Genomic DNA, 72,089 nt, shown 5'->3' on the forward strand with positions numbered 1-72,089 from the left:
CGGCCCATTAAGCCAAACCTGACTCACCCACCTATAAATACCCCACAACCTCATCATTTCACCCCCAAAAATCAATCCATATCCATGATAGGTTACTTAGTGAGAGGTTAAGGCTAATTTAGACCAATCCAAGGTAATTAGTGTTAAATCCAAGCCCGGGAGGTGCGTATGACTTCGTAGTTTTTGGTTCCGTCATAGGATCATGGACGTAAAGGGCGGAACCCTCAAATGCAAACTGATTTTTGAAGCTTCCAAGGTTAATTAAGGTAAATCCCTCTCTATTATTGTTAATTAAAGTAATCCATAGCGATACTCGCTAAATTATCATGTATTAAATTAAATTGATCGAGAAGTGGGTGTCTCTTCGTAGTGGGTCTTATGGATAGATTTATATGAATATTGGCTTGAATGGATGTTGTTGGTACTGGTGGATGTCATTATTGTTGTTGTTGGTGTTGTTGTGGTTGTTATGGCAAAGCCGGGATGTAGTAGAAACAGAGGAGGTGATGTCAAAATTTTCGCAAATTAAACTCTTCAGGACTCTAAGATTTAGCTAAGTTGAATCTGTGAATCTACGAAATGAACTAAGGAAATTATTATTGATATAGGTTTCGGGACGAGGGGACAAGCAGCAGAATAAGGGAGCGAGTCGGATTAGCGAGACAGCAGAGACAGGTATGTAAGGTTTAGCTATCCTCATTTCCTTGGCACAAGTCTTAGAGCTATTTAGCGTGCATGCTCTTCCATTCGAACCGTTCGATGTTTTACAAAGAAATGATACGTTTTAATAAGAAAGCTGGATTTTGAGAAAAAGCCATGTTTTACGAGATTTACCGATTTTATGGAAAAGTATATTTTATACGATTTTCTCTAAAAGAGTTATTTATTATGACTAAAAGTCCGTTAGTGCGCATTCCTTGACCCTTGTTAAATTCCACAAAATGTCACGTATAATCCTTATGCTTGTTTATAGATATCATAACTATTATTGATTGTTCTTTTAGCCTCGATATTCATTCCATAGCTAATTCGGAGGTCACGACTTTACGTCACTCCGAAAGGCCTATGTCTATTTCTTGAACTCTGCATGAATTTATATATATACTCTATTTGCACTATTTTACTTACCGAGCCGCGCTATAGTCGGCCGGGTACAACACATAGATGTGCAACCACTGATCAGTTGGGTATGTTTACCGAGTCCCGAAAAGGGCCGGGTACGTTATGATGATGATGACATGAAGTTTCCCGAGACGCGGGATGCCCCGGACGCGGGAGGATATGATGATGATGATGCTTATTTACCGAGTCCCGAATGGGCCGGGTACGATATCTCACCGAGTCCCACTAGGGCCGGGTACGTTATATATATATATATACATACTATATTGCATATGAAAAATGGTTTTATCATGCATTGCATATTAACTCCTTTCAGATTATGTCCTTCGTTTTTCTTATCTTATGGTTATGTCTTGTTTCATTACCGGATTTCATCCTGCCTTACATAATCAGTACTTATTTTCCGTACTGACTATTCCATTTGGAACCTGCATCTCGTGCTGCAGGTCAGGACAACTTCAAAAAAGGAGTACCGTGATAGGAGCATGTTACGTCCCGTATTTTCGTGCGTTAAGTTGCATCGTAGGTTAGTCACATAAGCTCAAAGGACAGTATTATGTTTGAAGTTATAAGTGTTTATGTTATGTTCAACAAGTGATAAGTAAGTGTCGTGAAGGTTGGAGGTTAAACGAATAGGAAAAAAATAAAATAAGTTTTGTCAAGTTTGGAGTGTTGAACAAGTTATACAGACTGTATGGAGTTTTGGTCATATCCAAGTATGCTAATAAAGAGATCGGTGTATAAAAGTTTGAGGTCTCGAAATAATTTCCGCGGATGAACAGTAACGCGGATGAACAGTATACTGTGAACAGTACATAGATGAACAGTACTCGATGTGAACAGTAAAAATCAGAAAATTTAAAAACATCGTGTGGGATGTTTATGGAATATTTCGGTGTTGATAATATTGTGGTTGATGTTGGTATTGTTGTTGTTGTTGTTGGTTGCTGGATTGTGATTTCGGGCTAGGCATATAAATAGGGGAGATGGTTCCCGAATTTCGGCAGATTCTAAAAAGATTTCATTTGAATGCTTGGGACAAGTGTATGATATTGAGCCTAATGATAATATGGATGGTTTATGTGTAGAGTTGCGAGCTTGGAAGAATAAACGTTGAACGATTAAGGCAACCGAAAGGTATGTTAAGTCTATTGCCTTTCTTGCAAAAGGCATGATTCTCTTCCCATGAACTCATACATGCATGTTTTCCATAACATCCTTGCTTCCAAAAGAAATGCTAGAAGTTCATGATTCCCAAAATCTTACGATGCTGAGGATAGATGTATTCAATAAGGATAATAATGATGAAAATGTTGCTTTTACTTATGCACTTATATATATATATATATATATGTCTATAGCCACGGGTGGAACCGAACCTACATGGTCAAGCACGACATATTACGATGTAGTATGGTGTAGTATAGTATAATATAGTGTGGTATAGTATAGTGCAGTATAGGATAGTACGGTATCATGTATATATATATATATATATATATATATATATATATATATATATATATATATATATATATATATATATATATATATATATAACGAAGTCTTAAGAAGTATATGAAGTATAGACTACTCGCTTTATCTTATGCTATCTTCATTCGTGTATTATGTTACTATTCATGCCTTACATACTCAGTACATTATTCGTACTGACGTCCTTTCTTGTGGACGCTGCGTTCATGCCGCAGGTGAAAATAGACGAGACGAGTATCTTTCACCGTAGGCTGCCTTCAGGTACCAGTTACGATTGGTGGGCTCTACTTCTTTCTGGAGCATGGCCAAGTCTGAGTCTATACATGTATATGAATTGTGTTAAGGGTACGTCGGGGGCCCTGTCCCGACTTGTATACTTCAGTCATGTTCATAGAGGCTTTGCAGACAGTTCTTGTGTATAGTTTGGTTAGGTTGTGTCGGTAGTTATGTTGGCAGCGTGGCCCATTGTACATAAATTTATGCATGATATTATCTTTGTATTTAGCCCTTAATTTTATTTTTACCATGTGAGACATGGAGGATGCGAGTTATAAGTTGGTTCGATCGGTTCTCGTAGGGTGCCGGGTGCCAGTAACGCCTTACTAAGGTTGGGGTGTGACAGAGCACCACCAGTGGGGTCCGCAAGCGCCATTCATCCGGGCTTTCTTATTTTGGTATAATATTATGTTACTGTGGATTTTGTAAATGCATTCTGGACTCGTCGGTGGACGTGTGGTCCCGACTTGTTATGATGTTTATGTTTATTACTCTTAGAGGCTCGTAGACCCTGTCAGTATGCCAATGTTAGTCGTGAGGGTTACGTTTTGCTAAATGGGCCTATTTGTCTTATGTTATCTTTTGGTGGCGGCCTCGTCGGCGTGCGTAATATGATATTGCATATATATATATATATATATATATATATGATCTCTGGTCCTGTCTGGGTGGTTCTATGATTGTTGTGATTGTGCTATTTAGTTCGGGTTAGCTCAGATGGCATTCCGGCCGTAAGGTCGGGTGCCCGTCACGCCTTCCAGCTGGGGTGTGATAGTAGACACCAGGGAAGATTTAAGCTTGATCCTTGAGTGCTATTAAGCATCTCTAATTATGTGCTAAGTTGGGGTATACAAGAGAGAAAGCATTAATATTTGTATGCACAACCCTCCATGAAAAATTAGCTATAATATACACAAAATATAAAACTAGTTGAGTGCATTGCAACATTAATAATGAACACCCTTTAAAGAACACTCAGGCCCAAGCAGAAACAGTAAAAAAACCTCAAACCCAAATAATGTCAACCATCAGAAGTAGAACAAACTGGGCTAACCAAATGAATTATACTTAGGTACTTAGGAAAGGCCCAAGAACTGGCCCTGAACTCCTAAAAAAACTAAACAAATATTAAGGCCAATAGACTCATAGTAGTGATATACACCATATATATTAGGTATACCAATCTTTATACACTTGTGAGATGTATAGAGTTTGAGTATATCTCACATATCTAGGTATATCCTTCCATTCATTGTATATATAAAAAAAAGAACAAACCACTCTACATAATAGATGATGAAACAAAAGATAGACCCTTACACATAGAAGTTTCAGCCAAGCCAAATAGACAGCATCAGAAAAATAACAGAAGGGTATTCATTGGTCAAGGGTCAAGAAGATATTGTGATCATGAATGTTTCTACTCTCTCATTTTTTACTTCAAATATCAAATGATAACCTCTTGCCAACTTAGTCTTTTAAACTCATGATCACACTTACCATGTACCAACTCTAAATCCAGTTTTTGTAATAAGTCTTTAAATCAGACACAGATAGAGAGAAACGCATGTGTATAGTTGCAAGATAAGGGCAGAAACAAGCAGGGGAAGATAGGTTTTGAAATCATTTTTTCTCTTCAAAACATAATCATCAAATGATAATGCTAAAGCCAATGCAAACTAAGACATGTCCTGCACAAAACTGCCTCATGAGGCAACTTTGTAATGGACTTAAAGGACCAACATCTCATCACTTCTTACCTAAGCACAAAATTCTTGACTGTCCTTATGGGTCACATATCATAAATGCTATTTTTAGAAAAATCTTGAGCATATATTCTAGCACTTAGGACTCATTTAAAGACTCCCTTTTTAAATCCTGCTTGGACGAAACGGAAGATATTGTCAATTAAAACCAGTTAAACCAATTTGATGGCACAAGCCTCATACCTCTCAAGGAGCATGTAAAGATCTTAATTAACACAGACAAATCAACTTGATGTGTAAAGGTACAATTCCAGTCTAAACAGGACCTCAAAAGATTCAAACACCATTTAATTTTGAGACTTACTAAGAATGATGTGCAGGTAGCTTCAGAGCAAAGCAGAGCAAGAAACAAACATTACTACCATACTAGACAAAGTACTCCTATTTTTTAGACAAAGTGCCAAGACTTAGACAAATTATTCTTTATAATGAACTAACTTAAGCAAAACCTAACTTGTCAGGTTAAGACAATCAGACTTAGTAGAAGTTATCATAAGATAGGAATAATAGTTTAAACATAGTCTAGTTCGATGAAAATCAGTCAACAGTTTCCTAGACTTAAATTTATTGCAGTATTACCCATCAAATATAAGATCATCAGACCAAATAGGCCAAAACAAACCAGGAAAAGTATAGCAAGAACAGTCAAATTGACACTTAACTTTACTGAGCATATTCAAGCCAACAGTGTTTAGTAACCATCCAACTATTTCCCCATGAGATAATAACACACATTGTTCAAGTCAATAACAGCTAACAGTCATCTAACCAACTCCCAACAAAGCAATAATACACCTCCTATTTAAGCAACACAACACAGATTTTAGACTTGAATAAATGTAGGCATGAAATGACTAGAAAAAGGGCCTGTTTGGTCATACAGATCAGACAACTTGACCTATAATATGGCTAGTTTAATTTTAACAGTGCATAAGAACTCTTTCTTTATCACATCAAGACTTAAACTATAGAACCCTATTTTTCATTATAGACAGGTTAGATTAACAAACAAATAAAGCCTATTTGATTAAGATTGAACAAGTTATTAAGGACAAAATCAATATGGGAGCATATTCTGGTTAAACTATATTAACTAAGTGTGTTAAGCACATTCTTTTATTGAAAGCAGCATTAGTGTTTATCTAATCAACATTCCTTAAGTTTAAACCACATCATCTCACCTACTGAACTCAAACTAAATGCATACATTAAGCTAATTAATTTCCCTAATTACACACATAGACTAAATTGTAGTAGATAGGACAGATTAACTAAAAATAATTAAGTAGACTAGCACAACAAAAGACTAAAGAAAACAGGAATGGAAAAAAATGCAAAGGGAAATTAACTCCTTCTTGTGCAACCTTTAGTCGAAATTTGAACTTGGAGACTCTTCCTTCCCAAATCAAACTCAACCACAAACTCAGGAAAATGATTTTAAAATTTTAACTCCTTAAACTTCAGTCTCAAAGCAAGTATTGTCAAAACTGAGTTTAAGCCTCTATTTTTTGTGGAAAATAAACTTTTGTTACACCTCAAAAATTTTCCGTTCATGCACGGTGGATAGACTGACGAAGGAAGCGACGTATACGACGTTTTCATAAGTAAGAAATAACATTTGACAATTCTAAATGAGATTTCAAAGACATTCGAAGTAAGAGAAGAAAGTTTGCCAAGAGGAGGCAAGACATACGAGATGTATCGGAAAGGATTACGATTGACGAGTTAATGATGATTTAGTGATGCTTTGGAGAAGAGTTATAAGGACCCTTAGATTGGTATTGAGGTGTTCAACAAGTGTCAAGAAGTTTCCATAAGGATTGGAGATCAAATGAGTCGACGAGAACGAAATCAAAACAGCTGGGCATTATACGGCCCAACATACTGGCCGTATAAATTATACTGGCCATATGTTAGGCCGTATATTTAGCCAAGATGGGAAACCTTCACTGGAACCATTATACGGTCACACATACGGACCGTATGTGTGTTCGTATAAATGTGTCGGGACAGATTTGGGTATTTAATGAAGGACCAAGTTTCATTTCATTTCATTTTACCTTCACACCCCTTCTCTCTAAAACATCTCTCTACACTTCCCCAACAAGAATTCAAGGGATATTTGTGATCAACTACATCAAACCAAGGGAATCAAGTGTAAGAAACTCATTGGAGTTCATCCGAGGCAAGAAACCCCATTGGATTGAAGCTAGGGTTTTTCTTCAAGTGAAAGATTATCATTTAAAACTTGTTCCTACACTATCTAAGGTAACGTTTATGGTATTTACATGTTGTTTAAGGTATTTTAAAGTTGGAACACTTGGATTGTAAAAGGATATAGAAAATGGGTCATGAAAGTGTGAATAGTGTCATTTTGAGTGATAACTTGAATTGAGTCATGATTATTGATGTGTTGTGATATGGTTATGTTATAAATGATATTAAGGACATGGGATAAGCATTATATGTGAGAAAACGTACTAGTATACTATGACCATGATTATGGATGAATTGAAGTGGAATTTTGAAATGAGGGGAATGTAGATGAATGAAGATTGTTGGTTATGATATTGTGAACGTTATTATGAATGTTTGGGAGTTGATATGCAATATGGGGAAGGTTGTATAAACAAAGTAAATGCTGCCCAATTTTCTCTAGCTTTAGTAAGTACGTTCATATAATCGATTAGCTAATACGAATGCGAATTCTCTTGAAGGTAGAAACGTGAGCACTGAAGGAGAACAATCAAGCGATGGATATTGTTAAACGAAAGAGGTATGTAAGGATAGTTCTTTCTTTCTAAGGCATGACTCATATGACATGAATCCTCCTATATTTCCATGATTTTTCTACATAACGGAATTGACGAGTCTACGAGTATAAAGAGCTTCATATGAGATAAAGAAAAGAGATACGTTATGAACATGACAATACCGATGATGAATCTAAGTCTAGAAGTCATAAAGCTCATGATATGATATTCCTACGAAGCTAATGATCCCTATATGATTCCTATAATATTATTTCCTTACCTCTCCATGACTTTCTTACCTTCCGGAAAACTAAGAGCCTATGTTCATGAATAACCATATGGGATAAGATAAGAGGTATGTTATGAATGCGATAATGATGATGATGATGAGTCTAAGTCTAAAGATTCTAAGGCCTATAATGTTATGGTTATACAAGGCTAATGATCCATATTATGGTCCATTGATGTTATTCATTCAATACACTCACCTTACATGCTAATTCCTTCAAGGTGAGGCAGAATGCTTATGAATGCTCCATAATGGAATCAGGGGTTCTCGACCTTATGTCACCCCGACATTGTTATAATCGTATATAAGCTCTAATACATGTCCTATGACCAATGTTTCGAAAAGTTACGAGCCTATGTTCATAAGGGGTTCCATATGAGATTAAGGTAGGAGATATGCCATAGATACGATGATGGTAATGATGAGCCTAAGTTAGAGATTATAAAGTCTATTATGCGATATTATTACGAAGTTCATGCTACGAATACGATGCGATTTTCATAGATTGTCTTTAAATCCAAATGTATGCTCTATGAAACATTATGATAAGTTTATGAGATATTTGTGATGATAATAATGACGATGTTGATAGTGATGATGACGATGATAATAGTGATGACGCTAAAGATATTTATGGGCTTTTATGTATATATGTGCCTATGTATGGCTATTATGAAACCTCGAGCTTATATGGCCGGGTAGAATGTATATGTATATATATATATATATATATATATATATATATATATATATAACACGCGCTCACCTCTGCAGTTGGGTACGGATAACCCCGAAGCCTTGGTAGGGCCAGGTATGTATAACCCTGAAGCCTTGGTAGGGCCAGGTATGAGTAACCTTGAAGCCTTGGTTGACCAGGTATGTATATAATATGGATATGTATATGATGTGGATATGTATATGATATAAATATGAATACGGACATGATACGAATATGAATAAGAATAGGCACATGAATACGATTATGGATACGAAATGTAAATGAGTACGGATACAAGTATGGGTACGAATCCGGATGTATGTACACAACCCCACATTAGAAATGGAAAGTCCCTATGACAAGCAAGTGAGCGCTTATGACGATGATTCGGATAATGTTTAATGTGTATGAACATATACGGTATTATGATACATGTATGACACGATGACGTATGCGTTACGATGATACATGTGCTATGATTATATATGATATAGGCATGAAAGGTATCCTCCCTTAAAGTTACGCAGGTTATGTCTACATCTTATGCCCTATGATTCCTCTAATGTGTTCATTTCATTCATGCCTTACATACTCAGTACAATATTCGTACTGACGTCCGTTTTCTTTGGACGCTGTGTTCATGCCCATAGGTAAGTAGGGAGGAGACCCAGATTTGTAGAAGCTGATAAGCAGAGTTTTGAAAGCACTCCATTATTCGGGAAGTGCCATTGATTTACCATTTTATGTACATGTATGTTTTGGGCACGACGGGGTCCTGTCCCGTCCATATGTCTAGTACTCTAGTAGAGGCTCGTAGATACGTATGTGTGGGTAGTATGGTCTCATGATTTTGATAAGCGTATATATGTATATATGTATGTGTATATTATTTTGATAACCGAAGGGCTTATGTATATAAAGGTAATTATGTTTCCAAAGAAGAAATGATTTTCTTATGATATGAGTATGATAAGTAAGGGAATGAGTGGTGCTCGGTGGTTAGCCCCGGGTACCCATCACAGCCCCTAGTCGGGTCGTGATAACTTTCTTCCTCCTCCTTTCTTTTGAAGAATCGAGGCCCCCTTATATAGGAAAACCCAAAACCAACAAACCCTAGTTGGACCGATGTGGGATAACTCCCAAAATTGGGATTTCCTCCACACATCTCGACATTGAAGGGTTAGTTTTGATTTAAAAAAACATCTACGACAAGATTTCAACCCCAAAAGTTAATCCCCAAGGTTCTTCAAGAACCAATCACAAATCAGAATTTTCAAATGCATACAAACAGATGTGATTAAAGATATTAGAATTGACCGTTTGAAATCGCAGCAAAATCACAAAGAAAAACCAAAAATAAAGCACAATATACCTTATTTGGTTAGACTATGATGCAAATGGCCGAATGCATTTAATGCATTTCCCCTTAAGGTGATACAACCCTGGAGAAGCAAAAGCTTCTCTGAAATCATGCCAAAAATGGCATTGTGACGCAAGAGAGAGAAGGCCGCCTCTAGGCGACGCTTAGGGTTTCAAACCCTTTTAATGAGAAAATGCCAACAACCCCTTTGGGGGTCGTTTAGCTGAAGACTTGCCCTCTTATTTGGGGTGTGGTGGGCTGGTTCTGGCCCTTCATTGGGCTGGACTCGGCTGAAAAGGAATTAAATGGGGGGAAGCCCAATTTCAAATACACATATATATGATATATATGCATATGTACGTATATCATATATATCAAGTATATAAATAGACTCATTTTAAAAAAATGCCCGTTATAAATTATATAAGAGATAAATAAAATCTGTTTAATGCTAATTCGTCAGATTTTAAAAAGATACAATAATAATTGTAAAAGGCAATAATAATAAAAGGTAGCTAGATTTAAAAGTGATAAGTAAAAATAAAAGGCGACTAAGCCCCCTCTTTTTTTTTAACGTTAATTAAATTTGGCCAGTCATCATAATTGACTAGTAATTAATTACTTTAATTATAGCTGCTAAATGACAATTTCAAAATTTACTACACTTAAAACTTACTTAATTATGATAAAAGGCCAAATTTGATTAGATGAGAAATGAGGGATAAAAATGGTCAATTTATTTAATTAATCCCTTTTCCTCAAATTTTAAACAGAGTAAAATATTTTGTAAATTACTATTTTGATAATTTAGATAATTAAGTGAAATATTCATGGAAAATTGTCACTTTCTTCTTGATTTTAAAAATAAATAAATTGTAAAAGTACTCCAATTAACTCAAAATATTATGGAAATCATTTTATCATATATACTTGACCAAATATAGCCTTAATAATTTATTTATTTTATAAAATTATTTTGACTTTCTAAAGACATATTTCCCTCTGTTTAAAATCTCAAGGACTCTGGATAATAAAATAAATTATGGGAGGTCAAAAATTAGGTGTCAACATTCCTGATATTAATTTATTGATTGTTCCCATTCCTTGTTGTTTGTGGAATGAAAATACATTGTGATGAGAAAGATATTATAAATTTGAAAAGGCACATTTGACAGGGGGTGAGGATGTGGCCTAGTTATGGGCTAGTGATCCGAGGTCAGTCCCGGAGCAAGTGGTACATGGACACCGTGGGCCCTCTGCAGGTCATGGCTAATGGCTCAAACACTACCATTTAGCATGTGTGTACGGATATGTGACAGAGTTGAGAGAATTTGTGATTTACGGTTGTGTTGGGTGATTACATGGGTTGAGTTACTCTTATTCATTTCTGCTTGTGTGGATTTACCCTATCCCTATGTTTGTTGATATTTCGGTGTTAGATGATTTCGGTTGATAGTTCTTGAGACTCTGTGCTGTTGTGCCTATCTGTCTATTTTATTGATTTTATGATTGTATGCATGATACTAATCTTAGTCGGCCTATGATATGTACAGGTACATAGTGTTTGTACTGATACTACCTTGCTGCATTCTTTTGAGTATATATTGTGATCCAGAGACATCTATGAGACCTCATATTTAACGTGACGCCAGTTTCCGACTGATTCGAGAATGAGCTCTTATCCGTGCCAGGCCGCCTGAAGATCTTCTTTATTTTAGATGTCTATTTCATTTCAGACATTTATGTTTCTTTTAGACAGTTATTCATTCTTTAGACAGTTATGTTTTAGAGTCCTTGTTTGAAGACTTTCGAATTTTGGGGTTGTAATAGTTAGACTTTTGCAGATTTTATTTATTTATGGCATGACTAGACATTTGGAGATTTTTATATCTTTTATATCCTTGAATGCTTTAAACTTGGCTAAGTAATATGGTAATCGTTTGGATGGTTGGTTAAGTAGATGGTTTGCCCACTAGGGGATTTGTGTGGGTGCCACTCACGGCTGTTTAGGTCGTGACAAAGTGGGTATCAGAGCCCTACGTTCGTCGATCTCGTTGTACAAGGACATGTCTAGTAGAGTCTTGCGGATCGGTGCAGAAACATTTGTACTTATCTTCGAGAGGCTATGAGATACTAAGAAAATTCAATTTCTTTCTTTCTTTCGTGCTACTTGATTCCAATTGGTATCTAGATTATTCAAATTGGTATCTGACTTTTCTTTCTATTCTCTCCCAGATGGTTAGGACTCGTGCGGCTGCAGTAGCTAATGAGGTACCCGCGCCGGCCTCTGGGGTCACAGCTCACGGTGGAGGACAGGCTGCTGGGGCCGTAGTTCTTGGAAGACGCCAGGACAGCGGCCGTGGTCGTGGTAGAGGCAGAGGAGCGGCAGCACTAGCCAGGGGCGGGGCTCCTGTAGTTGGTTAACAACGCGCTGAGTCACCTGAGCCTCAGGTAGTTCCAGATGAGGCGGCAAAGTTTGCAGTTGTATCAACACAGCCAGATATTATAGTTCCTCCAGTATTGTTAGATGTGATAGTCCGAGTGTTAAACTTGCTGAATGGTTTGACAGAGTCAGGTGTATTACTAGTTGTTCTAGGTGCACAGGGTGCCAGAGTGGGGGATCCAGCTCCGGGCGGAGTTCGTGCTCCGGGGTTACAGTATGCTGCAGCTGTGGCTCCTCGTTTGGATGAGGCTCCAGGACTGGAGGTATTTCCAAGACCGGTGGGAGGTTCGGTGTTGACCGGGCTGAGCATGATTTGTTTTGGAGGTCCACTAAGATGAAGCCTCCAGAGTTTTTCGGCAGTGAGGTTGAGGATTCTTAGGAGTTCATTATGTACTGTCATGAGAGGCTCCATAAGATGGGGGCAGTGGAGAAATTTGGTGTTGAGTTCATGACCTTCCAGCTCTTGGGTGATGCCAAGTTATGGTGGAGGGCTTTTGTAGAGTATAGGACAGCGGGACCAACTCCGTTGACTTGGACTCAGTTCTATCAGATGTTTCTAGACAAGTATGTTCCTCGTACTCTGAGAGACCACAGGCATGATGAGTTCAGCAATATTGAGGGTAATTTGTCTATGGCTGCTTATGAGGCTTGTTTCCATTAGTTGTCTCGCTATGCCTCTATCTTGTACCTACGGAGGAGGAGAGGGTTAAGAGATTTGTGAAGGGGCTAGATACAACTCTTCAGTTTTGTAGCTTTTCAGATTACAGCAACATGTGCTTTCTTTTAGGAAGTGGTAGATCATGTTAGAACTGTCGATGGAGTTTGGCAGGATGGTTACCATAAGCATGCGGAGAAGAAGGCCCGAAAGGGTGGTGGTTACAGTGGTTCTTTCGCTAAGGTCCAGAGTCCCAATTTTATTCGGGATGCCCTGTTCAGTCAAACATGCAAGTTTCGACTGGGGGCCCATCAGAGGCCAGTCAGTACTATTCCAGTCAGCCAGGGGTTCACAAGCCAGAGCTCTAGTTAATGGTGGTTATTCGGCTTTGTACATTTCTATTCAGCGTCCGATGCTAGACTGCGGATACTTTGAGTATGGTGATATGGGGGCATTTCAAGAGAAATTGTCCTAAACTTAGGCAAGGTGTCCGGGGTACTTAGTTTCAGGCTCCCAGAGCTCCAACATCAGGTAGAGGGGGAGGATCTTATGGTGGAAACCGTGCTCAATCTGGGCGTAGCGGTCACATAGCATGTAGAGGTAGCCTCCAGCCTAACCGAGGCGAGTTTCAGTCTGGAAAAGGTGGTCATCAGCTCGGCAAGGGCGGAGCTCAAACAGGGTAGGCTTATCGCAATAGTTCACAGGCTACTAGCGGACGGGTTCATTGTTGTGCCTTTCCTGGCAGGACAGAGGCTGAGGGCTCAGTTGCCGTTATTACAGGTAACATCTCAGTCTGTCACAGGATGGCTTCTGTGTTGTTTGACATGGGTTCTACATTTTCTTACATGGCTACATATTTCTATATGGGTCTTGATATGGTCTGTGATTTACTTGATGCCCCTATACATGTATCTACTCCAGTTGGAGATTCTGTAGTTGTAGATAGAGTTTTTTGATCTTGTATTGTCCCCACTTATAGGGTATGGCACCTGGGTTGACTTAGTCATCTTAGACATGGCAGATTTTGATGTCATCTTGGGTATGAGCTAACTAGCTCCTTATCATACAATTCTAGACTGTCATGCCAAGACAATCACCTTAGCTATGCTCGGGGTGCCTAGAATTGAGTGGAAGGGTAACATTAGTCCCTCAAAAAAATTTCCTTTATTCGTGCAAATAATCTAGTGGACAGGGGTGTTTGGATTATTTGGCACATATTCGTGATACCAGTGTTGACAGTCCATCTCTTGAGTCAGTTTCTGTGGTACCCGGGTTTGCGGAGGTGTTTCCCGCAGAGTTGCCAGGAATTCTACTGGACCGTGACACTGATTTGTGCATTGACTTAGAGCCAGGAACCCTCCCTAGTTATATTCTGCCATATCAGATGGCACCAGCAGAGTTGAGGGAATTGAAAGAACAACTTCAGGATCTTCTTAGTAAGGGTTTCATTCATCCGAGTGTCTCCCCGTGGGGCGCTCCTGTTCTGTTTTTGAAAAAGAAAGATGGGATTATGCAGATGTGCATTGATTGCCGTCAGTTAAATAAAGTCACCATCCAAAATAAATGCCCCATCCCTTGTATTGATGATTTGTTTGACCAGCTACAAGAGGCTTTTGTGTTTTCAAAAATTGACTTGAGGTCAGGGTATCATCAGTTGAAAATTCGGGCAGAGGATATTCCTATAACTGCTTTCTGGACCAGGTATAGGCATTATGAGTTTCTGGTTATGTCTTTCAGGCTTACTAACGTCCCAACTGCTTTTATTAATTTGATGAATGACATATTTAAGCCATACTTGGACTCTTTTGTGATAATGTTCATTGATGACATCCTGGTTTATTCAAAGAGTAGGGAAGATCATGAAAAACACTAGAGGGTTGTTCTTGGGTTGCTGAGAGACAGGGAGTTGTATCCCAAGTTCTCTAAGTGTGAGTTTTGGCTTACGTGTGTGTCCTTCTTAGGACATGTAGTTTCGAAGGAAGATATTATGGTGGATCCGAAGATAATTAAGGCAGTGAGGGATTGGGCCAAACCCACGTCCGTGACGGAGATCCGCAGTTTCCTGGGGTTTGCTAGTTACTACCGTCGGTTCATGAAAGGGTTTGCTTCTATTGCTTTGTATTTGACCCGGTTGACTCAGAAAGAGGTACCTTTCCAGTGGTCCGACGAGTGTGAGGAGAGCTTCTAAAAGCTAAAAACTTTATTAACTACAACTCTTATTCTATCTTTTTTCGTGAAGGGCAAGGACTTTGTGGTTTACTGTGACGCTTCTCGTTATGGTTTGGGTGCTGTTTTGATGCAGGAAAAGAACGTGATTTCTTATGCTTCCAGAGCTAAAGGTTCATGAGAAGAACTATCCTACTCATTATTTGGAGTTGGCAGCGGTGGTGTTCGCGTTGAAGATTTGGAGGCACTACCTCTATGGTGCCCATTCGAGGTAGTTACTAATCATCACATTCTTCGGCATGTGTTTACTCGGAGGGATCTTAATTCTAGGCAGCGGAGATGGATGAACTTGCTTAAGGATTACGATATTACTATCTTGTATCATCCTACCAAGGTAAATGTGGTGGCAAAGGCCTTGAGCAGGAAATCAACTAGTATGGGGAGTTTGGCTTGTTTGATTGCGTCAGAGTGTCCGTTGGCTAGGGAGGTCCAGACTCTAGCTAACAGTTTCGTAAGGTTTGATGTCTTTGGTTCGGGCTGAGAGTTGGCTTGTATTGAGGCGAGATCATAATTTTTAGAGCAGATTAAGGCCAGACAGTTCGAGGATGCGAGTTTGAGTAAGATTCGCGATAAAGTTTTGTGTGGTGAGGCTAAGGAGGTCGTGATTGATGATGAAGGTGTTTTGAGAATCAAGGGGCGGGTTTGTGTTCCCCGTGTTGATGATTTGATTAAGACAATTTTGGTAGAGGCTCACAGTTCTAGATATTCCATTCATCCTGGTGCTACCAAGATGTATCGTGAGTTGAGGCAGCACTACTAGTAGGCTAGCATGAAGCGTGATATTGTTGAGTGCGTTGCACAGTGTTTGAATTGCCAACAGGTGAAGTATGAGCACCACAGACCCAGGGGTACACTTCAGAGGATGCCCATTCTAGAGTGGAAGTGTTAAAGGACGATGGACTTTGTGGTTGGTCTTCCGAAGACCTTGGGTAAGTTTGATTCGATTTGGGTCACTATTGATTAACTGACCAAGTCTGCCGTTTTCATACCATTTCAGATTACCCATACTGCTCAGAAGTTGGCCTAGATTTATATCTGGGAGATTGCTTGCATGGGGTTCCTATTTCCATCATATCTGATAGAGGCACGACGTTAACATCTCTGTTTTGGAAGAATTTGCATTTGGAATTGGGTACTAGATTGGACCTTAGTACAACTTTCCACCCTCTGACAGATGGTCAGTCTGAGCGGACTATTCAGGTCCTAGAGGATATGCTCCGAGCTTGTGCGATTGACTTTGGTTGCCATTGGGATCAGTTCTTTCCATTGGCTGAATTGGCTTATAATAATAGTTACCACTCGAGCATTGACATGGCCTCGTTTGAGGCTCTTTATGAGAGGAGATGTAGGTCTCCTATCGGGTGGTTTGATGCCTTTGAGGTAAGGCCATGAAGTACATATTTTTTGAGGAGTCATTAGGTAAATTCAAGTTGATTCAGGAAAAGCTCTTGGCTGCTCAGAGTTGACAGAAGGAGTATGTGGAACGAAAGGTCCGAGACCACGAGTTCATGGTTAGAGAACAAGTCTTGTTGAAGGTCTCACCCATGAAGGGTGTGATGAGATTTGGGAAGAAAGCTAAGCTTAGTCCCGGATTCATTGGTCCGTTTAAGATTCTCAATCTTGTGGGGGATATAGCCTATGAGTTGGCTTTGCCCCCAGGTTTGTCAGGCGTTCATCTAGTGTTCCATGTCTATATGTTGAAGAGATATCATAGTGATGGTTCGTTTATCATTCGTTGGGATTCTGTCTTATTGGATGAGAATCTGTCTTACGAGAAAGTGCCTATTGCTATACTAGATAGAGAGGTTCGCAAGTTGAGGCCGAAGAAAATAGCATCAGTAAAGGTTCGGTGGAAGAACCGTCCCGTTGAGGAAGCTACTTGGGAGACAGAATCCGATATGCGAAAGAATTATCCCCAGCTTTTCACTGAGTCAGGTACCTTCCCCTTGTTCCCTCCTTTTGTCCATTCGGGGACGAATGATTGTTTAATTGGTATCTGATGTAACGACCCACTAGGTCGTTATGGGGGGTGACGTAGAAAACTAGACCTGTGTTAGGAATTTCGAGGCCTCGGGTGAGTCTGTAGCTTTTTTTTATGTGTCTGTACATGTTTTGGTTGAGATGTAGGGCCTTGGATTGGTGTTGGGATTTTTGGGTGAAAACTGGTGCAAAAACCCGAGCTACTGGTCAAAATGGACCGCAGTAGCGGGTGATGAATCGCTGTAGTGGGTCTGTCGTAGCGAGTAGAGGGTCGACGCTGCGGGGAGGCAGGACTTTAATAAGGTCTGCCATAGCGGGACTTTTCCACTATAGCGAGACCGCTGCAGAGGGCGACGGGAGGCAGAATCTATGTTTGTATTCTTTATTCCGAACCCATTCCCCACATAATACCAAAACAGTTTCAAGAACTATTGTGGCAAAATTCTAAGGCTAGGGCTAGAGCACTCTTGAAAGGTAAGTCTCAACCCTTGACTTTGTTAATACCATCATCATGTTAGATCCCATGATTAATTAAAGGTCCATTAATGGTGAATGAAAGGGCAAAAACCCTAGAACTTAATAAACCCTTGATTAATGAATAAGTTGTTGAATTTATCGCTGTTTAATCATCTAAAAGTATAGATTACCACTTTCTAGGATGAGAACTTGTCTATTAATGGTGAAACTTGTTGAATGAGACCTAGGGTTTCATAAAGATGATAACTTTGGCATAAAAACTGCTTCTAAAAGGGTTGGAACGATTAGAAAATCCATGAACGGATAGAATATGATTGTTAGGGTTGATATTATAATGAATTCATGCTTAGTGATAGTTCAACCATTTAAAAAGGGTAGAAGTAGTTGGGTTTCCCCCCCCCCCCCCCCCCAAAGTGTTGTATTGTTTGAGTGGATGATTTGAATACTCATATAGCTCTATATTTTTAGACTTTGAACGTTTGGAAGCTTTGCGAAAGGGGAAAGCTATCGCAGAGTGATTACATTGTTCCAGTTCTGCTTTGAGGTAGGTTACGGTCTACTTGAGCTAGAATTTGATTAGTTAATTGTATGTGTTACGAAATTTATAGGAGAAGCATGACTAGGGCTTCAGACATAAAGTGTGGTTGGTGATTCCTACAGTTTGATACTGATGGATTAATTATGTGATCAACTGATATGAAATGATAAAGAAGGATTTCGTAAATACTCTTCTTGTTGATTTGGAGAATTCCTTTGTTTATGTTATTGATTGTTGAGACTTGATATGACTTGTGACATGGTGACTTGTGTTCCTGATATTGATTTATTGATTGTTCCCATTTCTTATTGTTTGTGGAACGGAAATAATTGTGATTAGAAAGATATTATAAATATGAAAAGGAAAATTTGACAAGGGGTGAGGATATGGCCTAGTTATGGGCTCGTGATCCGAGGTCAGTTCCGGAGCAAGTGGTACATGGACACCATGGGTCCCCTGCAGGTCATGGCTAATGGGTCAAACGCTACCATTTAGCATGTGTGTACGGATATGTGACAGAGTTGAGAGAATTTTTTATTTATGATTGTGTTGGGTGATTACATGGGTTGAGTTACTCTTATTGATTTCTACTTGTGTGGGTTTACCCTATCCCTGTGTAGGCTGATATTTCGGTGTTGGATGATTTTTGTTGATAGTCTTGAGGCTATGTGCTGCTATGCCTATCTGTCTATTTTATTGATTTTGTGATTATATGCATGATACTAATCTTAGTCGGCCTATGATATCTACTAGTACATAGTGTTTGTACTGATACTACCTTGCTGCATTCTTTTGAGTGCAGATTGTGATCCATAGACATCTATAAGACCTCATATTTAGCGTGAGGCTAGTTCCCGCAAATTCGAGGGTGAGCTCTTATCCATTCCAGGATGCCTGAAGATCTTCCTTATTTTAGATGTCTATTTCATTTAAGACATTTATGTTTATTTTAGACAGTTATTCATTCTTTAGACAGTTATGTTTTAGAGTCCTTGTACGATGACTTTTGAATTTTGGGGTTGTAATTGTTAGACTTCCGCAGATTTTATTTAATTATGGCATGACTAGACATTTGGAGATTTTTATATTTGTTATATCCTTGAATGCTTTAAAATTGGCTAAGTAATGTGGTAATTGTTTGGATGGTTGGTTAAGTAGATGGTTCGCCCACTAGGGGATTTGTGTGGGTGCCACTCACGGCTATTTCGGTCGTGAAAATATCCAACACAGTTCATATCAAATCATCATGTGAATAAGAATGTATGCCATGCATGATATCAACATCGACAGTAATCATATCGAAATCACAACCATTACTTACCATGAAGAACACAACACAAATTCAAGCCTTTTTCATAATCTTTCCTTTTACCAATGAAAAGTGAGAAGACAAGAGAGATGAACGCACAAAAAATCACAAACATAGCAAATATGGCGACAAGCCCACACAATAATTGACGGAACCAACCTAATTGGATTTTTACCTCCACGCCATGACCGAAGGCCTATCATGCATTCCTCATCAATAACTACTTCTGCATATGCATCACTAATCGAAATCTAATCATAAGGTAGTCGTAACTTACCTCAATGCCGAGTAGGAGTCACGAACTATTCCACATGAGCCTTCCCTTTATAAAGAGATTCCAAATGATTGAAGTCTAATCAACAACGTAATCTATATTAGAAACCAGAACTAACAATACCCATATTGCCATACAATTATTCGAATCGAAAAATGACCTTTAAAAGAAGAAGTCCGGGCTCATAAGGGTAAAAATGGAAATTCAAAGTTGGAAACGGTTAACCCCAAGCCTAAGAAGTCCAACACCAATAATCAACACAACCTAATCCCAATTAAACATCAATTTCGTCATTAATCGAAAAACCCCAAATTTAGAGAAAACCCCCAAATTCCATGACCTAGATTATGAAATAAAAAGAAGATTCAAGCCTAGGGACTAATTACCTATTAATTGGATGATAGAAATCAACAAATATCCCAAGAAAACTCAATTAGATTGACAAAGATTTATAATAGTCGTGTCCAAGGGTTTATGACCCCATCTTCCCAACTAACCCATGAAAACTACCATATAATCCAAACTTAAGCCATAGATAAACGTAAAAGAGAGTACAAGGAACTTACCCCAAGAAGAATCACTCATAAGCTTCCACAAATCGCTCTAAAGTCTCATCTAGGTCTCAATTTTGTGAATAGAGAAGAAATAGTTCAAGTTGCGAATTTAAAAGGTTCTGTTCAGTGATTTCCGCATCCGCGGACACCTTGTCCGTAGATGCGGACACGCCTCCGCGAACAAGAGGCTCGCATCAGCGGAGCCACTTGTCATATCACTCTTTTTTGTTTGTAGGCCAAGTCCAGCATGGGTGGACCCACAGAGGCAATCCTAATGGCCACAAAAGTCAATCAAACACGCTCTAACAGAGCTAAGGGGAAGGGTCAATAGGGATAAAAGGGTCAAAAGGCCTAAACAACCAAACATATCGTTATATCAGATACTAATTAAATAAACGTTCGTCCTCAAATGGAGAAGGAATAAAACAAAGAAAAGGTACCTGAGTTAGTAAAGAGCTGGGGATATCTCGCACGCATATCAACCTCAGTCTCCCATGTAGCCTCCTCAGCTGGATGGTGCTTCCATCGCACCTTAACTGAAGCTATCTCTTTTGATTTCAACTTCCTCACTTGCCTATCCAAGATTTCTACCAGCTCCTCTTCGAAGGACAAATTCTAATCAAACAATATTGAGTCAGAATGGATGATATAAGAGCCGTCAGAATGGTATTCTTCAACATTGACACCTGAATAACTGAATGGGTGCCTAGCAAACCTGATGGCAAAGCTAACTCATACGCCACCTCACCAACATGACGGAGAATCTCAAAGAGGCCAATAAACCTCTAGCTCAACTTTCCCTTCTTCCCAAATCGCATTACACCCTTCATAGGCGAAACCTTCAATAAGACTTGCTTACCAACCATGAACTCTAAATCTAGGACCTTCAGGTCCGCATACCCCTTTTGCCTACTCTGAGCTGGAAGAAGCTTTTCCTGAATCAGCTTCACCTTATCCAAGGACACTCTCAACAAATCGGTACCCCAAGGTCTCACCTCGAAAGTATCAAACTATCCAATCGGAGAACGACTTCTCCAACCATATAAAACCTCAAAAAGAGCCATATCAATGCTCGAGTGATAACTGTTGTTATACGGGAACTCAGCCAAAGGTAAGAACTGATCCCAATGACCACCAAAGTTGATCACACAAGCCCATAACATATCCTCCAACACCTGAATAGTCCTCTCAGACTGACCATCGGTCTGCGAGTGGAAATTTGTACTAAGATCCAACTGAGTCCCCAATTCCTTCTGCAAAGTCCTTCAGAAATGGGAAGTGAACTGAGTGTATCTATCTGAAATGATGGAAATGGGCATACAATGCAATCTGACGACCTCTCTAATGTAGATCCTGGCCAACTTCTCCGCGTAGTAGGTAGTCTGAACTAGAATGATGTGCTTGGACTTAGTCAACCTATCAACAATAACCCAAATGGCATAAAACTCGCCAGAGTCTTCGGTAGACCTACCACGAAATCCATAGCTATTCTCTCCCACTTCCACTCTAGAATAGGCATCATTTAAGTCACACCACACGGTCGCTGGTGCTCGTACTAAACTTGCTGGCAATTCAAACACTGAGATACGAAATCCACTATATCCCTCTTCATCCTACCCCACCAGTAATGCTGCCTCAAGTAGTGATACATCTTTGTAGCACCCGGATGAATGGAGTATCTGGAACTGTGAGCATTTCTCAAAATTAGCTGAATCAAATCACCAACTCTAGGCATGCAAATGCACCCCTTAATCCTCAACACATCCTCATCATCAAGAATAGCCTCCTTTGCTTCCCTACTTAGCACGTTATCCCGAATCATACACAATTTTGCATCCTCCAACTGCTGGGCCTTAATTTTCTCCAATAGAGATTACCTCGCCTCAACACAAGCTAGAACCATGCTTGGTTCTGAAATATCAAGTCTCACCACACTATTAGCTCCATGGCTAAAGGCTGCTCTCCCACAATCAAACGCGCCAAGTTACCCATACTCGCTGCCTTTCAGCTCAACGCATCGGCTACCATATTAGGCTTTACCAGATGATAAAAAATGGTCATGTCATAATCCTTGAGCAACTCTGTCATGACCCAGCCCCGTGGGCCATGACTAGTGCCCGAGCTGGACACCCATATGTACCTGTTAAACATAATCAGACTGATACTATAGGTTTTCAATCAATCACAACGTAATAACATGCGCAAGACGACGAGGCTTCCATTATATATCATTATGCTACGCAAGCCGACAAGGCTGCTACAACAATAGAAACATCCACAATAACTATATAGACACAGCTGATCATGATCTGTATACAACCCACACCCATATCTACAGACCTTTAAGAGTATCAACGGTGAAATATGATGGGACAGGGCCCCGTCGTACCCCTGGAAAAACATATATATATATATATATATATATATACATCAGAAGGTCTGTACCAAAATCTAGGCTCCGGAACAACGGAGCTCTCCAAGACAGCTGAAAGGAAATCCTAAGCTGGGGGACCACCAAATCGAGCGTCTGTACCTGCGGGCATGAAACACAGCCCCCCGAAGAAAGGGGGTCAGTACGGAATATGTACTGAGTTTATAAAGAATTAAATCTAGTAAAAGGATCATAACTGAAATAGGGAGTACAGAAGACAAGTATAATGTCCAGAATACCAAAACACTTGCCCTTTTTAAAGCATAAATCATGCATGTCAATATCATCTATCATACCCGGCCCATTATGGGACTCGGTGAACATGGTCGCCACATACCATCCTTGGCGCCATAACACAGCATAACACCATAAACACATCATAACACCATCACATCATCACACCATCATGCTAACACATCATAACACCATCATATATATATATATATATATATCATATTCTGGCCCTCTAGTGAGGGACTCGGTGAACAATGTAGTGAGACTGTGCACGATAACATACCCGGCCCGGGACTCGGTGAAAGACATATTAAGGAATGCACGAGCAGAGTAGTGAGCAACTATATGCAATTTAAATCATTATCAAGTTTCAAACAGAATAAGAAGAAGAGATTAACACCTGAGTATCAATAGCGACAATCATATCAAGTATCCCTCGAATGTCATTATAGATTATATCAAAAGAGCCTTAGGAATCATAGACACGTATCAAGATAATATGAAATAGCTTATAGAAGTCAAGGACATTAGTTATCGTGGAGTCTCTAAGAATAGGAGCTTATATATATCGACTACTGTCCAACGTATAGAAAACTTGAGAGGGAAGCTCAATCATTTTAAGAGTTCTAACATCAAGAAGTGAATAGGAATCATGAATCACACTCGAAACTTATGAATAGAATTACCCCAAAGCTCATATCACTCGTCACTTATATCTACGACATGCCAAAAGAAAGAAGGGACAACTTTACATACCTGTTAAGGATTAATCATAATCTCGTTCGCTTCGTCGCCCCTTTAGCCTATTTAATATAAAAGTAACGCTATCATTAGTAAACTATACTTTTTAGTTCGTAAACCTGTAGCCAGTCGCTTATAGGACTCATTCTTTGACTTATACTTTCTCGACTAGGGTTTTTCATTAGTTAAGGACTTAACGGAAATCGGGCAGCATTTCCCCTATATATTTGCCTAACCCGAATTTCCAATTATCCTCCTGTTATCATAGAAATACCAACAATAACAGCAATAGAGATATGCATACAAAATTCTTACAATTCAGCCCATAAACAATTCTAACAATCCAACAACCCTTCTTAATCCTTTTCAACCCACAATTTCATATAACAACGATTTCATGCAGTTTCTTACTTCCAATTTTATCCAATCCAATTTTAATAATTCCATTACATAACTATTAATACAATTACACCACAAAATAAGAAAATCTTACCTAAATTTTCTCTGAGGAGTTTCTACACTTAATTGCTCCAATTTCACAATTTCTTCTTCCTCAACTCAATATCCAATGTTGCTACCACCTCCTTGAACTTGTAATGCACTTGAAACTTGATCAAAACATTCAACAATTTATTTCTCCTCAATCAACATGGCTGGCCGAGAGCATCCATGGGAGCTTTAATTTTTTTCCAACTTGATTTTTTTGTGAAATGAAATCAAATGTTGATTTCTTCATTTGCCACTAGCTTATCTATGGTTTTCCATATGTTGACACGTCTACCCCCTCTAATGACTCACCAAAAATATTTTGTTGAATTGTTATTTTTTAATTATTTTTTTAATTAAAACGAGTGGGGCCCACACATAGTAATTAGGTTAATTAATCACTAATTCTTACTTAATAATCTAATCACAATTAATTAATACCTAATCTCTAATAATATTTCTATGCTAAATAAAATTTATAAACAATTTGTGTTCTAATTAAAATTGAAAACTAAAAGTTCCTATTTCGTATCCGAAAATGATCTCGTCTTTAACTTAAGTCGATTATCTTGCGAATAACTCGACGTATAAAAATACGGGATATAACAAACTCCATCCACCTACGCTTCCCCGAATTCAGATCCCTCTAACTGAATACATGGTGAAGACTACGATGATCCATGAATACCTCACAATGGACTCCATACAGGTAATGCCTCCAAATCATCAAAGCAAAGACTACCACCGCCAACTCTAAGTCATGAGTGGAGTAGTTCTTCTTATGGAACTTCAACTGCCCCAAAGAATACGCGATCAACTTACCCTCTTGCTCATCACAATAAACAGTAAAGTCCTTACCCTCCACGGGTAAAGCCAAAATCGGAGCTGAAGTTAATAAAGCCTTGAGCTTTTGAAAGTTCTCCCCAGACTCATCAGACCACTGAAAAGGCACATCCTTCTGAGTCAGATAGGGAAAATGAGATGCAATAGATGAGAACCCCTTCACAAACTGATGATAATAACTCGTTAGGCCCACAAAACTCCAAATCTCGATCACAGAAGTAGGCCTAGCCCAATCACGAACTGCCTCGATCTTCTTGGGATCAACCATAATCCCATCCTTATATGCAATATATCCCAAAAATGTTATGGAACTGAGCTAGAACTCACATTTCGAAAACTTGACATATAGCTTCTTCTCCTTCAACAACCCAAGAACTATCCTCAAACGCTTCTCGTGCCCTTCCTTACTCCTAGAGTACACTAAGATGTTATCAATAAACACAATCATGAACGAATCCAAGTAAGGCTTGAAGATCTCATTCATCAAATCCATGAACGCTGCGGGGGATTTGGTAAGCTCAAAAGATATCACCAAGAACTCATAATGCCCATAACGGGTCCTGAAGGCTGTCTTTGGAATATCTTCAGCTCTAATCTTCAACTGGTTGTAGCCCAATCTCAAGTCGATCTCAAGAAAGACCGACACACCCTGAAGCTGGTTAAACAAAACATCAATGCGGGGTATTGGATACTTGTTCTGAATGGTAACCTTGTTAAGTGTTGGTAATCATACACATCTGCATAGAAACATCCTTCTTCTTCACGAACAACACAAGAGCATCCTATGGGAAACACTAGGTCTGATGAATCCCTTACTCAGCAAATCTTGCAATTGCTCCTTCAACTCTCTCAACTCTACCGGGGCAATACAATAGGGTGGAATAGAAATAGGCCGAATGCTTGGATCATGATAAGGGGGTATACTGGGTAAGTTTGTGGGAAATACCTCTGCAAACTCACTAACTACAAAAACAAACGCCAGGGAAGGAGTATGCGTGCTCGTACCACGAATATGAGACAAGTACGCCAAGCACCCCTTATGCACTAACTTCTTCGCCCGGAGGAAGGATATAATCTTCTTAGGAGCAAGGCTAGGAGTACCCTTCCACCCTAACCTCGAAATACCTGGCATAGCTAATATGACTATCTTGGTGTGACAGTCTAGAATCGTGTGGTACGGAGATAACCAATTGATGCCTAAAGTAATATCAAAGTCCACCATACTAAGGATCACCAAGTCTTCCTATGTATCATAGCCTTTAACGGTAACCACGTGTGATCGATAAACTCAATCTACTACCACAGAATCTTCGACTGGAGTAGACACCTATGGGCACATCAAGAATATCACAAGTCATATCCAAACCAGTAGAGAAATAAGTAGACACATATGAGAAGGTAGAACCCAGATCAAATATTACCGAGGATGCTTGATGACAAACAGAAATAGTACATGTAATGACATCATCGAAAGCCTCCACCTCTGGTCGCCTAGAGAAGGCATAACAATGAACTCGTCCGCTATCGGATTGTGCGCCTCCGCGACCACTCTAGCCAGATTGAGCTCCCTCTCTCAAAGATGGAGAACTTCCACTACCCAGATGATAACCACCTCACCCAGACTGATAACCGCCTTTGCTAGGTTCTGGCCCATCTCTGCCTGAAGATCCACCTCGGCTAACTGAAGGTGCCGGAGTCCGGGGGGTCTGAAACCTGGAATCCTGTTGTGTCCACTCTGTCTGGGTCTGGGACACTCTCTAACAAAGGGCCCGAGGTCACCACATGTATAACAAACTCTGGGAAATTAGGGTTGAGCCATTGAAACTAAAGAACCAGAATATCCACCACGGTCTGAAAGTTGAGAATAGGAACCTCAAGAAGTCTGCCCAATACCCAGTCCATTCTTCCCTGAGGGGCTACCTGATGATATCTGAAGTGCTGACTGGATGGGGAGACTAGAATAATACTGATGAACCCGGCCCGACTGGCCCTCACCGCTCGAAGTAGAACCACCAAAAGTAGCAAAACCACTAAAACTGCCAAACTGAAAAATCCTCTCGTCATTGCCCTTCCATGAGCTCTAAACCTAGCAGACACGACATCTATAGCATGATTTACTATCGACTAAAATAAAGAACCCTTAGCCACAAGCTGAAGACAGGACAACTTCAATGGAATCACTAATCCTTTGACAAATCTCCTCACCCTCTCTGCCTCAGTGGGAATCAACTGAACAACATAATGGGCCAAGGAATGAAATCTGACCTCGTACTCAACGACAGACATACCTCTTTGCTCAAAGTCATTGAACTCATCTCTCCTCTTATCTCTTAAAGTACGGTGGACATACTTCACCAAGAATACCTGATAAAGGTGGGTCTAAGACAATGGAAGTGATCCAGCTGGTCGACATTAACGTAAAACCTCCACCATATATTTGCGTCCCCACGCAACTGGAAAGAGATGTAATCAACCCCATGAGACTCAACTATACCCGGCTTATGGAGACTCTCATGACTGTCCACAATAAACTCGTATGCGTCCTCTCCAGGTATACCAAAGAACTCCTATGGCTTCATCTTGATGAACCTACCAAATAGATCCTGCTCCTCAACAGTCATAGTCGAACCGGCAACAGGCCTAGGAGCGAAAGCAGGCGCAGGAATTTCATCGATACTGGGAGCCACCGCAGTAGCAGGCTGTGCCCCATGAATTTGATACTACTCAAGAGTCTGTCCTCCCACTCTAGTCTAAGACCCTCCTGGAGTGGATGGAAGGCCACCCACCTAGTTCAAACCCTCAAGAAAGTTCAATATACGAACCATGGTGTCCTGGAGAATAGGAGTAGAAATCACATCAGGCTGAGTCTGGGATGGTCCCAGCTCTCCCTCATCCATGGGCTCGTGCTCATACTGAACCTTTGGCTCTGGATATAAAGATCTAGCACCAGTCTGACCAACCGCAGGGGCCCTGCCCTTGGTCGGTGCTGCACCTCAGCCTCTCACATGACCTCAACCTCTTACTATGTCCTTAGAAATGGCCTCAGTCACCTCATCCCTCGCAATTGTTTCATGAGTCCTCACTATCTGTGAGAGAATAGAAGTGGCATCAAATACCAATTTGAACATTCTAGATACCAATTTTAATAAAGTAGCATGAAAGGAATGAAAGAATTGGAAATTTCCTAAATTTCCTATAGCCTCTCGCAGATAAGTACGGAGCACATCGTACCGATCCACAAGACTCTACTAGACATGATTGGATACTTGTGAGACCGGTAACCTAGGGATATGATACTAAATTTGTCACGACTGTTGACACTCAATTTTGTCCACTATTCCTCTAAATGATTTCTTTACGCTTCCTAGTCATTAATAATCAATTTTTACTTATTACTATAATTATTTCCATTTCTAATACAACTACTTATATTGGTAGTACCATTATTATTACTCTTATTATTAGCATTAGTATTATTATAATTACATCTCGTTATTTTTTTTAGTATTACTAAGACGTTATTGTCGTTACGCGAACTAGTACATTTATAGTTTATATTACCACTATTATTAATTCATTAGTATTTTTATATCTAAATTTTCTTGTTTATAATTTTATTTTGGTCATATTATAGATATACATATATATTAGTAAACAGTAGCATACGTTATAAGTATAACTTATATAAATTATTATGATGAGGAAGCCCGAGAAAATGTTTGAGATAGAAAAAAAAGAAAGAAAAAGCCCACTGTTTTCGTGGCCCAATCTATTGTTTCAGCAGCCCATTGTTCGTCCTCCCCACTGACCCAAATGAATCCCAAACCAGCCTAAATGAAAGCCCTTTTCAGCCAAACAAAACCTAGAAACAAAATTAAGGTGCAAAACTTTTCATCTTTTCCAGCAAGAGCCGCCCACCTCTTTCCCCTTTATGAACAAAAGGCAATCTCTCTCACTTCTAAACCAGAATTTGTAGGACAATTTTGGTGAAAGTCTTTAAAAATATTCATCTCTATCATACGATTTGGTCAAACGAAAAAAGCCAAAAAACTTTTGGAAGAAATCTGCGTTTTCAGAGATTTGATTCTCTATTCAAACGATCATTTTCGTTCATCAAATCCCGCCCAAAAAGTGAGAGATAAACCCTAGTTCCTCACCTATAAATACCACCTTTAAGATCTGAGCCGAAGAAAAAGAAGAAAAGAAAAAAAATCTCTCAACTCTTATCTATCAACTTTAGTTTATTTACAAATTTTAGTTCTCATTTTATTGGTGGAGTAATAGTGGATCTAAGACCTCAAAGCCCCAATTCATTGCTCCGCAAAAGGTAAATTTGGACCAAATTCTGTTCGTTCTTTTGTTGTTAAAATACTGCGTTTTAGAAATCATGTTTTAGGATCTTCGCACTATGGGATAGGATCTTTGTGTTATGGGATATTTCTTGTGTTCGTGAGTTTATTTCTAGTATAAATTGGAATAGCATGCCATAAAATAAACATGCTGGATATCTCTTTTTTTTCTTTTTATAAAATATGAGTATGGAAGTTAGTTTTTTTTTCCGTTAGCAATCATGTTCCTTAATATATTTAGAAGGTGGTACTAATCCCACTTTGTACGAATTTCTGACTTTATATGATGGCTTCCATGATCTTATTATGTTGTGGTCTAAATTTATGTCAAGTTAATACTTTGTTTGTTTTTAAAAGCATGTAAAGGTTAGTTTTAATTTAAAAGTTGTTCACTGTCCTAACTAATAAATGTGTGTATGTTGTTTAAAGAAAATGTTTCTTTTGCCATGAATCACACTATTTTCATATATTATAGGAAATCGTGTTTTATAAATTATTATTATTGTATAAAATCTTCCATTAATTTAGGACCTTAAATGTTGTTCCTATTCTAAAAAATGTTAAAATCTTACTTTACCTTAGCATTTTTGCAACTGAGCAGTTGAAAATAATATCTTTGGTTGAAGTTTCAAAACCATGTTAAACCTTGGTGAATATGAATCTTAAATGGCTAAATTGAGTCCTGATCATTTGTCTATTTGCGTAGTAGTTGTGGTGTTAAGCCCATGTCTAACTCTCTGATAAGCAATACATGGATGCCGTGACTTGATTTCTTATATTCGAAATTTGTTTCTTGCATGTATTTGGTAATACTACATTCCATTTTAAAACTTGCCCTTAGGATGCTATTTAAGTAAAAGGGAGCAGTGTTACCTTATTAGATTTGGAAGGATAAAGTTTGATAGCTTGCTTATGCACGTGTGAGAGGTTTGAAAAGAAAAAATGATTTTAAGATTTACTTTAACTCACATTTTGCTTACCATTGACGTATGTATGTGGAATTTGAATACTCATATGACTCGTATTGATTTGTTTTATTTCACAAGTTTTTTTTTTTTCTCTAATTCTATTTCCCGTCTTTTTGCTTGCATGAGCACTTTGGAGCGAACATAGAGTCTTAATGCAAGACTCTTCCCGAGCATGGAACCAAAATCACTTTCTTTGGACTATTATTTTCTCTTGTCTTAACTATGTAAACGCCAAAAATAGTGGAAGTATTTCTCCACCCCCTACTCTTTCGTGAAGCTTGGGAAGAATTAGTATGGGTTATATGCTTTAATATTATGTCACTCTTTGCTACTTGACGCCTAGGATTCACATCAAATTAATGTAGTTTAAATCAGTAATGGAATTCTATAAACCTGCTTAATCGATAAACCAAGCTTTAGTCCACAAATTGTTTATACTTATTTCATAAGTGAAAATTTAAGTTCAAATGACTTCTAAGAAAACATCAAATCACATTTTTACAAATTTTCCCAGAAATCAATTTACTACTTTTCTCATTTCGTTAAGTCAAGTCATCATTTTTTCACCCATACGTTGCTTAATATTTTTTAACAGTTCGAAGCTTTCTACAAATTTGCTACATTTTATTTTCTTCGGAGGGCACAAATTGTGCTCTTATGCTTATATAATTTGAACTAATAGATGTTCTCCTTTTTACTTTATTGTTTTACACATGCATGCATATTTTGCAAGATTTCTATAAATATACTTTAGTGCTATATTTTCAAAATATTCATTTTTAGTCATATTTTAATTAATCTTAAGTCCGGTTGGTTAACCGTCTTAGTGCAGATCTTAAAGGGTGCTTAACTCCTTCCCTTTAGATTAATTGAACCCTTATCTTGAATCTTAGGTTAGTAGACTTTAAACGGAGTTAATATTAAATAATCGATAGGTGTCCTAATTAACCTCTAAATTAATTAGGTGGCGACTCCTTAAGTTAGTTAAATAATTTAGGAATCACCAATATGTTGTACTCTAATTTAACCCGGTTAAAATGGGGTATAACAGCTTGGTGACTCCACTGGGGAGATTTAGGTTCTAACCATAACGGGCTTAACTAATCACTTTTAAGGTTTTATGTGTTTGCTTAGTTTGCTTTTACTATGAACTTTTATATATGCTATTAACTGTTTTGTATGATATAAACTGTTTATGTGTCACTGTTTTAATATACACTGGCATACCGTTTCACTTCTCCACTTCCGGAAATTCACACAATCACACGTGCACGCGAGGTGTGTTTTGCGCACCCGCGAAATTCTTTCAATTTACCCAAGTTAGGAGAGTTGACATATGCGCGGGGTGTCCGATTTTCGTGTGACCCCGTCGCCTTCTTACTCGAGTATTCCGCTCGGGAACCTTATGTCTAGTGAATCCACTCTTAGTCTACCTAGCGTAGAGCAAAACCAAAACCTTGTAAGAAACATGCATCATTTTAAACCTAGGAGGCTTAATACCCTTGGTGTATTGAGTTCATTAGTCAACTTTACCAAATGTCCAAATGAGTCTACGACTCTAAGTGACACTATTCACAATTTATGTGCATTATTTGAAGGACAAATGTGTCGAATATGTGGACCTAGTACTCTATAGATAAATATTTTAGGAAAACTAACATTTTGTTGCAGGTTGTCGTGGAGTATCCAATTAATGCCGGAGGTTTGAAGACAACCAAAGGAAATTAGTGGAGATGAAGTATTAGATATCTTAGATTAACTTTGAATTGTATTATTAACTGGCATGTAATAAATTTTTATTTATTCTTGTAAATTAGTTTTAGGAAGAGTTATGGAATGATACATAAAAGACTTGTTTGTCCTTCAAATGTTCGTTAGGCCTACCTCTGGCATAAAGAGGTCCCTTGCATTATAGAACACGATGTATTATGTGCAATAATGTGTTTATGTGCAATAACATGTCCTTACCATATATTGACTCGTTTTCTTTTTATTTTTTTATTTTATCTTCTTTCTTTTAAACTTATTTTTCAAAAATAAGGTTGACTTGTGCTAAAGGGGAACTGGCGGAGCATCCATATTTCACACGATCTAAAGCCCAGAAATCAGACTCTGACTGATCACTAATCACCTGGTTAACTAAAAAGACTCGTTATAAAATGGAGCAAAGTTTGATCAATGCAACCACTTCATCCGAGCCATCTCTTAGTTTACTGATCACGAGTGATCCCATATCCTCTAATGAACCAGAAACACATTTGGAGATCATTGCTCATCTGGAGCAACGAGTTGCTGAACTAAGTCACATGGTACTTCAAAATCTGTCATTTTCTCAAACTTCGCCACATATGACTCCATCTCAGGGGGTTCGTCAGACTTTGCCTATGCCACCTCCATTCCCAAACTTGGATAAACTTAACCAAGCAAACTATTTTACCACTTCTCAACCAGCTCCTTCCGAACCCCTCACCCACCTAGTTACTCAAAATGCTCCTCTTTTGTTACAACCGCTTCTTCAAAGGCTCAGTACATACCGCTGGCACATAATGTTACCAATGCACATCAAGTTCCGCCGGTATATACTTATGCCACAGCTCCACCCATGACACAAACCCAAGGACTATGTCGCACAGATGTTGATCATTATGTCGAAGTCGAAAAGGAGGCAAGGGCAGTTAATGATGAAATTATAAATAGAAAGCTCAAAAGTTTGGAAGATGCTATGAGAAGTTTGCGTGGACTCGGTAGTAACCAAAGCGTGAGATATGAAGAATTATGTGCATTTCCTGAGGTAGAATTGCCACAGGGTTACAAGATTCCAAAATTTGAGAAGTTTGATGGGTCGGGAAACCCTTTCTTCCATTTGAAGGTCTATTGTGAAAAGTTGATTGTTGTGGGGAAGAATGAAGGGATAAGAATCAAACTATTTAATTAGAGTTTGAGTGGAAAAGCTTTGGAGTGGTATTCTAAGCAAGATACAACCAAATGGCGTACTTGGGATGACTTGGCAAATGCTTTTGTGGATCATTACAAGTTTCATGTTGAGATCGCTCCTGACAGAATCTCAATTACAAAATTAAAGAATAAGTCAACCGAATCATTCCGAGAATATGCTATACGGTGGAGGGAAGAAGCATCTAGGGTACACCCGCCCATGGAGGAAACAGAAATGGTTACTTTCTTCATTCAGGCACTAGAACCGGAGTACTATGAACGTTTGGTGACAATAGGCGGAAAAACTTTTGCAGAAGTGATCAAAGCTGGAGACATGATCGAAGATGGCATCAAGACAGGGAGAATAACAAGTCTAGCGGCATTGTAGTCTACTAGTAAGGCCATACAAACTGGTGCTCTCGGAAATGGAAAGAAAAAGGAAAAGGAAGCGGCAGCGGTAATGGCTTTGGGAAGCACCTCATACTACCATCAACAACCTTCGCGGTACCAGTCTAACGCTCTCCACTCAAAATATTTCCAATATTCATCACATCCATACAACCAAGCTTTGTCATCTTACCAACCTCAATCACCACAAAGTTCCTACCCCGTCTACAACACACGGCCAACATACCGAGCTCCACGACCACTAACATACTAAGCTCCAGCATCACAATTTCATCATCCAAACAATGCATCCGTATCTCGCCCAAATAGACCTTTCTGCAATTTTACACCGTTAGGAGAGCCATTGAGCACTGTTTTTGAAAGACTGCAAGCTTCAGGCTTATTATATCCCGTGGAAGGTAGAAATCCAGATCCACTACCTAGAAGTTTTGATCCCACTACAACGTGTGCATATTATTCGGGGGTGAAAGGCCATTCCACTTATCGTTGTTACACATTGAAACACAAGGTTGAAGATCTTATTGAAGCAAAACAAATCATGGTCAAACAACCGGCACCAAACGTGGATAACAATCCACTCCCGACCCATGATGGGGCCTCGATAAATATGATTGGAATAGATGAAAGTGATGACGATCCGGCCAAATTTATAGTGCCTGTGAATAGCGTGAAAGATCATAGTCTTATAGCCGTTGCTTCTCCGGCTATAGTGGTAAGAGGTTTTGTGCCCGTCGAGATATTAGGAGCTTCATCAACACCTGTGGAGGTAGTTCAAGTGCCAAATCAATTGCCAGTACTCGATACCAAAGTCGTACCATGGAATTATCAACAAGTTGTGATGGAATGTCGAGGAAAGGAAACGATCACTGACAAGACTAAGACGTCAGGAATGACAAGGTCCGAAAGGTGCTATACCCCAGAAGAGCTAGCTAGATTGCGGAAAACTAAAGAAAGTAATGTACCTCCCAAAAGGGTTGTGACAGAAGCCGAGGCAGAAGAATGTTTGAGAAAAATTAAGGCCAGCGAATACTCAGTTGTAGAACAGTTGAAAAAGACCAATGCCCAGATTCATATCCTCTCTTTGCTTTTGATTTCGGATGTACACAGAAATGCACTCTTGAAGATTTTAAGTGAAGCATATGTTCCAATCGAAACAACTAGTGAGACATTAGCTGGAATAGTTGGGCGCGTGCTTGACAGTCATCGAATCGACTTCGATAATGAAGAACTGCCACCAGAGGGATGTAGTCACAACAAAGCACTCCATATAACTTTCAAGTGTCGTAACATGTTTGTGTCTAAAGTATTGATTGATGGGGGCTCTGGACTTAACATTTGTCCACTAACAAGTCTAGGGAAGATCGGATATAATATTAGCGAGCTTAAAACAAGTGATATGAATATTCGAGCATTTGATGGGGCTCAAAGGCGTCCTATTGGAGAAATAGAGTTAAACGTGCTGATTGGACCTGTTGAGTTCATTATGGATTTTCAAGTACTTGATATCTCCACGACATACAACATGTTGTTAGGAAGACCGTGGATCCATATGGCTGGAGATGTGCCATCTACTTTGCATCAGACTGTCAAATTTGAGTGGAATCAACAACAAATATGCGTACAAGGAGAATGTGACGTATCCATCTATCGAGAGCAATCTATCCCATTCATTGAGGCAATAGGAGGGTTTGATGGAACAACTTACCATGCTTGGGAGGTTGTGAATGTTACTAGAGTGGGTGAAGGGAGTCAAACTCAAGAATAAAAAATGTCATGCGCCGCAATCATGGTTGCAAAAGAAATGCTAAAAAATGGGTACCAACCTAGATTTGGGTTAGGGAAGACATTAAATGGGCGGGTTAATCCTATAGTCCTCTCTGCATAACAGTTTACATTTGGTTTGGGATATGAACCAACCGAGGAAGAAGTAAAGGAAGCACGAAAGAATAAAGGAAAGGAGATTTTCTTGCCAAAAACCATTCATACCATTGATCAAACTTTCTCAAAACCTGCCATCTCCAAAACTTCAGATTTGACTGTTGAAGTTACCTATGATGATATTATGGAAGGGATCAAGAACTTGTTCGTGAAAGACGAAGATGATCATGCTGTGGTAATTGAAGACATTGCTGAAACACCGACCTTATGGGCTGCCGAACCAGGACCTGAGTTGAAGAATTGGATTTGCATCTTAGCCTCGGTTCGCCGGGAGTTTCAGTAATTTAAGTTTAAATTTCCTTTTGTAATAGGCCGGAGGCATAAGCTAGAACCTTTTGTTTTTTTGTCATGTCGCCTCTATGTTTTGTTACGGCCTTTCTAAATTAGGACTTTGTCATTTGTTGTAATGAACTACGTTTGGCCTGACTTCTTTTTGGATACGTAGGCAGCCCATATCGGGTTCGACCACTCTTTTCAAAATATTGCAGTGTCTTTGTTTTGTAGGTTTGAACTACGTGTGGCCTGATTTCCTTTTGGATACGTAGGAAACCCACATCGGGTTCGGCCCTCATTTTGTTAAAAAAAAAACTCAAAAGTTCTTATTCACGAACTACGTCTGGCTTGATTCCTTTGGGATACGTAGGCAACCCAAGGCGGGTTCGACCCTTCTATTTAAAAATTTCAATGTCTTTGGTTTTTCCAACCATTTTAGTCCCTATAAGATACATAAGGAGTTTGTTAAAGTTTTTCCCATTGTTTAAATTCATGTGTCCTAGCATCTTGAAACTGGGGCAAATTTTTGAAATTGGTCAAATCTCTTCCAAAAACTTTCATTATAACTTCTCACTTTTCAACTGTTTAGAACCAAGCGCCTCCGGGACTGGAAACTGGGGCAATTCTTTTAGAAGTAGCACAAAAGTGGTCTTAAATGTTCAACAATTTTAAATAAAGTTCGTCCATGTCTTTCTAAAATGTTGATAAGTTTGAATTCGAGTCTTCATAATCATTTTATCTATTAGAGCCACTAAGTATCCCCTTTCGAAGTCATCCAAATCTCATTACTCTTAATTTCAAAAGGCGTTCTTTATTACTTATTACTGAAACTCCTTGGCAAAGCAAAATATCTGGTGGGTCCTTGAAGAACGTGGACGCGACCGAGAAATGAATCAATTCAAGGACCAAGTTTCTCGATATGCACAAGTCAACCAACTTTCTTTTAAAACTCACAATTTTTCTTTGATGAGACAGGTTTCAATTAACATGAATGTGGAGCATATTTGACTCTTCTTCAAATTTTAATTATGGTTGAACAAAGAGTTAACTTTTTTCAAAAGGCAAATATTCTTCAATGTGGATGTAAATTTAGCTTGCGCTAAACGGTGGACGTTGTTCCATTCTTCATGAAATTTTGATCGCAATAGTGGACATGAATTTATCTTCTCAACCAAGGGCTGTGTGCGTAATTCTTTCAAACCTAGCTATTTACATATTCTTACCGCTAACAGTTGTTTTAGCTCGTGGCATTTCTCGATGGATCAAGGGCACATAATCGTGGATTTAACCTTCTTCAAAGTGGATACGGACATGGTCACATGTTATTGGTTTAAATTCCTCAATTTTGTCATCACTTTGTACATATTTATTTATTTCAAGTCACTAACAAGTTCTTTTTAGAATGTGGTATTTAATGAGATGACAGGATCGAAATCTTGCATCGTATGTCAAATTATGGGGACAATCGTAGATTGAACTTCCGTCACAACGGGACATGGATTAGGATGTGGAATTATATCTCTTCACGAATGGTTTTGTGGATGTGGACATAAACGTGGATATACATTTCTACATTACAAATTATGAGGGCGGACGTGGATTTATATTTCAATATCGTGGATTGTGTGGACGTGGATTTATTTTCTACATTATGGATATTGAGGACGTGGTCGTAGATATATCTTTTTGCATTATGAGAATTGTGGATGTAGACGTGTATTTATCTTTCTTGCATTACAAATTTTGTGAAAGTAGACATGGATTTACATTTTCGCTCTAATGACTTCGTGGATGTGGATGTGGATGTGGATGTGGACGTGGATTTATATTTCTACATTATAAAGTTCGTGGAAGTGGACGTGGATTTATGTTTTGCATTGTGGATTTTGGGGCATAGACATGGATTTAAATTTCAGCACAGTGAATTTCGTGGACGTTGATTTATTTTTTACATTATAGATCTTGTGGACGTGGAAGTAGATTTATCTCTTTGCACTTAAAGTTTGTGAAAGTGGATGTGGATTTATATTTTTGTACCGTGGAATGTGGACGTAGATGTGGATTTATATTTGTGCATAGTAGATTTTTGTGGATGTGGACATGAATTCATTTTTCTTCTTCTACATCATGAGTTTTATGACGTGGGCATGGATTTCGTGAATAAGGACGTGGATTACTATTTACGCACTATGAATTTTGTACATATGGACTTGAATGTGGTCATAAATTAGACTTCCTTAAAAGTGGATGTCATCATGGTTTTAGCTTTCCTTAAAAACAAACGTGGATGTGGATTTGGCTTTCATTAAAATGGATATCGATGTCGACTTAATTCTTCTCCAAGTTGAAACCATAAATTCGATTCATCTCCGAAGTATGATGTGGATTCAACCTCTGAAAACGCGGGTTACAAGTGTAAGCTTCTTCAACCCTGTCTTATTTACATATATTTCTTTATCACTAACAATTGTTTTTAGTTTGTGGCTTCTTTGAAATGACAATATTAAAGTTGGCATCGCACATCAACTCGTGGATCATAATCTTAAGCAATGAACTGGGGCAATTGCTGAAAGTTGAGTTAAGCTCGTCAGCAAGAGGTCAAAGATCTATTCCCTCACTACGTTTCTACAAATCTGCGGATATGTAGGTATTTCAAATCCTTTCAAGTTCAGTCATGTCCTTTTCTCTGAAATCTTAATGGCCTAACCCAATCTCTCCTCAATTCGACACTGGGACAATTTTTGAAACCGACATCGCCTTATCTATCTGATTCTTGTAGAACCCGAAAATGTAGGCGACTTGAAAACGAAGTTCGGCTGTAACTTTTTTCGACTTCCCTTTATACCCCATAATCCTTTCAAGACCTTTACCACAAACCCTTTCGAGACAACACGTTTGGTCGGGACAAAATTGGCTACTACGTCAACTTCTTTGCCCGAAAACTCTATCATCATTTCCGGTCAAAGAGGGACAAGTTGTTGACACCCAATTTTGTCTCATTTTTCCTCTAAATGATTTCTTTACGCTTCCTAGTCATTAATAATCAATTTTTACTTATTAGTGTAATTATTTCCATTTCTAATACAACTACTTATATTGGTAGTACCATTATTATTACTCTTATTATTAGCATTAGTATTATTATAATTACATCTCGTTATTATTTTTAGTATTACTAAGACGTTATTGTCGTTACGCGAACTAGTACATTTATAGTTTATATTACCACTATTATTAATTCATTAGTATTTTTATATGTAAATTTTCTAGTTTATAATTTTATTTTGGTCATATTATAGATATACATATATATTAGTAAACAGTAGCATACGTTATAAGTATAACTTATATAAATTATTATGATGAGGAAGCCCGAGAAAATGTTTGAGATAGAAAAAAAAGAAAAGAAAAAGCCCGCTGTTTTTGTGGCCTAATCTATTGTTTCAACAGCCCATTGTTTGTCCTCCCCGCTGACCCAAATGAATCCCAAACCAGCCCAAATGAAAGCCCTCTTCAGCCAAACAAAACCTAAAAACAAAATTAAGGTGCAAAACTTTTCATCATTTCCAGCAAGAGCCGCCCACCTCTTTCCCCTTTATGAACAAAAGTCAATCTCTCTCACTTCTAAACCAGAATTTGTAGGACTATTTTGGTGAAAGTCTTTAAAAATCTTCATCTCTATCATACGATTTGGTCAAACGAAAAAAGCCAAAAAACTTTTGGAAGAAATCTGTGTTTTCAGAGATTTGATTCTCTATTCAAACGATCATTTTCGTTCTTCAAATCCCGCCCAAAAAGTGAGAGTTAAAACCCTAGTTCCTCACCTATAAATACCACCTTTAAGATCTGAGACGAAGAAAAAGAAGAAAAGAAAAAAAAATCTCTCAACTCTTATCTATCAACTTTAGTTTATTTACAAATTTTAGTCCTCATTTTGTTGGTGGAGTAATAGTGGATCTAAGACCTCAAAGCCCCAATTCATTGCTCCGCAAAAAGGTAAATTTGGACCAAATTCTGTTCGTTCTTTTGTTGTTAAAATACTGCGTTTTAGAAATCATGTTTTAGGATCTTCGCATTATGGGATAGGATCTTTGTGTTATGGGATGTTTCTTGTGTTCGTGAGTTTATTTCTGGTATAAATTGGAATAGCATGCCATAAAATAAACATGCTGGTTATCTCTTTTTTTTCTTTTTATAAAATATGAGTATGGAAGTTAGTCTTTTTTTTCGTTAGCAATCATGTTACTTAATATATTTAGAAGGTGGTACTAATCCCACTTTGTACGAATTTCTGACTCTATATGATGGCTTCCATGATCTTATGATGTTGTGGTCTAAATTTATGTCAAGTTAATACTTTGTTTGATTTTAAAAGCATGTAAAGGTTAGTTTTAATTTAAAAGTTGTTCACTGTCCTAACTAATAAATGTGTGTATGTTGTTTAAAGAAAATGTTTCTTTTGCCATGAATCACACTATTTTCATATATTATAGGAAATCGTGTTTTATAAATTATTATTATTGTGTAAAATCTTCCATTAATTTAGGACCTTAAATGTTGTTCCTATTCTCAAAAATGTTAAAATCTTACTTTACCTTAGCATTTTGCAACTGAGCAGTTGAAAATAATATCTTTGGTTGAAGTTTCAAAACCATGTTAAACCTTGGTGAATATGAATCTTAAATGGCTAAATTGAGTCCTGATCATTTGTCTATTTGCGTAGTAGTTATGGTGTTAAGCCCATGTCTAACTCTCTGATAAGCAATACATGGATGCCGTGACTTGATTTCTTATATTCGAAATTTGTTTCTTGCATGTATTTGGTAATACTACTTTCCATTTTAAAACTTGCCCTTAGGATGCCATTTAAGTAAAAGGGAGCAGTGTTACCTTATTAGATTTGGAAGGATAAAGTTTGATAGCTTGCTTATGCACGTGTGAGAGGTTTGAAAAGAAAAAATGATTTTAAGATTTACTTTAACTCACATTTTGCTTACCATTGACGTATGTATGTGGAATTTGAATACTCATATGACTCGTATTGATTTGTTTTATTTCACAGTTATTTTTTTTTCTCTAATTCTATTTCCCGTCTTTTTGCTTGCATGAGCACTTTGGAGCGAACATAGAGTCTTAATGCAAGACTCTTCCCGAGCATGGAACCGGAGTCACTTTTTTTGGACTATTATTTTCTCTTGTCTTAACTATGTAAACGCCAAAAATAGTGGAAGTATTTCCCCACCCCCTACTCTTTCGTGAAGCTTGGGGAGAATTAGTATGGGTTATATTCTTTAATATTATGTCACTCTTTGCTACTTGACGCCTAGGATTCACATCTAATTAATGTAGTTTAAATCGGTAATGGAATTCTATAAACCTGCTTAATCGATAAACCAAGCTTTAGTCCACAATTTGTTTTACTTATTTCATAAGTGAAAATTTAAGTTCAAATGACTTCTCAGAAAACATCAAATCACATGTTTACAAATTTGCCCAGAAATCAATTTACTACTTTCTCAATTTCGTTAAGTCAAGTCATCATTTTTTCACCCATACGTTGCTCAATATTTTTTAACAGTACGAAGCTTTCTACAAATTTGCTACATTTTATTTTCTTCGGTGGGCACAAATTGTGCTCTTATGCTTATATAATTTAAACTAATAGATGTTCTCCTTTTTACTTTAGTGTTTTACACATGCATGCATATTTTGCAAGATTTCTATAAATATACTTTAGTGCTATATTTTTAAAATATTCATTTTTAGCCATATTTTAATTAATCTTAAGTTCGGTCGGTTAACTGTCTTAGTACGGATCTTAAAGGGTGCTTAACACCTTCCCTTTAGATTAATTGAACCCTTATCTAGGATCTTAGGTTAGCAGACTTTAAACGGAGTTAATATTAAAGAATTGATAGGTGTCCTAATTAAGCTCTAAATTAATTAGGTGGCGACTCCTTAAGTTAGTTAAATAATTTAGGAATCACCAATATGTTGTACTCTAATTTAACCCGGTTAAATGGGGTATAACAACGACCCAACTCGTAGGTTGAGCGGGCACCCACGCTATCCCTCCATATGTGTGAACCCTTCCTTTACTATACCTCATTTAAATAAACATGCAGAAGATAAGGATAATACATAAACAGTCTCAATATATAAATACTAAGTAAAAGTGCGGAAAATACAAACATACAACCCATGAATCTGGTCTTAACCGAAGTACAAGAGCTACTAAATAAATACAAGTCTGAAATGGAATACTAAGTCCCAATCCTAATGATAATTCTCTCAAAAGAGTGTAAATGATCGATAATAGAGAGAAGGAGAATCCGGGCTGCGGATCTGGCAGTGCTCACCCTGAAGACTCCTGTAGATAGGCCTCAGGATCACTCACGAGGCTGTGATGAAGATGCAGAAGCGAGCTGTACACTCAGAAAAAGAGTACAACATAGTACTGGTAAGCATCAAAAGCCTACAACAATTATTTCACATAGATAAAAGACAGAAATCAACGAGCAAGCAGATAAGTAGTCAAGCACACTCCAAGAACAGTCTCAGTATAAAGTCAGACCATGAATAAGATTAGTTGAAACATAAGATCAATTGAAATGCACAAAACAATCAAGGCACAAAATCAGTCAATGCAAATGAATGAATGTATATGCCATGCAATGCAGTAGCCAACCTTCTATACCGTACATACATGCTAAAGGCTAAGTCTCACAACCATGACCACTAGGGGATCAGCGAAGTCCATGTATAATTCGTGCATCAAGCACCCGATAAATGACCTCGGATCACGAGCACACATTTTGCTCCGGTAACAACCTTGGATCACGGATTCTCATCTCTCTTTTACGCTCTCCGACAATAACATCGGCGGCTTCACTCTCTCACTTATCATCATATTCAACACAGTTCATATCAAATCATCATATGAATAAGAATGTATGCCATGCATGATATCAACATCGACATTAATCATATAAAAAATCACAATCGTTACTTACCATGAAGTAAACAAATAAAATTCAAGCCTTTTTCATAAACTTTCCTTTTACTGATGATAAGTGAGAAGACAAGAGAGAGATGAATGCATACAAAATCATAAACATAGCAAATATGGCGACAAGCCCACACAGCAGCGGACGGAACCAACTTAATTGGATTTCACCTCAATGCTATGCTTGAAGGCCTATCATGAGTTCCCCATCAATAACTACTTCTATATATGCATCACCAATCAAAGTCTAACCATAAGGTAAGCCGTAACCTACCTTAGGTCACGACCCAACCCGAGGGCCATGACGGTCACCCGAAGCTAACCTACCGAGCACCAGATGACATACATTCATCATATAATCATACCTGAGTGGGCTATCATGCTAACTAATAAACATCATAAGATATGGACCGAGAAGGTCATAGGACATCTAACTATGCATATCTATCTACGATTCTCTACATGGAGTACATAACATAATAAGGACGGGACAGGACCCCGCCATGCCCAAATGTACACAAAAGGATCATATCCAGCTGAGCTGTAACTCCGGAGCAAGTGGAGTGCTCCTGTACCAATGCTAAGATGGTAGCCTAAGGATCTGTACCATCTCCCTGTCTACCTACGGGCATGAGCGCAGCGTCCATAAATTAAAGGACATCAGTACGAATAAAGTACTGAGTATGTGAGGCATGGAAAACAACATAGCATAGATATGAAAGTAACAATATATAAGAAAGATAACTTGCACATCTGAATGCCTCTTAAGGCGGATGTCATGCATGCTTGCCTTTTAAAAAAAAAGCATTTTTCATAAATATACATATAATACTGTACCCGACCATAAAGGCTCAGTGTTATCCGTACCTGGCTATATAGGCTCGGTGTTATCCGTACCCAACTGCAATGGTGTACACAATAGGTGCCGTACCCGGCCGACTATAGCGCTGCTCGGTGTGAGAACATACATACATATATGTAAAGCATGCATGAGAGCCCAAATAAAAGCTATAACTCTATCGGAGTGACGTAACGTCGGTAAACCTCCGATTATCATTATGGAACTATCATCATAAACATATCTCACCCTGAAGGAACAATAATCATAAGATGAGACCAATATCAATGAATAAAATCAATAACCATAACATGAGATCAATAATAATAAGATAAGATCAATAATCATAAGAACATCAAGAACCATAAGCTTTTAGTATTTTTAGGAATAAGGACATTAGTGGTATCATGTGAATGCGTTTGTAGCGACAAGATCATGCCATAAGAAAGAAAGGGATAGCCTTAACATACCTCTTCGCTTACTTAACCACTCAACGTCTATCCCCCTGAGCTTGCAAATCTACATTCAATATGATTCACACTAAGGTTAAGTCGTTGAAACTCTCATAAGGTCAAACTAAATTAATTGGTGAGCTAGCGGAATTCGGGAAACATTTCCCCTATATCACTTACTTGCTCCAAACTTCACAATAACTCCCAAACAATAATAACAACATCAAAAATTCCATAGTCAAGAGATTATATTCAAATTGCACTCAAATCAATCCAAAACTTCTTTTTCAAATTCAGTCCATGACCAATACTTCAACTTAATACTTTATAACTTTCTACCATGATTCTCTTCACTTCTAAGACTTACTAACCTCCAAATCAACCCAAAATAAGTAATAAGATAAAGAACATACCTTTTTCTTGAAGATCTTTAGCCACACACAACTTGCTCCAAGATTTAATTCACCACTAATCCAACTAGAAGCAAGAACACACCTCTTCCATGAACTAGCTTAGGGTTTCAAGGTTTGACCTTCTCTTGGAATAGCTTGGGATGATTAGAAATGGTTGGCAGGGCTTAGAGGGTCTAGAAGGACCTGTTTTTGGTAATGACCCCAAGTCCTGGCCCCTTTAATTTATAACAAAGGGAAAAATTTAACCGCCACAATTTCATGGTACACTTTCACGGACCATGAAAAATTTCACTGGCCGTGTAAGTGACCATGAAATCAGTCCAGTGGCTCCTCCTCACTATCACCTTTTCACGGTAGAAAATATTTCATTTTTATGGTCCGTGAAATTTTTCACGGTCTGTAAAAATTGGCCGTAAAAATGTCACTACTTCTCAGATTTGCGTTCTATCAGTTGCATTTGAAAGAAGACTCGCTGAACTTGAATTTACATAGGTTATGCATTTCATAACTCCTCATATTCTAGGAGACATACCTCTCTCAATTTGGACCAAAAATCCTTTCCAAAATTCTGCCAAATTTCCCCAAAGTTCTGACAAACTTAATTTCTTTAATTCACTTGTTCTCCAATCCTTCCATAACTTACTAAACATGAACTTCAACCCTCATAACCATAATATAGGCATGCATAATCTCATATAAACTTGAAGATAACTCCAGTGTCCACAACTAGGACAATCAACATCCAACGAATCTCAAAGTTCAAAACTACGAGGTGTAACACCTTAGTGCCGAGCAGGAGCCACGAACTATCCCACACGAGCCTTCCCATTATGAAGAGCTTCCGAACGGTCAAAGTCTAAATAACAACGTAATCTATATTAAAAACCGGAACTAACGACTCCCATTTTTACATACATTTATTCGAATCGAAAAACGACCTTTAAAAGAAGAAGTCTGGGCCCACAAGGGCAAAAAATGGAAATTCTAAGTTGGAAACGATTAACCCAAAGCCTAGGAAGTCCAAACACCAATAATCAACACAATCTAATCCCAATTAAACATTAATTTTGTCATAAATCGAAAACCCCCAAATTTAGAGAAAAACCCCCAAATTCCATGACCTAGATTCTTCAAAAGGAGGTTTCAAGCCTAGGGACTAATTACCCATTAATTGGATGATAGAAATCAGCAGATTTCCCAACAAAACTCAATTAGATTGAAAAGGATTTATAATAGTCATCTTAGGGTTTATTGATACGCTCAAATTACACTTATTAAATGATGTAAAGTGGACAATGTGAAATATAGTAACCACCCTAGGTTGGGGACGAATCCCACAGGGAATATGGTATGAAAATGTTACTAAAGTTGTATAGTACTTTCTGGTGGTCTAGTTTCGTATTCCGTTGAGTTTGTAGAAAGTTGGTTGTTTATTACTTAATTTCTAACTAATTGCTTTTGATTGTAATGAATATGATTAAAGGAATCAAGGTTGTACCCCTTTTAGATAAAGTGTATGCTATGGTGATTAATCTTGATATACTTCTAATGGATCGTTGTATGAATGCACTTAACCTCTTATTGAATCCCTAATATTTTCAAATAATTAAGGGCTATTTGTCTTTATGATTTTCCAAATATAAAGGAGTGTATATGAAGAACTGTTAATCTTATGCCAAGTAAATTCCTCTTATCCCTAAGTGAATCTATTAAGCGAAGGTTAACGCCCCGAGTTCTTGTTATTTATCCCTACCAAACCCTACTCACTTTCCCAAGTTAAGCAAAGTTTATGCCTTTAATCAATGTTTGCAACCATCAATTATAATTAAAGGACAAAGAATAAATAAACCCTAATAATCCATTATGCATTTATCAATCTCAATTCCCAATCACATAACACCCATCCTGTGGTTCACAACCTAAGTAGAGAAATTAGCTACTCATAACGAAGAATGAAGAACAAAGTAATAAAGAATTCATATTGCTTACTATTGATTAAAATAAGATGAAAGTAATTGTCTTGTTCTCCAGAAGCTCCAAAAACAATGAAGTATTTAATGCTCTAAGTCAAAAGACAAAGTATAACAACTGATCATAATAAAACCCTACAAGGAACTATTTATAAGGTCTCAAAAACATAAAATTACATAATTGCAAAAAGGCCCCTGACGACATTAATTACGGTATGTATAATAAGATATGGACCGTATACAGTTATACGGTTGGAAATTCTTCAAGTCTTCAGTAAGAGTTAGGATCGTATTATATGGTCCGTATAAAATTATACGGTCCGTGAAACTTAGCCGTATTTTAGTATCCCCAAACATGACATTCTGCCTCAACTTTATCCACTAAATACGAGTTGGAATACGACCCGTATAGCAGAATCAAGACCATATTTCTTGTCTGTAACTTAGCATCTCTAACTTCAACATTTTGTTTCCATTATCCTTAATCACGACCAGGAATACGGTTCGTATAAATTTATACGGACCGTAATTCCTCACCATTTTGTGGCAGTTATGCAACTTCAATGGTTTTGTATTTTAACTCATTGATTACCTGAAAAACAATAAAAACACATCAAAACAACACAAACTTGCTTATAAACAAGTAAAGCTTATAGTAAAAAAGCATCATATGTGCCACAATTTCATGGCACATCAATATCCCCAACTTAAAGTCTTTGCTTGTCCTCAAGCAAGTAATACAACACAAAAGACTCAACTAAACTTGATATAACAGAGTAAAAATATCTACAATGGTTTTAGCTAAGAACTACCGACATGCATCTCTTTCACAACTTACCCTCTCCATTTCACAATTTCAAACAAGATGTACCACTCAAAACATGTTACAATTCACAATCAAGCTTCAATCCATGACATAAATTTATTGGAACTATCAATGCATATACAAATGCTACTTTGGGCAATCACTTGTATTCACAATTTCATTCAACCCTTATACCCTCACGAAAACCAAAAAATGTCCTACACATATTTGTACAAGGATAAACGGGACAAAGATAAAGAAGAAGAGAAATGCTCACACTCACAAAAAAGTTCATGTACTACAATTGCAAATGCCATATGTTTGCCCTTATTTTCAATGCTTTCAACTTCGGACTGTTCGGTTGTGATCACACTACGACTTTTTCAGGCTTGTAATATAGGCTTAGGAATGGGTATGATACATATTTGGATATTAGTGGCTTACCCTTCTTGAACACTACATTTTACTTTCCGTGCTATTCCTGTCTTTCTCCCTCTTTTCACTTCTTCAACTTCGATGTGGTTTCAACAAACTACTATATATTCACTATATTTTTGTGCACTGATTTTCTGATTTTTCTCTTTTCCTTTTTAATTTTTGCAATATTATTCTATATACGAACACAACCACATTGAATCTTTTACTAGGTCACTCACACCACCCCTAACTTAGGCTTTTAGCCTCTTTCTCACACATGTTTCACCCCCAACTTAGGCTTTTCGTCTTCTTTCTATTCGTTTATAGCGTTAAGGAGGGAACGGGTGCAAACATAGAATTATTTCACACAAGGGGAGGGGTTAGTTAGTGGCTAGCCCAGGAAAAGGTTAAAGGTTCAATGGGGGAAACTAGGAAATAAATACATGAACGGGTTAGGCTTATAAGGCAATCAGGGCTTCAAATTCACACAAAGAAAGCCTAAGATCATTTCAACACACAAATTGTCCTTAGTAATCAAGCATGACCAATGGGAAAAGTTCTGGATTGCAAGTACAAAACATGAACACATACTAACGACTCACACACACATTGGCATAAGGATTGTTTTATTGACTACTGATAACGTCCAAATCCACCCTATTAATTAGAATGGGCACGGTCGTATGCAAATATAATTTACCCAACTATGAGTCGGGGTCGAATCCCACAGAGAACAATATGTAGGTGATTTAAGCAGATTAGGAATTATCACTAATAATAGCTATGCCCGAACGCATCAATGGTGGTTTTTTATAAGGTTTTGATAAAATACGGAAATATAAATTCTAATCTAGAAAGAAAGTAAATTGATCAATGGCAACAAGAATAGAAGGAGGGAAACTACTTCTCAAGTAACGATCCAATCTATTTCACGAATTGTAAATAATAGCAAGTTTATGTTATTTAGCCTCGGAAAATGATTCTAAATTAACTTCTTCCGAAGATTAACTAGACTACCCAATTGAAGATCCCTCAAGCAATTAGGAGCATTAAGAACACCCGAATATGGCTACAATTAGTATTGCCTATTCCTAGGTCAATTTCCATTAGATGAGGGTTAACGCCCCAAATTCATGTTAATTATCCTATCCTAACTCCGTTTTTCCTCTTCCGAGTTTCAAACAAAGTAAATGGGCGAGTTCAAAGGTTAGCTAATCCCTTGAAAACATTCAAGAACAAGAATAATTAAAATAGCAAAAACTTACTTGATTAAGAACAATGCAAATGAATAAATAAGCACAACAAGAGTGTCAATCTTAATTATCACCAAGAGATTTCCATCAACAAGGATTAAAAAAGAAGAGAGAACATTTTTTTGTAGGAACCCTAGCCTCCAACTTGTGGGAGCTGCCAAAGATATCTAATATTTTGCCCTAATTTTCTATTTATATGAACTGGAATGGAAGAAATCGTCAAAATCCGAGTTCTGGTCGAAATTCCCGAAAATCCTTCAACGCGATCGCGCCATGTGTCTGCGCGATCGCGAGGATGACGTCAGCTCCCCTGCTCCCTTAATCGCGATCGCGTGTCGAGCCTGCGCGATCGCGTGTCATTAACAACGCGCGTGGGCGCGGTCGCGTTACATTCCAGCGCGAACGCGTGGAGTGCAATTCCCGCGTGGGCGCGATCGCGTGGGTACTCTGCGCGATCGCGTAGTGTATTTTTCCACGGTATTTTCCAGAACTTCCAGTTATTTCCAGTTTTGCAACTTTTTTGCTTGTTTTCCACACTTAGGCTCTAGGGACCTCGTATTACCTGAAACATGACAAAAACTACGTAAAATGACATAGACTTGCTTAAAAACAAGTAAAACTTATAATTAAAAAACATCGATTGTGGTGTAAAATCACGCCACATCAACACCCCCAACTTAAAGTATTTGCTTGTCCTCAAGCAAGCCATACAAAACCATGACTCAATCTAACACCTAGATATTATAGAATAACAATATCTACATTGGTTTTGACTCTGAACTACCGGCATACATGTTTTCCTTTAAACGACCACCCCAACTTCCTACTTTAAAGCAATATGCACAACTCAAGAACACTACGACTAACAATGAAGCTTCAACGAATGACATTACATTATCGAACATATTATGGTGCACACAAACGCTACTTTAGGCGGTCACTTTATTTTGTTCAATTCTCATCCTTATGCCCTCACATAGACCAAAGAATGTCCCAACACACATATATACGACAAGAATGGGACGAAGACGAAAGAGAAGAGAAAAACACTCACACTCACAAAGAAATTCATATCTACACATGCAAATACCATAGGCTTGCCCTTATTTTCTACGTTCTCATCCTAGGCTCGTTCGGTTGTGATCACATTAGGACTTGTTTTGGCTTGTAATGTAGGTTTAGGGACCGGTCGGATACTTTTTGGATATTAGTGACTCACCCTCCTTGAACACTACAACATCTTGTCACCTTAATTCGCCTCTTTTCTTTTCACCCCTTTATTTTCTTTCAGTTTTCAACCTCGATGTGGTTTTACTCCTAACCAACTTACAAATCTTTTTTACAACAATTTTCTGAATTTTTTTATTTTTTTTATTTTATATATATATATATATATATATATATATATATATATATATATATATATATATATATATATATATATATATATATATATATATATATATATATATATATACATATATACGCAACTACCACATCGAATCTCCACTAGCAAACTCCACCACCCCCAACTTATGTTTTTAACATGTACTCCACATTTAGTTCACCCCCAACTTAGGCATTTTGCCTCATCTAACTAGTAGCATCAAGGAGGGAACGGGTGCGAAGATGGATTAATTTCACAAAGGGTAAGGTTTCATAATTGGCTAGCCAAGAAAAAGGTCAAAAAGGCTCAAAAGGGAAACTAAGGATATTTAACACTTTTGGTAAGGCTTATTTAGGCAAGGTGACTATTTCAACAAAGAAAGCCTAAGATCATCTCACAACCAAACTAACTTTCGGATTTCATACAAGACCAACCGGGTAAGTTCTAGATTATACATGCATAAACAGAATCAAACTAACAACTCACACACACATCGACATAAGGACAATAATTTTTACACTTGTGACCTCCTAAGTAGTAATTCATCACACACAACACCCCAACAATCATAATGTCATATAAAGAATCAATCATGTCAGACAATAACTGTTCTAAGTATGCATTTTTCAAAATTTCGAGGGGTCTAAAAATTTCAACAAAACACAATACATGCCATTAGTTACCAAGTAGTACCAAATAAAACAAAATTACTCTATTCAACCTAAGTAACATCCTAAACATGCCAGTTTCAACAAAATAAAAACCCCCTTCAGGAAAAGAACTCTGGCAAAGAAAAGCCGAGGAGGTTCCTACCCCTAACTAAAAAAACTTGCAGTGTCCTCACTGCAGTACATCAACACAGAAAAACTTTTTTTTTCATACCTCGTAGCACTGCGTGCTATGGTCATCTCTGCTCACCCTCTGAACTGGAGCTGCTGGGCTCTGGTAGGACAAAATCGTCCTCATTTTCCTCCTCTTCATGCTGTGCGCCGCATACACTCCTCAGAATGCTCATCATTTTGTTCAGGAATTTGCTTTGCTTCTTGGCATGCTCCCCTGCCTTTTTCTGCCTCCTCTCTATTTTTCCCTGTTTTTCTTTGATATGATTCATGTCCTCCACCACACCTGCTAATGTCGGACCAATAGGAACATAGGGAGTTGTAGATGTGCCTTCTCCATGTGGGCCCGAAGGGAGACTAGCCACTAGCTGCTGAATCCGATTGGCCACCCCATGGACCTGGGTGGAGATATATTGGAAAGGCCTGGCGGCTTCTTGCAGTGGTGGCAAAATTGGTATAGCCATGGGGGGAGCAGATGCTCCACCAGTCGACTCTGATGCAGTAGAGGTGAACTGCCCAAATGATGATGTTGCTATATCAATCTTCCTTTTCTTCTGTACATTACCAGGCCCTCTCTTTTTCGACGGATAAATCGGTCCAGCAGGCCCTTTTTCTCTGTCGCCTGGTCTTGTGGGCACTCCATCAGTGGAGCACAAGTAAGTGATCAATGATGGGAAGAATAAGCTCTTGGTCCGTTCAAGCACCACCTCCCGGATTTCCTGCATAATGAGCCTCCCCACGTCAACAGGCAATCCTTCCATCACAGCACAAATTACTTTAGCCCTCTCAAGCGGCACCTCTGAATCATGTTTTGAAGGCAGCACCCTGGATGTGACAATATCAAGCCAAGTTTTGGCTTCAGCGGTGAACTCTGCAGAGTCAATCCTTTTCTGCATTGTGTTTAGCCACTTTGGTTGTTCCCCACCGTGAAGGTGGGTCACAAACCATTGTTGCCGCAGGTTCTCGTACATCTGTGCCATCTCGCTGTTGTCACCATCCTGCAGATTATAATAGGCATTGATTCTTGAGGCATTGCACAGGACATCCACACCTCTGACTTTGACAATTGCCCTATGTGTAATGTCTGCCTCTGCAGCATTTGCGTAGAATTCCCGCACCAGGGTATGATTTGCCCTGATTGGTTCATCTGCAAAGCGTATCCAGCCGCTTGTTACCAACCTTCCATAGAACTCGAGCATCTTTTCTTCCAAACTTTCTGTTACAAAGCCCCTCTCTTCAATGAAGCTCTTTCCCAGCAGTCTATCATATAGCTTCGAACATTTTGCTGACTGGAAGATGGTGGTGTCATAATATTCAATCAAGGGTACTTGGGCAGCACTGGATGATGAAGCCATTTTTTTGAGTTTAAGTACCTACAAAACAAACACAATGCATATGAACACCTACAAGGATGTATAATGAGGAGTTGGGTTAAGGACATTGGGCACCCAAGTTTTGAACAGCTCTGTGCGAGCATTCTGTTTGTGAACTGGGATTTTTCCTTCAGCGCGATCGCGTGACAAGGAGTCGCGATCGCGCCATTTTGATGTTTTCCTTCACCGTGATCGCGGTTCAACATGACGCGTTCGTGCAATGTTTGAGCCATTATTCAGCGCGATCGCGCTGAGTCATTTCAGATTCTCAGAAACATTTTCACAAACAGGTTATGGGCATCATTTTTGGGGCTTAAATTCAATGATTCTTAGCACGTATTTTGCCCCATTTTTTTCTTTTCATATCAACACCCAACTCTCAACTCACATCACTCACAACAAACAACAATTTTCTTGACAAGAAATTCAACAATTTCATCACATTTTCATGCTTAAACAAGTAAAAGAAAAAAAAAATTCTTTCACAATTTCTAACATGGAATGATGATAAAAACAACCCTAGGAACAAGACAATGAAGGAATCACATACCTTGTGGTTGCAAGTTGAAGAATTTTTCAAAAAAAATTAAAATTGTGTTTGAGAGAGAATTAGGGAAATGGGAGGAATATGGGAGGAAAATGGGGGATTTTAACCCCAGGTCTGTTTAGTTCTTTAAAAATGCGCCTCTGCGCGATCGTGTGGTGATGTGGCGCGATCGCGCAGAGTAATTTAATCGTTTTTTTTTTAATTTGAACGCGATCACGTGGGTTCTCGGCGCGATCGCGAAGGGATAAATTTGGCCCTGTTTTTCCAGATTCAGAAAATAAGCAGAAACCAGCAACTACTGATTTGTGGCTGTTCTGAAAACTCAACCTATTCAAAACAATTCCAAAAATTGTGAAATTTTGCAGATTAGTCACAAATCATAAACTAAACAATTCTAAAAAAATTAAATTTCAAAAAATGATTAAAATTTTTAAAAACGATGGGTTGCCTCCCACCAAGCGCTTAAGTTAATGTCGCGGCACGACGGATACCAACTTTACCGCTTTTCTCGCCATTTGGAGCATATGAATTTACGCCCCAATTTTGAATCAAGATTATGATGACGCTCATGGGGCGGTGGCAGAAAAACAAAGAGGCCAACTCTCGGATGTCTCATTTTGCACTTTTTGGCCTTTGAGTGAGGAATGCCATTTTGTCTTCTTGGCATAGCAAACTTTAAAATAAAAACGCTTTCTTCTTCATATCCAAAATTCTCTATTGGCTCGGTTAGTTCAACTTCCATATCATCAACCAAGCACAATGTTGAAAAATGGTTAGAATGTGGTCCAGCGCGCTCAAATTCCAAATTTGCATGAGTGTTGGCATCTTCACCAAAAAATGAACTAGATTCTTCAAAAATCATGTCATGAATTTTTCTATGCAACTCTAGTATCATTTCTTCAATCTTGGCATCATTCACTATTTTTGGATTTGTTGGTTGGTAATTTATCATTAGCTCTTGAAAATCAATAGTGACCACTTCTTCATTGGAAACCAACTTAAAACTACTATCCATGGCCTTTTGATATTAAGTGTTACATTCCTCAATCTTTGCATTCAATTCGGCCTCCAATTTTTGGATAGCAATTTCAAATGACTCCACTTCTTGACTTTGCTCAACATGCATTTTTAGATATTCTTCCATCATCCGTGAAAAGCCTTCACGGTGATTTTCATAGGCTTCAAGTTGTTGAGCTTGATTCATTAGCCAATCTTGGCTCAAAATTTCTTCTTTGTCAAGTTTTTCTTCAGGGTGAGAATCGTCCAAAGCTTGTAAAAATCCTAACATGGTGAAATCCATGTTTTGGACAGTTTCATCATCTCCATGTTGAACTACTTCCCACCAATTGGCCACAATCTTCCCATATTTTTCATTTCTCGCCATAATGCCATTCAACATTTCCTCAATTTCCTCTTTTCGAGAATTGAAGATTTCTTCTTCATGACTTAGCTCATTTTCTTCAAGTTGAACCATTTCTTCAATTTCACAACTCTCCTCGTGGTCACAAGAATTTTCGGGTTCATCCTATAAACTTGAAATCTCTTCTTCAACCATTTCATTTTGAGGAGTCGACATTTCCATGACAATTGAGGAACTGGCATCCTCAAATGACTCATTCATTCTTTTTATGGCTTCTCCATTTTTTAAAATGGATTGTTGGAGGAGCTTTCGCTCTTCCTCCATTTTAGCTTCTCGATCTAAGTATGTTTGGAGCATTGCCATAATGCCTTCATGTCCGGCACTTTGTCCTTCATTTGTCATGTTGTTGTCCCTGTCAAACTCAAAAACATAGCTAGCATTTTCGTTAGAACAACTAGGGGGAGGGGAAGTGGAATAATTGGGACAATCACCCCAATGTCCACCTTGACCACCACATATATTACAAACACTCTCATCATAGGATTGAGATGGTGCACACATCTCTCTCCTGGGAGCATATTCACAATCTTGCCAAAAGTGGGGTCCTCCACAATATGGACATGGGTCATCAAAATATGGATTACAACCATCAAACCCATTTTCATTCCAAGATGCCATTTTTTTTAAATAAAAATAAAACACAGAAAACAACTACACAAATATTTACGGGTTCGGTTCAAAGCAAGTTAGCTTATTTCCTAGATTAGCCAAAATACACCAATTGTTCCCCGGCAGCGGCGCCATTTTTGATAACGTCCAAATGCACCCTATTAATTAGAATGGGCACGGTCGTATGCAAATATAATTTACCCAACTATGAGTCGGGGTCGAATCCCACAGAGAACAATATGTAGGTGATTTAAGCAGATTAGGAATTATCACTAATAATAGCTATGCCCGAACGCATCAATGGTGGTTTTTTATAAGGTTTTGATAAAATACGGAAATATAAATTCTAATCTAGAAAGCAAGTAAATTGATCAATGGCAACAAGAATAGAAGGAGGGAAACTACTTCTCAAGTAACAATCCAATCTATTTCACGAATTGTAAATAATAGCAAGTTTATGTTATTTAGCCTCGGATAATGACTCTAAATTAACTTCTTCCGAAGATTAACTAGACTACCCAATTGAAGATCTCTCAAGCAATTAGGAGCATTAAGAACACCCGAATATGGCTACAATTGGTATTGCCTATTCCTAGGTCAATTTCCATTAGATGAGGGTTAACGCCCCAAATTCATGTTAATTATCCTATCCCAACTCCGTTTTTCCTCTTCCGAGTTTCAAACAAAGTAAATGGGCGAGTTCAAAGGTTAGCTAATCCCTTGAAAACATTCAAGAACAAGAATAATTAAAATAGCAAAAACGTACTTGATTAAGAACAATGCAAATGAATAAATAAGCACAACAAGAGTGTCAATCTTAATTATCACCAAGAGATTTCCATCAACAAGGATTAAAAAAGAAGAGAGAACATTTTTTTGTAGGAACCCTAGCCTCCAACTTGTGGGAGCTGCCAAAGATATCTAATATTTTGCCCTAATTTTCTATTTATATGAACTGGAATGGAAGAAATCGTCAAAATCCGAGTTCTGGTCGAAATTCCCGAAAATCCTTCAACGCGATCGCGCCATGTGTTTGCGCGATCGCGTGGATGACGTCAGCTCCCTTGCTCCCTTAATCGTGATCGCGTGTCGAGCCTGCGCGATCGCGTGTCATTAACAACGCGCGTGGGCGGGGTCGCGTTACATTCCAGCGCGAACGCGTGGAGTGCAATTCCCGCGTGGACGCGATCGCGTGGGTACTCTGCGCGATCGCGTAGAGTATTTTTCCACGGTATTTTCCAGAACTTCCAGTTATTTCCAGTTTTGCAACTTTTTTGCTTGTTTTCCACACTTAGGCTCTAAGGACCTCGTATTACCTGAAATATGACAAAAACTACGTAAAATGACATAGACTTGCTTAAAAACAAGTAAAACTTATAGTTAAAAAGCATCGATTGTGGTGTAAAATCACGCCACATCAACTACCCAAGCAAACATTCGTCACACATAATACCCCAATACTCAAAATGCAATCATAAGAAACATACATGTCAATACACTAACACATTCCGAGCATATGCATCAAAAATTTGGAGAGGTCATTTTTCATTAAGAACACAAAATCACATTTGCATAGCCATAAGTTCATCAACCACTACCATCCAAGTCATAATTACTCTATTTTACCTAAACATCCTAACATGCCAGTTTCAGTAGAAATAAACCCCTCGGGAAAAGAACTTTGGCAAAGAAAAGCCAAGGGGGTCCTAAACACATATATACAGCTCCAATATCCCCACCCCAAGTAAAAAACTATGCGCTGTCCCCAGTGCATCAAAATAAGCATAAGTAGGGTAAGTGGTACCTGGGGGCACTAGGCGTTGTGATCATCTCGGGGCTGTGCCGCCTCCAGAGACAAAGCTGTAGTATCAGCCTCAGTGGTAGTAGTCTCCTCAGTAGCAGAGACATCCACTGGTGGGCGACTAGTAGAAGAACCAATAGGATTAGGTTAATTCTCATACAGAGAATTATGCACTGTGATCTGCAACCCCTCATCTTCTTGGAGACGCAACTTTCGAGTCACATCTACTGGGTTCTCAGCGAACGGGTCCACAACTTTATATTTCCTCTTGCCTTTATGAACTGTGGACATGTCCTCATCATCATCTAACAGCCTGAATTGCTCCATAATAATACTAACCTGCTTGTCGGCCCTTCTTGCTTTGATGGCTACTTCCCTGAAGTTGTTCTAGTCAATGATAAGGGATCAGTCCCTCGCTGTGCTGCCGGTGGAGGTACAACTAAAGAAGTGGCACGTGCTGAAAAAGCAGGTGCGGCTGTAGGCAGTGGTGAAATATCAGCAGCAGCAGTAGCAGTAGCAGACACCAGATCAGTAGCAGTAGAAGTAACAGAAGTAGAGACTTTAATAGTGTCAGTAGCCACCGGGGCAGTAACGGGAGGTGCCTCAGTGGTGGCATCCCTTGTAGCCTTAAGATTCGACTCAGGCTGAGTCTTGTCATCATCAGCAGGCATCTCGAGATCTTCAGCCTCATCATTGTTGCTCTTTCTCTAATCACCAATTCGAGTGGCCTTAACACCGTGATCCCGTTCGAGGATACCCGTCACACGGGTTCTCTTACACAACTCTGTAATGAGGCATGGAAATATGAGGGAGGTGGAATACTGTGGTGCTCTCATTCTAATCTCCTCACCAATCAAACGCCCCAAATTCATAGTATACTGGGACATCATTATTGCAACTGTCATTGCCTGGGCACTAGTGAGGGTGTTATCATTATATGTCGGTAGCACCCTGTATCTGATCAAACTTCACCAAAACATGGCTTGCAAAGTGAGAGAATTTTTAAAAATCTTCTGATTCGGAATCGCCATCCAAGCTGAAGTACCACGAGCTATTAGAGTGGCCGCCCATTGTAGCACAAACCTGCCGTCTTTCCTTTCTCATTTATCAATGAATATCGCTCATTGTTTGATTTCGCATAGTCATCACCAAAATAGACCCTGTTGATGGACTTGCTGGAAATGTCGACCTTAGCATTGCGGACCGTAACAGTCTCAAGGAGTGGCAGTGTGTGCATGAAACCACTTGGTCATTACATCAAATACAACGCACCCCCATAATTGGCATAGAATTCTCGCACAAGCACTGGACAATATTCACCAGGAGGGATGCCAAATACTGCTAGCCGATACAATCGGAGTGCCTCAGCAATTTTAGGATAGGTGGTTAGGACAAAAAGTTAATCGCCGCTCTTCCCAGATGTTCCTCCGGGGCTTACCCCCTCTTTTCGTCGGAGCTATCCCCTGTTCATATAGTTCCTTGGCTTCTTTGATTGGGTTATTCTTCTGCGGCATGACCTCTTCTTACTCTTCAGACTAGGAGAGGGAATCAAGCAATGCATAGGACATCCACTTTCTCTCGACCTCGGCCCATTGGCCCAGTGCCTCTCCTTACTGAGTGTTTTGTAGTCATATCTATTGTGATGATATATTTGTGACTATAATTGATGAGACGAAGAGAAAAACTAAGAAAAAACAAATTAAAATAGAGCAGAAGGGTTGTTGGATTTAGCAGGGATGATAGGTGTAGAGTTTGGTGATGTATTTTGAGGTATTTATAGAGATTTTATGGAGGAATTATGGTGGTGAAGTGGTGGATGATCATTGGTGCAGTAGGAGTTAAGGTTTTGTGATGTGGGGAGGTGAAAGGTGCAATGGGGGGTTTTGCTTAAAACCTCTGCTCGTTTTTATTTTTTATTTTTTTTCAAAACAAAGATATGGGCCGTAATTTTAAATACGGACCGTATTTTGATCTCTTTTTTTGTGCGAACCTTTGTTTTGTATCAGGCTTAAATACAAATAATATTACCGGCCGTATTTTTAGATACGGCTCGTATCATTGGTCGTATTTAAGAATGTTTCAAAATAGTGTTCCTAAAAGTTTTTCTTACCTTTTACACCTGCAAATACGGTCCAGATTTCTAGATACGACCCGTACTTCTCGACCGTATTTAAGCATATGACCAAACAGTGAGTGACGATTTTTGTACAAAAATTTTATGATCCACAAGTATGGTCTGTATAAATTTATGCGCCCTGTATTTTTGCTTCTCAACTTTAAGTTTTCCTGCATTATCATCCTACACCAAAGCAAACATCAAAACACTCAAAAACTACTAACACTACAGAAAGAAAATACAAGAATTTAAAACCTTGGGTTGCCTCCCAAACAGAGCTTAATTTTACGTCGCGGCACGATGGTGTTACCGGTTTACTTCGGGCCAGGAGTGTATCGATGCTTCAGCCTGTTTCTATCCATGATCCTATCTCCATCAACGCACCAATGGTAGTGCTTCACCCTCTGGCCATTAACCCGAAATGTATGAGTCCCATCTATGGTTTTCATTTCCATTGAGCCATTGGGCGAAACACTTACCAATTTGAAAGGTCCGGACCATCTAGACTTTAACTTGCCCAGAAGGAGCTTCAGCCTCGAGTTATACAGTAGGACAGAATCACCCTTTTGAAAGTCCCACTTGAGGATCTTCTAGTCATGATAATGTTTTATCCTTTCTTTATACAGAGGTGCACTCTCATAGGCCTGGTACCGGAACTCATCCATCTCATTGAGTTGAAACAATCGAAGTTTAGTTTCTTCTTCCCAATCCATATTCAGCTTCTTAAGTGCCCACATGGCCTTATGTTCAAGTTCTATTGGCAAATGACACGGCTTGACAAAAACCAGCCTGAAAGGGAAAGTCCTAATAGGAGTCATGTATGCAGTCCAATAAACCCAGAGAGCATCATCAAGCTTCCGTGACCAATCGGTCCTATTAGCATTGACCGTCTTGGCTAAAATACTCTTAATCTCCCTATTAGAAACTTCCACCTGGCTACTCGTCTGAGAATGATAAGGGGTTGGCATCCTATGCTTCACATCATACTTTTCCATCAGACCCGCAAAAGCTCTATTACAAAAGTGTGAACCACCATCGCTGATGACTGCCCTTGGAGTACCGAAACAAGTAAAGATATATTTCTTCAGGAACTCCATTACGCTGTTAGCTTCATTGTTGGGTAAAGCCAAGCTTCTACCCATTTTGACACGTAATCTACAGCCACCAAGATTTACTTCATACCACATGAGCTCACAAAGGGACCCATAAAATCAATCTCCCAAACATCGAATAGTTCCACCTCCATCATGAAATTCATAGGCATCTCATGCTTCCTGCCAATAGTACATTGTCGTTGGCATTGATCACATTATCGTACCAACAATTTTGCATCATGGAAAAGAGTGGGCCAGCAATACCCATATTAAAAAACCTTGGCTACAGTCCGGATTCCACTATGATGACCTCCGACAAGAGAGTCATGGCAAGCTTTCAAAATCTCAATCACCTTAGATTCTGGGACACAACGCCAAATGATGTTATCAGTGCATGTCTAGAATAAGTATGGCTCGTCCTAGTAGTATTGACGAGAATCTCTTAAGAACTACTTCTTCTGGTATGCCTTGATTTTAATTGGAATAATGCCTGTCACCAAAAAGTTGGCGACATCTACATACCATGGTGCCACCTCGAATGACACTGCTAGAACTCTCTCATTTGGGAAGGCATCATCTATCTCAAGCTCCTCTGAAGGTCCCCTAGCTTCTTCAAGCCTTGAGAGATAGTCTGCAACCTGTTTCTCAGACCCCTTTCGATCTTTAACATCAAAACTGAATTCTTGCAACAATAGTACCCATTTAATCAACTGCGATTTCGCCACTTTCTTCACTATCAGATACCTCAATGCAACATGATCAGTATAAACCACCACTTTGGACCCCCATAGATAGGATCAGAACTTCTCAAAAGTATATACTATATCAAGTAGCTCTTGATCACTCACAGCGTAATTCATCTATGCCCCATTGAGTGTTTTGCTGGCATAGTAAATCGAGTGCATGATCTTATTATGGCTCTAACCAAGCACAACACCAATAGCAATACCACTCGCATGACACATCAACTCAAATGAAAGAGACCAATCAGGAGATACAATAATAGGAGCAGAAGTCAGGCGCTCTTTCAACTTATCAAACTCGAACTTAGCCTCTTTTTCAAGAAGCTTGCACATGGGATTCGCTATCTTGGAGAAGTCTTTAATAAAGCGCCGATAGAAACTTGCATGCCCCAAGAAACTTTGGACTCCTTTCACAGCGATAGGTGGAGGACACTTGGCAACGACATCAATTTTCACTTGATCAACCTCAATCCCTTTCTCAGAGATTTTGTGACTGAGGACGATCCCTTCCTTCACCATAAAATGGCACTTCTCATAATTAAGCACAAGATTAGTCTCCTCACATTTTTCAACACTCGACCAAGTTGGTCAAGACATTCATCAAAAGAATCACCTACCACCAAAAAATCATCCATGAAGACCTCCGAGAAGTCCTCAACCATATTTGAGAAGATCGACATTATGCACCTTTGAAATGTAGCCGGTATATTGCAAAGACCAAAAGGTATCCTGATAAAAGAAAAGTCCCATAAGGACAAGTAAAAGTCGTCTTCTGGTCTTAAGAGTAATATTAATTTGGCTATAGCTAGAATACCCGTCTAAAAAGCAATAGTAAGACCTTCCAGCTTGTTACACCTGGGAAAATTCCTCTTTAACGTACAGTGAATAAGCTAGCGAAGGGCGCGATGTATACGATGATTTGATAAGTAAGAGATGGCATTTGATGATTCCAATTGAGATCCTAAGGCATTTAACGGAAAGGAAGAAGTTTGTCAAAGAAAGTAAAGGATATATTATGTGTCGGGTAAGAATTATGGACGACGAATTAATGATGGCATAATGATGTCTTGGAGATGAGTGATAACGTCCCTTTAGATTGGTATTGAGGTGTTAAACAAGTGTCAAGAGGGTTCCATAAGGATTGGAGATCAAACGAGTCGACGAGAACGAAATCGGAGCAGCTGGGCACGATACGGCCCACCATACGGACCGTATAAATTATACTGGCCGTATGTTAGGACGTATAATTAGCCAAGAGGAGAATCATATTCTGGACCAAACATGCGGCCACACATACGGCCCGCATAAAATGTACGGACCGTATGTTGGTCCGTATATTTGGGTTGGGACAGGTTTCAAATCAATATAAGGACCTCTCTCCTTCATTTTATTTCATTTCACTTCACTCCTCTACACTTCAAGAAAACTCTAGAACACTCTCTAATATTCATCCACAAGGAATCAAGGGAAAACCATGATCAACTACATCAAAACCACAAAAACAAGCATATGAAACCTAATAAAAGTTCATGCACACCAAGAAAACTCAAGGGAAGTGAGTTAGGATTTTGGTGCAAGAAGAGAAGTGTCACGACCCGAGTAGGGGGCCGCGACGAGCACATGGTGCTAGCCCACCTGGGTACCCCCGTAACTTACATTTATGCTTATATTTAGGCGAGCCACGCAATTAGACATACATTTCCTTTCATTCAAAAAACTAGTCCCATTGGACGACATTACCATTATATCACAATTGGCATCTATGCCACATCAAATGTACATAAGCCGACGAGGCTACCAAAAGATATCCAAAATATAGGCCAACAAGGCCAGACATATCTAATCATATACACGTGACTACGAGCCTCTAAGGAGAGTATGACATAACATATAAGCGGGACAGGACCCCGCTATGCCCATAATTATATACACAAAAGAATAAGTACCCAAAAGCTACGGCTCCGAAAGAAATGGAGCTCTGCTATGCAATCTCTGAATAAGCAGCTATGGATCGAGTCTGTCTCCCTGTGTACCTGCGGGCATGACGCAGCGTCCACAAATAAAAGGACGTCAGTACGAAGAATGTATTGAGTATGTAAAGCATGATCAACATCGATATAGAAGCATAATAACCAACATATGAAGTAGCATAAGAGGGGAGACAATAATATCATCATCATGGCACTTACTAGCTTTGCATAGGGACATTCCGCTTCTAACGCGTATCCGTGTACATACATCCATATCCGTACTTAAATTCCCTCATAATCATTTACATCTTATATACATAGCATATTCGTACTCTTAATGATGTTATATACATAGCATATACACATATATACCAATATACATAGCGTACCCGACCATGAAGGTTCGGTGTTTCATACATACTTGGCCAACCAAGGCTCAAGGTTATATCTACCTGGCCCTACCAAGGCTTCAGGGTTATTCGTACCATCTGCAGATGTGTGTGTGCGTTACATAATCGTATACATACTCTATACATATTCATATACATATATTCTACCCGGCGTTGTAAGCTCGGGGTTTCATCATAACCCTTCATAGGCACACATAAGTATAATAGCCCATAGGCACCTTTAGCATCATCATTATTATCATCATCATTACTATCATCATCATTATCGTTAGGTCTATATTATAGGTTTACTCGTCATATGAGGAGCGTAGTACAATCGTAGTACGTATCAAGGATCGGGAGCTTACGAGCTCGGAAGATCAATCATTTGAAGATGACATACTCATATAGAGGATTTAGAAATTTGGCCCAAGAACCATGCCTTATGAAAGAAGGGTTAGCCTTACATACCTTTTCGTCGAATTATTCTACACTCACACGTACTCCTCTGATGCTCACGTTTCTACCTTCATTAAGGTCATACTATCATTAGAATCGATAACTAGCACACATGGCTAAAGCTAGAGAAAATCGGGCAGCGTCTCCTTTATTTATACAAACAATTGCCCATATCGTAATTCACTCCCAAACGTCAACAATACGTTCACAACAGCATAACAATAGCCTTTAATCTTCCACATTATCCACATTATCCACATTATGTAGATTTCTCAAAACGTCACTATTCATCATTCATGACCCATTTTGCTATACTCTTCTAATGACCAAGCATTTCAACTCTGAAATACCTTAAACAACATATAAATATCATGAATCTTACCTTAGATGTTGTAGGAACGAGCCTTAGTTGATAATACTCCACTTTGAGCAAAACCCTAGTTTTCCTCCATTTGGATTTCTTGACTTTAGATGATCTTTGATGGGTTCTTACTCTTGATTCACTTATTTAAGGTTGTTGATGGCTTATAATCCTTGAAAACTTGTATAATAAATGTAGAGAGATGTTTTAGAAAGAGAGGAATGAAATTTTGAAATGATTTCATAAACTGGGTCCCTTATTTAATGAATCACTACTGATCTGTCGGGATCCAATATACAGTCCATTATACGGTCCGTATAATGGTTATATGGTTCGTATAATTTATCGTGAAATGGGTCTGCCTTGCACCCCTTCACTGTGACCATTTAACGGTTCGTTATACGGTCCGTATAAATTTATACGGTCCGTATAACTGAGCGTAAAATTCCACCAGCAACCAACCTCCTCTGTGATGGTTTTACGGTCCATTATACGGTCCGTAAAACATTATATGGTCCGTATAATGAGCTGTATAACTCATCAGTTCACTGAACATATTCTCATCACTTCGTTTGATCTCCGATCCTTATGGAACCTTCTTAACACTTGTTCAACGTTTCATTATAGATCTAAGGGACATTATAACTCTTCTCCAAGACATCATTAAGTCCTTGCTAACTCGTTGCTCGTAATTCCTTTCCGATACTTATCAAATACTTTTGCCTTCTCTTGGCAATCCTCTTCCCTCATCTCTAACATCCTTAAAAATCTCAACTAGGGTCATAAAAGGCCATTCCTCACTAGTTCGTTCACTTGCGTTCCAACGGAAAATTTTTCGAGGTGTAACAAGAAGCTTCATCAAGTGTTGTTCATCCATCATCTAAGGTGAGTTTTATGATCATTCTTGGTTGTTTAAGGTGTTGAAAGTTAAAAACACATGGATTGTAGAAAGTCATAGAAAATGGGTCATGAATATGTGAATAGTGACATTATTGGGTGAGAGATTTGGATTGAATTATGAATATTGGTATGTTGTGATTGTAAATATGTTATGAATGACATTTAGAACATGGAATAAGTATTAGATATGAGAAAACGCGATAGTGAGCTATAACCACAATTATGGAGAAATTAAAGGGGAATTGTGAAATGCGGATAATGTAGATGAATGATGATTGTTGTCTATTATATTGTGAGTGTTGTTATGAATGTTGGGAGTTGATATAGAATATGGAAAAGTTGTGTAAACAAAGGAAATGTTGCCCAATTTTCCTTAGCTTCAATAAGCACGTTCTTATAATCGCTTAGCTAATGTTAATGCGAATTCTTTTGAAGGTAAAGACGTGAGCATTAAAGGAGGACGGACAAGCAATAGAGTAGTTAAACGCCAAAGGTATGTGAGGCTAGTCCTTTCTTTCTAAGGCATGAATCTTATGGCCTGAATTTCCTCCTTCTTCATGAGTTTCCTATCTTCAAGAAAACTAAGAGTCCTTGTTCATGAATAACCATGTGAAATAAGAGATATACTATGAGTACGACAACGATGATGATAAGTTTGAGTCTAAAGAATCTAGAGTCCATGATATGATGATCCTATAAAGCTAATGATGCTATCTATAACCCATGGATGTCGTTATTGTATACACTCACCTTATATGCTAATCCCTTCAAGGTGAGGCAGAATGTTAATGAATGCTCCTTAATGAAATCGGGGGATCACGACCTTACGTCACCCCGATAAAGTATAGCTATCCTTGAGCTATTATGCATGCATTATGGTAATACTATGATAGGCCTATGATATGTACATGATGATGATAATACACCGTGCCTATATGGCCGGGACAACACCGCTAAGGCGGGCAGACATACATACCACTATAGTGGGCAGCTTATGCCCCGGACGCGGGAGGCCTGGACGCAGGCTTACATACCGTACCTATATGGATGGGCAGTTTATACATTATCACACCGTACCTATATGGATGGGCAGCTTATACATTATCACACTGTACCTATATGGACGGGCAGCTTATACATTATTGCATACATGAGATGATGATGATTATGAGTAAGTCAGCATGTGTTATTTCTTCTATAAGTTACAGTCATATACAGTTGCTCCTTATTGATGCTTCCTTTATCTCATTGATGTATCATTATTGTTTATGCCTCTCATACTCAGTACAATATTCGTACTGACGTCTGTTTTCTTTGGACGCTGTGTTCATGCCCACAGGTAGACAGAGAGGCGATCCAGACTCGTAGGAGCTACTAGCTGATTTGAAGAGCACTCCATCTTCTGGAGGTGTCATTCATTATTCTTTTGGTATATATGTATATGTATGTTTTGGGCATGACGGGGTCTTGTCCCGTCCTTATGTCTAGTATTCCAGTAGAGGCTCGTAGATACGCGGTGTGGGTTATATGGTCTCACAAGGTTGCTGCTACGTATATATATATATATATATATATATATATATATATATATATATATATATATATATTATTTTGATGGCCGAATGGTTTATGTATATAAAAGTATTTATGTTTTTAAATGAAAGATGACTTTCTCATAATTTGAGTATGAATTTGATACAAAAATGTTTAATGAGCATAATAAGTAGTAGAACGAGCGGTGCTCGGTGGTTATCCCCGGGTACCCATCACGGCCCCTAGTCGGGTCGTGACACAGCCAGCCGATCAAGCATCTGATCAATAAAAGGCATGGAGAAATGGTCTTTGCAAGTCGCAGAGTTCAGCTTCCAATAATGCATGCACATACGCTACCCGGTAAATCAACTTGTTTTTAGCATTAGGCACCACTGTGATGCCTTCTTTCTACGGAACACATTGTATCGGGCTCACCCACTTGCTGTCTGCAATAGGATATACAACTCCAGCATCTAACCATTTAATGATCTTTTTATTCACCACCTCTTGCATAGGTGGATTCAACCTCCTGTAGTGTTCAACACTCAGTGTGCTATCCTCCTCGAGCTGAATTTTGTGCTCACAAATACCAGAAGGAATACCCTGAATGTCAGCAATGGTCCACCCAATCACACGTCTATACTCTCTCAGAATCTCCAACAACCTCTTCGTCTGCTCCTCATTCAATAATACAGACACAATCACTGGGAAAGTATTATCTGGACCCAGAAATTCATACTTTAGATGTGAAGGAAGCTGCTTAAGGTCAAGATTAGGTAGCTCTATAATGGATGGCTTTGCTGAAGGAGTCTTTCTGTTTTCAATATCAAGATCTAACCTTTTTGGTTGGTACGTGTAAGAACCCAACCCCACAAGTGAGTTAACAGTCTCCGCATAACCTTCCATGTGTTCACCAAAATGGAAGCAAGTGCTTCGCCTAAACATTCCTCTTCTATCTTGAATTCAACTGCTAAACAGCTCAATCACTTCAACATTATCCACCTTCCATCCTATCCATATTATACCACTGGGTGCATGAGTATAGTTTGATATAAAGCTCCATTCACTTCCCATAAATTATTGTATTCTACTACTATTATTTTGCTTAACTCTAGTTTATAAACTGGCAACTAAGTCCAACTTATTCTTGCATAAACTCGTTTTTAAAGAACTTATTCAGTCATCTAATGTTCCATGAGCACATTATCATATTGGAGGAATAGTAGTAAGAACACCACCTTTGGACAGCCTTTGCGACTGGTCCTGCTGCATACCACTTTGTTATTGAATAGTAGGAGGTTTTGGCCCCATCTGCAAACTAGCACTATTGTTTCCTTAGGCTAGAATATCAGGATCCATAGATGGTGCTTTGTAGGTCATTACAACCTGTTTCCTTCTTGTATTCACTTGTACATTCACCTCTTGTACAGGGGCCTCGATAGTACTATGCCTTATAGTACTAGGCCCTACTGTGTTGGGTTTATTTGGTAGGACACATTTTGCTTGCCATGTTGCATACTCGCTTCTTCTCCTCCTGTTCTTTTTCTTTGGAACCACATTTTCTACATTGCATTCACCTGGTAAGTGAGCAAAGGAACTGCAAACAATGCAGAACTTTAGTTGCCACTCATATTCTATATCCTGTTCCCAAGTAGAACTATCAGGCTTTTTCAATTATCATCCCAGTAGGCATAGGTTGAGTAATATCCATCTCTATTAATACCCTTGCATATGAGAGTCGTTCATGTTCTGCATTTAGTCGATCAGAACACAACATCTTACCCAGGTAACTGGCAATTCTCCCAAGATTTTCCTCAGCCCAGCACTGAACTGGCAATCTTGGAAGATTAACCCAAATTGGTACCATCCTCTGTGGTTCCTTGCTAATGTCAAAATCGGAAGTCCACTCTCAAATTATCAGCGGTCTGTTTTGGAACATATATGGCCCATTTTCTAGGGTTTCTTCCTTATCGCCCTCAGATGCGAGACAAAATAGTCATCATTGTATAGTAAACCCTTGGTGTAGCCACTGAATTCCATACTCCATAAACAAATTTTAGCATATCCTTGAAACTGGGGTTTCTCCCATCACATATCCAATCAGCGCCGTCTTTCATTTCTTACGTTGTTTCTCGAGTTCTTTATGGTTCAATTTGACAACCTTCACTCCATCCTTGATTTCAGAAGGATAAAAGTTTAGTTGTAATCCTTTTTGTCTAACACAATTCGCTCGTACAATTTCCACTAGGCTTTTAGTAAGAGCTTCATTTTCCTCTCTAATTTGAACATTTTCCTCATTCACAATCGCCTGAGTTGACCCAACAGAGTATGTAAACTTTCGAGCTGCTAGTGCCATGTTAATTTCTTCAGTAGTTAGAGCCATTGGTGAGGTTTCTTTAGGGTGTTGAAATACTATAGGTGCACAACCTCGCCCCGGCATCCAATGCGCTAGAATTCTTGGTGCTAATGGTTGTGCCACTCCATTTGCAAGCATTACTGTCCTGCTAACCGATCGGATCTCTGATTTTTCTGTCAGATCTGGTAGTTTTGCAAGTGGTTCATCTTTATCTACCTTCGATGGTGATGGTGGAGGCGGTGTTACTGGTCGGTGTCGGCAAGCAATGGTACAAGATAGCAGTCCTTGCTTAACGTGCGCCGAAAGCAGTCCTACTTTGTAATTACAAAAATACCTAAACCCTAACTTTCAATCTTTCAATTCATCAACATAAAAGGAATATTCAAGCCTATTAGTCACTAATTCATCAAATTCCATGCTTAGATTAGTCAAATCTACCAAAAAATCTCATTTTGAAAGACTAAAACTCAAATAATGAAGCAAACATCAATACCCATCTTCCTTTTTAAGTTCTATCAATTTTCTATCATGGAATCATGCTTAGGAAGGTACACCAGAAAAATACTGGTTTTTCACTAACTCAATCCCAAAACCTGACAATCACCCGAGACCTTCAAGATACAAACTAGACATGCAACCATACATAAAAACGCGCTACAGACTCACTTATGGTCTCGGAATTCCCAATGAAGGTCTATTTGACTAGGTCAACACCCAATGGCCAAGGGCCAACTTTTCAACCAATAACCCAAAACGCTCCGAGTGCCTCGAGAACCGAATTGAATATCCCACCAAGTCATAATCGACCATCTGAACCCCTCCAAATTGACAGATTCCCAAAAAATATCCGTTTACCCAAAAGTCAACTATTAATTAAATGTTTTCTACTTTAAGGCTCTATTTCACAAAAGCCATCATAAATCGCGCTCGATTGCCTCGAGGATTGTGCCACCCATCTTCGCTGGTCAAAATCTTACTTATAGGGATTAAAAAAGGGTCGACGGGGGCAAATGTATCAAAAGTGCTATAAAGACCAAACACGTCGCTATGCGTTTCCCTCAAATGCACTTTTGCCCCTTTCGAGCAACCCAACACAGAAACATGGAGATCTTTTGACCCTCGATACTATCTTTCCCATTTCTAAAAAACCCCTACAACAAACGAGTCTAACCACAACCCACACAACTGAATCCACAAGCCATAGCTAGAAACTGAACTTGGTTATGCATCCGAATCAGGATGACACATCTCGTACCATACCATACCACATTATAACAAAATCGTTCGCATAAGAATTTAAGGATGAGTTTCCACCATTCATGGGTGATAAGACAAGGATATTCAGATACCAATTCGAATGAAGTAGCACGAAGGAATGAAAGAATTGGAAGTTACCTAAATGTTATATAGCCTCTCGCAGATAGGTAAGGAACTCATCGTACCGAACCGCAAGACTCTACTAGACATGCTCTTGTACTTATAGACTGGGTAACCTAGGGCTCTGATACTAATTTGTCACGACCTAAATCATTGATCGCGCGGGCACCCACATGTCACGACCCAATTTCACTAAGTCGTGCCGGCACCTACCTTTTCCACCTCGGTAGGCGAACCCTTAACCCAACAATCATAAACATAAGTAAAGCGGAAGAAAATAGAAATAATTTAAGTCTCACAATAATAATATGAAGTACGAAAAGTAGTGAAATACAACCCCAGTATCGTGGTCCGGTCATACAAGAGCTCTACTAAACTATAATTCTGAATAATACATAAAAGTCTCAATTCAAGTCCTGATATAGAAAGTAAAACAAAGAAATAAAGAGGATTCTTCGGGCAGCGAACGTCATCATACTCACCCTGAATGGACTCAACACCAAACTCAAAAATCAACCCCAAGGAGATGATGTTTTAACGACCCGCCTAGTGGTTATAGTGCTTTTGACCCATTTACCCTTATTTAACCTTCCCCATGTCCCGTTAGTATGATCTATGACTTAATGAAGTCATTGAGTTGGTTCCTGCAAGGTTCGAGTGTAAATTGAGTCATTGATGGAGAAGCTAGTTAAGTTAACGAGTTAGAGCTAACCATGGTCAACGTCGGGTTAGGATGACCCCGTGTCAATCTTTTGGAAGTTCCAACAACTTAATATGACGATTTTGAACATGTCCACAAGTTTTGGTGAGGTTTCGAAGAGTTTCAGATAGGTTTGGGTTTTGTCGCGCTCGTATTTGATGTTTTCGTGTTAGTTCTTTGTCTAGAAAGGATCCTTATTGATCAAACAACCTTTTTTTGTGTGAGGATTGAACCATTAGATCCGTATTGTAATAATCGCTGCGTTTCGCCTTCGTGTGAGGAAGTTATGACCATTTTTGTGCGGACTATTCTAGGAGGTCCGCTGTAGCGGACTCAGGGCCACCGTAACGGGTTTGCCGCAGCAACTGATGGGAGCAGAAAATACTATTTTTATATTCCAACTCCGAACCATTACCAACAAGACCCTAAAGTCAGCTTTCAAAAGAGAAAAAGGCAAACTTCATTCCATTCATTGGTGAAAGCATCTCGGAGGGTAAGTCCCCATCTTTATTTGTTCCATATTACTTTCTTCTTCAAGTTCCATGATTAGTTTAAGGTCCATCAGTGGTGGGTGAAAATCCTATAACCCTAGAATTACATGGTTTGTTGCTTACTTAGCATCATACTGTTAGACTTTGACTGTTCGTGTGGAGTAGTTCGCGGCTCATCTTCTGCATTCGAGGTAGGTTATGACTTACTTTAGTTAGACTTCGATTAGTGAAACGTATGTGTTGTGTAGAATTGATGGGAGAAAGAATGATTAGTTCTTCGAACATGGTGTTTTGGTTGGATATTAGCTAGGTTGGTATGACTTCTGATTTTGTTGGCTCATCGCCATTACTTGATGTACTAAAATATGAGGTGTAGCTGTATTCACACTGTGGTGATTTGGGAAGGATTTCTATTAGGTTGATTGTTGTTGATGGTGGCTTGTTGCCCTGTTATTCTGATTTGACTTGTTACCTGAATTGTTGTGTTGTAATATGTGCTTCACCAAATTCTCTCTTATTGTGACACATATCATTGGAGAAAGGAAGGATAAAGAGTTTAGACCTGAATTGTGATATATACTTAAGATAGTACTCAGATGAAAATTTGATGTGTGATTTACTATTGATGATG

This window comes from Lycium barbarum, chromosome 8, assembly GCF_019175385.1.
Source record: "Lycium barbarum isolate Lr01 chromosome 8, ASM1917538v2, whole genome shotgun sequence".
In the NCBI taxonomy this organism is placed as follows: Eukaryota; Viridiplantae; Streptophyta; class Magnoliopsida; order Solanales; family Solanaceae; genus Lycium; species Lycium barbarum.